Genomic DNA, 69,630 nt, shown 5'->3' on the forward strand with positions numbered 1-69,630 from the left:
GTTACGGCACACATTCTTACCACAGTCCTCACGTTACTCCATCCTAGACATCCGCATATGAATGACAAGTTGTTTTTCTGTTTGCCATAGGCTCTCTGGCACGCAAATACTGTCAGATTTGCGGTCCCATACAGTGATTCTCTCAAATTCCTCTTTGCAAACTTGTAAGGCCAACACATACACACACTCACCTTTAACCTCCCTCACGCTATCAGATAACGAACTCTCACACCTGTTCACGGCCTCAAGATGATGTGTGAGGTGATGCCCACCATCTCGGAGGACGGGCGGGGTGGTGGTGGAGGAGGCTCGTCCTCTCCTGCCGGAGGTGGTGGGGGTATGGGAGGCGGTGCAGGGGGCATGGGTGGTGGCTATGGGAGCCGAGAGGCCCGTGGTGGAGACGAGGGGGGGAGCACTGGAAATCTGGAGTCTCTTATGGTGAACATGCTGACGGAGCGAGAGCGGCTGCTAGAGAGTCTCCGAGAGACCCAGGACAGTCTCGGCACGGCACAGCTACGTCTGCGAGAGCTGGGTCATGAGAAGGACTCGCTACAGAGACAACTCTCCATCGCACTGCCACAGGTACGCTTAGGGGCTTCTGTATGTGTGTTTAAAACCTTGTTTTAAATTGCATGATAAAGATATGTTATGCACCTTGTATCTTAACGTCCAAATTATCATTTTGGCTTTGGAGTAACATGTTTTAAAATAATATCCAGGGCTCAGTGCAGGTTGCATGTAAGCTTAATTGACAGCATTTGTTGGACTGGCATAATGTTGATTATCACAAAAACATAATTTTCTTAAAAAACAAAGCAAAAACCTGGGTTACAGTGAGACACTTAGAATGGAAGCGAACGAGGCCAATCTGTAAACATTAAGAAAAACCTCACTGTTTCAAAAACAATCTGTTTTGACATGTGTCAAAGTTTGTGTAAAGTTATATCCATTCTTACAATGTTTTTGCCATGACAGCGCAACAGCATAAACCCTAAAATGACTATAAAAATTAGGATTTAAACAGGTTTACATTTCTGTTCAAATAATACACACGTTTTAACAGAAGAATTGATGTACATGCTTTTACAAAATGATAACCTCACATTTTTGCTTAAAATTCTTCAAAACTGGCCCCATTGTCTTCCATTGTAAGTTTATCACTGTAACAGAGTTTTTTTTTTTTTTGATTAGGGTCAAAATAGTTTTTTTTGTGATAATCCATCAACATTATACCACAAATGCTGTCAATTCAGCATAAAGGGGTAATTCACCACTGACAAAGCTTTTTATAGAACTTGGCTGTCTATGCAGTAGAAATATGAAGAAAGAAAATTAAATCAGTGCTATATTACTAGAGAAAAAAAGAAGAAAAGGGCTGTGATGTCCCCTTTTGCCAAAAACTTAAAACACCCATAATGCACTTTTGATTTTGGCACCGCACCTCTTTTGATTCGACTGTCTGTGGGCAGACAGGCAAATTGCAGAAGTTCAACCTGTAGTTTTTAACAAAAGCCCCAGCATCCGGCAAACTTTTGCAGACAAATAAATGGGGATATCCTGGGTGCAGGGAACATGGAGAAAGAGTACTGAGTAATGTTCATTTGCATATACTACTGTCATTGTAACAATACTAGGCTGGTTGAAATTTGGCGAACATATTCTTTAACATGTATTGAACTTGGAATATTCCTGTAAAGGGATAGTTCACCCCAAAATAAAAAATCTGTCAGTAATTACTCACCCTCATGTCGTTCCAAACCCTTAAGACTTTAGTTCATTTTCGAAACACAAATGAAGATATTTTTAATGAAATCTGAGAGATTTCTGTCCCTCCATAGACAACTACTCAACTACCACTTTGACGCTTCAAAGAGTTCATAAAGAGATCGTAAAACTAATCCATATGAATTGAGCGGTTTAGTCCAAATTTTCTGATGAGATACGATTGCTTTATATGATGAACAGATTGAATTTTGTATTTTATTGACATAGACATTGAGCAGCGAAAATAAACAGAAGCTGAACCGAACCTGCTTGAACAAACCTCTTGCTGAAGCTCAAACGTGCTGCGTAACACAAGAATGAACCTCATTGGTTCTTGCTGAAGATCAAACGTGCTGCGTAACACAAGAATGAACCTCATTGGTTCTTGCGGAAGCTCAAACGTGCTGCGTAACACGAGAATGAACCTCATCGGTTCTTGCGGAAGATCAAACGTGCTGTGTAACACAAGAATGAACCTCATTGGTTCTTGTGGAAGCTCAAACGTGCTGCGTAACACGAGAATGAACCTCATTGGTTCTTGCTGAAGCTCAAACGTGCTGCGTAACACGAGAATGAACCTCATTGGTTCTTGCGGAAGATCAAACGTGCTGTGTAACACGAGAATGAACCTCATCGGTTCTTGCGGAAGATCAAACGTGCTGCGTAACACGAGAATGAACCTCATTGGTTCTTGCTGAAGCTCAAACGTGCTGCGTAACACGAGAATGAACCTCATCGGTTCTTGCGGAAGATCAAACGTGCTGCTTAACACGAGAATGAACCTCATCGGTTCTTGCGGAAGATCAAACGTGCTGTGTAACACGAGAATGAACCTCATTGGTTCTTGCTGAAGCTCAAACGTGCTGCGTAACACGAGAATGAACCTCATTGGTTCTTGCTGAAGCTCAAACGTGCTGCGTAACACGAGAATGAACCTCATTGGTTCTTGCGGAAGATCAAACGTGCTGTGTAACACGAGAATGAACCTCATCGGTTCTTGCGGAAGATCAAACGTGCTGCGTAACACGAGAATGAACCTCATTGGTTCTTGCTGAAGCTCAAACGTGCTGCGTAACACGAGAATGAACCTCATCGGTTCTTGCGGAAGATCAAACGTGCTGCTTAACACGAGAATGAACCTCATCGGTTCTTGCGGAAGATCAAACGTGCTGTGTAACACGAGAATGAACCTCATTGGTTCTTGCTGAAGCTCAAACGTGCTGCGTAACACAAGAATGAACCTCATCGGTTCTTGCGGAAGATCAAACGTGCTGCGTAACACGAGAATGAACCTCATTGGTTCTTGCTGAAGCTCAAACGTGCTGCGTAACACGAGAATGAACCTCATTGGTTCTTGCTGAAGATCAAACGTGCTGCGTAACACGAGAATGAACCTCATTGGTTCTTGCTGAAGCTCAAACGTGCTGCGTAACACGAGAATGAACCTCATCGGTTCTTGCGGAAGATCAAACGTGCTGCGTAACACGAGAATGAACCTCATTGGTTCTTGCTGAAGCTCAAACGTGCTGTGTAACACGAGAATGAACCTCATTGGTTCTTGCTGAAGCTCAAACGTGCTGCGTAACACGAGAATGAACCTCATTGGTTCTTGCTGAAGCTCAAACGTGCTGCGTAACACGAGAATGAACCTCATTGGTTCTTGCTGAAGCTCAAACGTGCTGCGTAACACGAGAATGAACCTCATTGGTTCTTGCTGAAGCTCAAACGTGCTGCGTAACACGAGAATGAACCTCATTGGTTCTTGCTGAAGCTCAAACGTGCTGCGTAACACGAGAATGAACCTCATTGGTTCTTGCGGAAGATCAAACGTGCTGCGTAACACGAGAATGAACCTCATTGGTTCTTGCTGAACCTCAAACGTGCTGCGTAATACGAGAATGAACCTCATTGGTTCTTGCTGAAGATCAAACGTGCTGCGTAACACGAGAATGAACCTCATCGGTTCTTGCTGAAGCTCAAACGTGCTGCGTAACACGAGAATGAACCTCATTGGTTCTTGCTGAAGCTCAAACGTGCTGCGTAACACGAGAATGAACCTCATTGGTTCTTGCTGAAGCTCAAACGTGCTGCGTAACACGAGAATGAACCTCATTGGTTCTTGCTGAAGCTCAAACGTGCTGCGTAACACGAGAATGAACCTCATTGGTTCTTGCTGAACCTCAAACGTGCTGCGTAATACGAGAATGAACCTCATTGGTTCTTGCTGAAGCTCAAACGTGCTGCGTAACACGAGAATGAACCTCATTGGTTCTTGCTGAAGATCAAACGTGCTGCGTAACACGAGAATGAACCTCATTGGTTCTTGCTGAACCTCAAACGTGCTGCGTAATACGAGAATGAACCTCATTGGTTCTTGCTGAAGCTCAAACGTGCTGCGTAACACGAGAATGAACCTCATTGGTTCTTGCTGAAGCTCAAACGTGCTGCGTAACACGAGAATGAACCTCATTGGTTCTTGCTGAACCTCAAACGTGTTGCGTAACACGAGAATGAACCTCATTGGTTCTTGCTGAAGATCAAACGTGCTGCGTAACACGAGAATGAACCTCATTGGTTCTTGCTGAAGATCAAACGTGCTGCGTAACACGAGAATGAACCTCATTGGTTCTTGCTGAACCTCAAACGTGCTGCGTAACACGAGAATGAACCTCATTGGTTCTTGCTGAAGCTCAAACGTGCTGCGTGACCCGAGAATGAACCTAATTGGTTCTTGCTGAAGATCAAACGTGCTGCGTAACACGAGAATGAACCTCATTGGTTCTTGCTGAAGATCAAACGTGCTGCGTAACACGAGAATGAACCTCATTGGTTCTTGCTGAAGATCAAACGTGCTGCGTAACACGAGAATGAACCTCATTGGTTCTTGCTGAAGATCAAACGTGCTGCATAACACGAGAATGAACCTCATTGGTTCTTGCTGAACCTCAAACGTGTTGCGTAACACGAGAATGAACATCATTGGTTCTTGCTGAAGATCAAACGTGCTGCGTAACACGAGAATGAACCTCATTGGTTCTTGCTGAACCTCAAACGTGCTGCGTAATACGAGAATGAACCTCATTGGTTCTTGCTGAAGATCAAACGTGCTGCGTAACACGAGAATGAACCTCATCGGTTCTTGCTGAAGCTCAAACGTGCTGCGTAACACGAGAATGAACCTCATTGGTTCTTGCTGAAGCTCAAACGTGCTGCGTAATACGAGAATGAACCTCATTGGTTCTTGCTGAAGCTCAAACGTGCTGCGTGACACGAGAATGAACCTCATTGGTTCTTGCTGAACCTCAAACGTGCTGCGTGACACGAGAATGAACCTCATTGGTTCTTGCTGAAGATCAAACGTGCTGCGTAACACGAGAATGAACCTCATTGGTTCTTGCTGAAGATCAAACGTGCTGCGTAACACGAGAATGAACCTCATTGGTTCTTGCTGAAGATCAAACGTGCTGCGTAACACGAGAATGAACCTCATTGGTTCTTGCTGAAGATCAAACGTGCTGCGTAACACGAGAATGAACCTCATTGGTTCTTGCTGAAGATCAAACGTGCTGCGTAACACGAGAATGAACCTCATTGGTTCTTGCTGAAGATCAAACGTGCTGCGTAACACGAGAATGAACCTCATTGGTTCTTGCTGAAGATCAAACGTGCTGCGTAACACGAGAATGAACCTCATTGGTTCTTGCTGAAGATCAAACGTGCTGCGTAACACGAGAATGAACCTCATTGGTTCTTGCTGAAGATCAAACGTGCTGCGTAACACGAGAATGAACCTCATTGGTTCTTGCTGAAGATCAAACGTGCTGCGTAACACGAGAATGAACCTCATTGGTTCTTGCTGAAGATCAAACGTGCTGCATAACACGAGAATGAACCTCATTGGTTCTTGCTGAACCTCAAACGTGTTGCGTAACACGAGAATGAACATCATTGGTTCTTGCTGAAGATCAAACGTGCTGCGTAACACGAGAATGAACATCATTGGTTCTTGCTGAACCTCAAACGTGCTGCGTAATACGAGAATGAACCTCATTGGTTCTTGCTGAACCTCAAACGTGCTGCGTAACACGAGAATGAACCTCATCGGTTCTTGCTGAAGCTCAAACGTGCTGCGTAACACGAGAATGAACCTCATTGGTTCTTGCTGAAGCTCAAACGTGCTGCGTAATACGAGAATGAACCTCATTGGTTCTTGCTGAAGCTCAAACGTGCTGCGTAACACGAGAATGAACCTCATCGGTTCTTGCGGAAGATCAAACGTGCTGCGTGACACGAGAATGAACCTCATTGGTTCTTGCTGAACCTCAAACGTGCTGCGTGACACGAGAATGAACCTCATTGGTTCTTGCTGAAGATCAAACGTGCTGCGTAACACGAGAATGAACCTCATTGGTTCTTGCTGAAGATCAAACGTGCTGCATAACACGAGAATGAACCTCATTGGTTCTTGCTGAAGATCAAACGTGCTGCGTAACACGAGAATGAACCTCATTGGTTCTTGCTGAAGATCAAACGTGCTGCGTAACACGAGAATGAACCTCATTGGTTCTTGCTGAAGATCAAACGTGCTGCGTAACACAAGAATGAACCTCATTGGTTCTTGCTGAAGCTCAAACGTGCTGTGTAACACGAGAATGAACCTCATTGGTTCTTGCTGAAGCTCACACGTGCTGCGTAACACGAGAATGAACCTCATTGGTTCTTGCTGAAGCTCACACGTGCTGCGTAACACGAGAATGAACGTTTTGAAGCGTTAAAGTGTCAGTTGCGTAGCTGTCTATGGAGGGACAGAAATCTATCAGATTTCATCAAAAAGATCTTTATTCGTGTTGCGAAGATAAACGAAAGTCTTATGGGTTTGGAACGACATGAGGGTGAGTAATTAATTTTGGGTGAGCTATCCCTTTAAGAATGTCTTGTGCTGAATAGTTATCCCTTTAAGAATGTCTTGTGCTGAATAGTTTGGAAAAACAGGTCATTGAGATAAACCATGTCTTCAGGAAGGATAAGCTGCCAGTGAAGTATAAGTAATGTTACATACAGACAGATTTAAAGAATCTAGAAAGAGATGGTCAGAACTAAGCTTGTGTGGTTTGTATTATTTCCTTTGTCTGAATTGCACAGTCTGTATACCTGTCTGATTTGGCTAACATTCAAGCTAATCTTTATCTTCCAGACTTGTTGGCTGTTCTGGTCCTTTTTGCATCGGGTCTTGAACTGTTTTCTCTCCTCTGATCTAATTTAAGGTGTTCTACATATCTTTTTGAGATTATCTGCTTATCTACAATTAGGGCGCTACTTTTTTTAGTTTTTTGGTTAATATAATCTTTTGAACAGTCCTGGTTGTTTCATTGGTAGATTTAGTCAATTAATGAGTTTAAACTCTTTAATGACATCATAGCAGCTTAAGGTGATGTAATATGATGGGCATTGTAGTTGTATTTAGGATCAGAACAGTATTAAAATAAATATATATTCACAATTTGCGATTCACTAATGCGTAAACCTAATTCGCAAAATATAAATGTGTGTTCATGAGTTATATTTATATTTAAATAGAAATAGATTGTTGAATCCAGCATTTGCAAATCTTTATACATTTGACCTCACCTTAGATTTGTGTTTAGATGTTTTGAGATTTTTCCCTCTTATTTTCATTCACAAATACATTTCACAAAGTTTGTACTCTCTGCCGATCAGACATTTTACAGTCAGGCCAATCATAGAACAGTTTTGTTCAGCTCTGTAACTCATGTAATAGCGTGTCTTTTTAGGAAGAGTTGTGTTATGTTTAAATGTTACAATTACACGTTAATACTTTTAGTTTTTGCAATTTAAGTCGCTTACTACCTCTCTGTCATCCTTGCTGCCTGTTTTGTCATATTATAGTGCTAAAGAACATACAGGTACACAATATTCTGCAAGCGGCAACCACTTTTATTTGCAGAAGTGAATCTTTTAAGTAATTTGTGTACAGAATAATGGAGTCACTCTTAATATCCCAAACTCTTTGAACCACACTGTATGAGTTACCTAACTGAGAAAGTAGCTGGTCTTTCTCTGCACACAATGTGGATTTCATTTTTCATAAAATTTGTTGCCACTATGAATTTGGTTGTGATGTCATACGAGTTTTGTTCCTGTGTAACTGTAACATTTCAGCATTACATCTCGCCCTAAGAGACACAACACGACACTGCTTGAGTCACAGAGTTGAACATAAATATTGTGATTGACTGCATTGCTAAATGTTTTCTCTATTTGTCATTTTACAGAATATGTCAGTCATATTTCCTACTGCATTAGTGTTTTTTCTTTTATCAGTGTAAAATTTAAAAATTTTTATGTTACTTGTTTTGTTACATTTATGATACAAATGAAGAAAAAAAAAACTGCAAGGTAATTCATCACCTGTTTTTTTTTTTTTTTTTTTTCTCTATTAAATGAATCTTGGTTTAAGAATGTTCAGTTGTTTTAAAATGTAAATAAGACAAAATTACTGATGAACAAAACATTTTTTTTTTGCAGTCTAAAGAGACGGCAATGTACTTATAAAAATGAATTTGTGATTCAAAACCTGTCAGAAAAGTCACAATTCAAAACTGACCCACAAATGTGTGACAATTTGCAAATGCTGATTAAACAATAAATAATTAAATGCAAAAAAACATTAAACAATTTGTATACCAAACTAATAATCAATTTATGCAGCACTGGAAATTTTTTGGAGCCAACCGCCACTGACATGTGGCTTGAAATAGCATGTATCAGAGAGACCCATTTTCTGGGAGAATGAATTTAAGGGGCACAGAGAAGAGGGAAATCAATATCCATAACACATACACATACACAAAAACATATGCAAACACTCTCTGAAATAAGCAGACTCATATTCAGAGCAGTGATTCAGTGATACATTAAGCAGAGTTCATTCGGTGCATCCCATCAGTGTTGGGCGTTTGAGAGAAAAACGCATCGAGAAATACTGAAAAAAAGAGGATGTAAATCCATTGTTGAGGTCCTTTGTGTCAGTGGAACTGTTGTAGGAGTCTGAATGAGAGAAAGAAATAAGGCAGGACATTATCACGCAATTGTGTTTGGCATACTTGTGCCAAACATAATTCTAGTCCAATCTCAGCAAGGTACATTTCCAGAATGCCAAAGTCCTATGGGCCCACTGAGTTACCATCTGTGTACCACTATACCACTCCTAAGCTTAGCCCCCCTACTCCTCCTTCTTTTCCTTTCCTCTTCTAATTCTTGATCCAGCTTCTTTCCCCTATTTTTGCTTGTTGGCAGAAAGTGAGGCAGTTAGATATAGACGGGATGGATGGAGACATGACCCACCAAATACGTTCATCATGAAGGAAAGGGAACATGATTGGCCGATTTGAGCTCAGAAGGAACATGCAACAAGATTGGTCTAGAATTGGGCTTTGCTTGGTAAATGCCGTTTGATTGGGGTTTGGTTTGCATTACAGAGTGAATGTGTTTGCTTAGAAAGATTTGGCTCAGATTTGCTTTTGTTTATGTCCAAAGACTTGCTGACTTGATTGAACAGGATTTGATTCACTTTTAGGTTAAGTTATTGGTGGTTCTTTACTTACGAACGTTTGCCATGTCATCTCGCACGTATATTTCAACATCGTCTAATAAAAATCCCAAAATCTACTGCGCGTTGAAGTAAATGAATACACAAAGTACATACTTCCACGTGCACGTAGCGATTCTATCTACGTAAGACAGGGAAGGCGTGTCATGCGTGATTCCTGATGAAGGCACCCGGTCACATATAGGTAGCTAGAAAAAGATGGTGTGGCTTTAGGCTCGCAGTGGCAGCCATGTGAGGCCATATGTCATCTTACACAACATGGTGCTATGAAGACCTTACACCCGAGAGTTGCTCATCGGAGTGTTCAGAATGTGGACTTTGTCATCTGTTCACACAGAAGCAAAAAAAGTAACGGACTCTGATTCAGTCTCACATGTACGCAAACAAGATTTGGCTGTACGATACCAAGATTTTGGCATTTATGAAACCAGCCTCTGTTACAAATCAACAGCCTTAGACAACCGATGAAACGGCACTGGGCTGTCAATAAATGAAATTGTTTAATGTTGATAGTTTGTGGTTAATCTCATGTTTTTTAGGTCAGTGCATTAACACATTCAGTTGTTGGGATCGGCGATTTGTTTGCAGAGAATATATGCATATAGAAAAAGAGCAGGTAAAGAGATCAATATATGCAACACTGCTCGTACACGTGAGGATATAACAAAAACACGTAACTGACAAAACACACGGGAAGTGCAGACAAGCTTTGGTCTCAGTGTAAATGATTGAATAATCTTTTCTACACTTTTGTAACAAAGATTTCTTGCTGCTGTCGTCTGATGGTCTTCCCAGTGATGGAGAAATAATTTGTACTTGTTAACTTTTGAAGACCATTAAATTCTCTACACAAAGAGTATAAATGACTACTTCCTATCTGGATTGGTTTATACACATTAATTACATTTATAGATATATAAACTATACTATTAAATAGTTCAAGTATTTAATAAACTATTTAAAATATGTAATTTAAAGCAGTGGTTCTCAATCTTTTTGACCTGAGGGCCCTCCATATAGGCCAAGATATTTCCTCTGTCATTTCTGTAATTATGACAACGCTACTTGTTTTCAAACCTTTCGTTATTAACCGAAACCATTGAATTAATTAAACATGATTCTGTGATTGAAGATTCTGAGTTTTAATAAAAATAATAGTTATTGAGGTGGAAAAGGAAATATAATTTCAGTTTACATCAAGATTTTTTTTAGCATTTTGAAGTTTGCTGAGGCCCCTGGATAAGAACAACTGATTTAGAGAATCTCAAATGTCATCCCATGAGATGTTGATTAATTCACATCTCACTGCCTGAACTGTTGTGTTCATTTGCTTTTGACACAACCACTTGCTTTCATTGAAAGTTTTCTTATGTGTAAATATAATTAGGGATTCAGCGATCATGATTTTTCATGGCTGATTCAGATTTTTTTTTTTTTAAAAATTGCTTTTTTTAAAAAAAAAAGCAATTTTGGGTTGCTTTTTTTTCCTTTTTCTTATTTATTTGCTCTATTACAGGCCAAACTGGAAATTTGCTCAAACACAAGTTTGGAGCAAAAACCGCCTGTATTCGGGAAAACAGTAGGCGAAAAGTACCCAGATGACCTGTTATTTCCTGCGAGATTCTGAAGTGCACATGTGATGGACACTTTACTATCCCATGAGGCCATGGGAGAGGATTTATTAATGGCAGTTAAGCAATGCAACTGATGCGGGTGGATCACATGACTGTAACAACATGACTGATATAGTATGTCTGAATTTCATTCATACTACATTGAGCATAGGCCTACTATTTTAATGGTTGTCAAATGTAGTACCTGCTCAGACAGTGTGCGATTTCAGACACACCCTTACGAAAAAGAAGTATACTTCAAGTTAATTTTATGAAGTATACTTATGTAATGTTCAAGTATATTTTTAAGTATACTTTATGTAGTAAGTATACTAATATCAATGTGTACTTGTAGTAAACTTGTAAGTGTACTATTTTACTACTGCTTGGGACTAAATTGGCCCACTTTAAGTATATAAAAGCATAGGCTACGTTTAAGTGTACTATAAGTGTAACAGTAGTAAACTACTTAGTTTACTATTTTAATACTAGTAGTACATTTTTAGTTGATGAAAGTACACACTTAAGTGTACTCTCAGTAAACTACTAGCTTAGTAGTTTATACTGCAAGTATACTTGAAAGTTTTCTTTTAAGTGAACATAACATTATACTTATAGTTTACTATTTATATATATTTTTTGCACTTGCAGTATACTACTATGTTCAAATGTAGATATTATTTTTTATACTTGAAAAATACCTAACTAACTGTACTTTAATTTTAATAACATTTTATCAGCTTCATGCATCATTTTTTATCAACACTTGAATGTCGGTAAGTTTAATAAATAAAGGCTACATTTTAAACAGAAAAGTTGAGAAAATAACATTTTTGTCAAAGACTACGCCTTGATCCGATTCAGAACGATGAAAAAAACATAGATGGAGTAGATTGAGTCCGACACCCCCAAAGCTTCACAGTTGTTTTCTCTTCATGGGTTACGCTTCATTTCATTTGGTAATATTAAGCAGTTTTGAATCACGTTATTTTACATTTGAGTGAGCAATCTTCTATCACTGGTTTCAGCTTCTTCTTCTCCTGTGTTTTGATCCAGAGATTCTGTACAAGAAGTTATGTCATATAGCGCCCCCTACCGTATAACAGTGAAAACATGGATAGCTGGAAAATTCAGTCAATGAAAGAAAGAGCAGAATTAGAGTAAATTGCTATACACTACCAGTGGACAAGCCTACACAAAAATTCAGATGCGCAGAATTAGAAACATATCTGTTTTATATCAATATTCTAATCAATATTTTCAAACAATGTAAGTTTCACAAGACTGTATACATGGGCGTCAGTTTGGTTTGAAATGTGGTGGGGACAGAGACGCATTTGGAAGTGCATTTTCAGAAGTGCTGGGTACAATGACGCATTCATTTTTATCTCTCTTTCGCGCAGGTTATAATACGATGTCCTGTAGCTCAGACACGGCCCCACTTTTCAACAGGCCCACCCAAAACTTTCAAAAAAAAAAAAAAAAATTGATAATTAATAATTTGATTAAAAAATAATCAATAATTATACAAAAAAATCGCCAATAACCTCATAATTTGTGCTAAAATAGTGCTTAGTTTTAAAAAACATTTTTAAAAGCTGGTTATATTTTGATGTTTCTGCGTAAGTTCAGCAGACAGTGAGGTTCGGGTTTGTTCCGATCAGAGTGGAGAGCGCATTTCTGAATATTCCGCTCCGCTCGTCCACTTCGTAAAAGTAATGATTATGAATGCGTCTAAATGTGTCTAAATACGCCGTGAATGTGAATGTGTATCTTTATCACACGCTCAAAAAGCTTAAGCAAATAGTATCAGCCCCCAATCATGCAAAATTAATCAATGAATTAATCTTTTTGAAAATATATTTTATATAGGCTTTTTTATATTTCATATAGCCTATACGTTTTTTTAATATTATATATTATATAGGCCTAATAAGATTTATTTTTGTTAATAGGCTAGGCTATATCTCCATTATATAATTAAACAAAAAGTAGTCAAAACACATCTAACAGAACATAGACTAAGTTGTTTATTTTTTACAACATTGTATTCTTATTTTGTTTAATTAAGATGTATAACGGATTGTCACCTTATAAACAGTCCCTTTTTTAATGGAATGATACACCCTTATAATAAAGAAAAAGCTTCAGTGATAAAGAATATGAACGCAATGCATTTAATTATACATTAAGCGGTTTCCTTCCAGAAACCCTTTATTATTTAAAATAGGTGGCTCTCAACGTGTCTTTCTATGGGAGGATGGCATAGCGGTGCACAGCAAATATTCAATGCATTCGATGAAAATATTCAATGGTATTCAATGCAAAACAAAAATTAAAAAATACAATTAGCCAATAAAATAAACAAATTATTGTGGCATTAATTAGCCCATAAAAAATATTTATTTTAAAGCCTAAACGAATTTGTTTAAAGAAAAACACCAGCGTTTGGCGTTTATCTGTAGCTATAGGCTAAAGCCTGTTTTATACTTCTGCGTCGAACTGCCGCCGTAGCTACGTCGTAGGCTTTGTGTAGCGCGCGTACCCTACGGCCAAGGCCGGACTTACCATTGGGCTTGACTGGGCTCAAGCCCATGGGCCCCGTCCAATAGGGGCCCCCGTCCGTTTACGTTTGATTTTTTCAATAATATGTCAGTCATTTAATTTTTCATTTAAAGTTTGTTGATTGGTCTAGCATTGTTATTGGCCCTGCCCTGCAATGAAAAATGTAATTTAAAAAGTAAAATTAAATGTCATTCATCTTGAGGTTTGCTGATTGGTTATCAGTGCCTTGTTTACTGCCGAACCGTTGAAAAAAACTGTCTGCATTAGACAGTAGCCGCATTTCCATTACCCTTCAAATTGCGCAAATTGAAATTGCGAAATGAAAATAAGCACAATGGAAACACGTCAATTTTTTACGCTCGCATGAGGTGGTTTTTCAGGCAATTCGAAAAAGGAATATTTCGCAAAACTGCAATGGAAACGCATTTACGCATTTTTGCGCATTTACAGTCACCTGAGTTAGAAGACGCGGTGTGTTTGAGGTCCATGTATAGCTACGCAAATAATAATAATTTTATATTATTTAATTATAACATTTAATAGGCTATATTTAGAAGACGCTTTTATGCAAAAAAGGAACAATGCTGAGTGTGGAGCGCGCACTGCATGGCACGGAGGCGCGGCTGCGAACACTTGCATTTTCCTATCAACAGTGGAAACAACTTAAAATACTTTGACCATTTCTGGTCATACAGAAAATAATAATACATTATTCCCAACTACTTTTATTTGTGTAAACTCACAATAACAAGGAAACGTTGTGCTTTTGTAAAATAAATGAAAACAATCAGACACACTTGCATGATCTCAGTCCGTAAACTGGAGCGCGAGAACTGAAACAAAATATAGCCTATGCAGGCTAAAGCTTGAAATGTCCACTTTAAAACGAACAAATTCGAATCGAAAGCTAATACCTTCTGATGTGCATTTCTCTCTAAAGGCGCATCTGCTTAACAGCGGAGATGGAGATGTGATTTTAGCCAAAGCAATAGGCTAGTTTATTAAAAATAATGGCTCTTCTCATTCAGCACTGCGGGAAAAACATCAATTCCAGGTTCTAATTTGGCCTTTGAAAACCAGAAAAATCGACATGTTTTCCATATTAATTTGTGAATATTTTAAATGTTTAATAAAGGGGCAAAAAGTCATAAACAAAAATCTGAAAATTCGTCGATATTTACTTTTTTTTTGCGCAGCAGCTGGTGTAGCCAGTTCAAATTAAAATGTTGGTGTTCAACTTTGCGTTTTAAAAAGACAACAACCGTTCATTTTTCGTTTTTCAATTACGGGTTAAAAAAGGAAAAACGAATGGACACAAAAGTAGCCTACATGGATAGTTTGGACAGAATACGAGACAGAGTTCTTTATTAAATTCATAAAAGAAACAATAATTAACCTATAGGAATACTGGATTCTAAATCTCAAAAAAATGCCACAATCAAAACATATGTTTTCCAGGTAAATACATTCTCATTCTGACCAAGACATTTGTGCATTGCAATAAACTTATGATCACTTTGAACTTTTTTAATCATTATTTATTTATTGGAAAAAAACTTTTTCAAGCTTCAATCAGTGGTCATATAAATAAATTATTACGTTTTTTTAACATGTAACACTGTCTATGGTACCAGTCACCTTTTGAAAGTAGCTTTGCACTTCAAATAACGATTGGATCAATTATATTGTTACGCCACCAGATGGCGACAAATGACTTTTAAAAAACATTTGTCATTGAATCTTCATTCAGGAGATTAGTTCAAAAATGCTGATTCATCTATGAAACAAGTGCATTTGATTGAGGAATTGAATCATTCATTCAAACCCGAATGAATATTTTTTTAATAATTCAGATTAATTAAACATTTTTAATATACTTCAGCAATTAACATAAATTATGTTATTTTGTTTAGTTGTTTTTTCAGAATCGTGATCTTTATTTTTATTCTCAGTTTATCCAGAATTGTGTAGCTCTAATACACAGCTTGTGTATGTATCATTTTGTTCTATTTAAAGTAATGTATAGAAGGTAGGGCCCGAGAGTGACTCAAGCCCAGGGGCCCCCACCACCCTAAGTCCTGCCCTGCCTACGGCGTACCCTGACGTGCACCTCTCCAAAAATGTAACAACGCGTCAATTCTACGCGGACACAAGCGCGGTGATTGGTCTGCCAGAACCCCTCCCTCGGGGTTTCACATGCTCCCTAGGTGCGCGTCAACGCGGACAACGACACAGAAGTATAAATTAAAACCAACACGTTGCCTACGGCGTATAGGCTCCGGCGTAGGTCCGACGCAGAAGTATAATGAGGCCTTAAGTGTTTCAGACGACCCTTTTCAAACAGACGCAAGAAAATGCAACAGAATTTGATTAGTTAAACATGAAGATGATTATCCGTCTGGCATGGCCGCTCGCTCTAACGTTAACCTAAATGTTTGTTGTTATGAAGCGTATATCCGAGTGTTTGTGCGGAGTGTGGAGCGCGCACTATATGACATGGATAGAGGCGCCGGTGCCATCACTCGCATTTTCCTATCAACAGTTGAAACAACTTAATATACTCCATTTCTGGTCATACAGAAAATAATAATACATCAGTCGCAACTACGTTTACTTGTGTAAACTCACAACAACAATAAAACGGTGTGCCTTTGTAAAATAAAAGAAAACGAACAGGGCGCGCTTTTATGATCTCTGTGAAATGGACCGCGCCTCAAAAATGAACTGACAAACAGTGTATAGACAAGCCTCACAGACATGAGAAATATAACAATAAAGTTAATAAAAAAAATGTCCACCAACGAAAATCGAAATCCAATCGAAAGCAAATACGGTAGCTACCATCTGATTATGTAATCCTGTCCGTATAAAAGGCGCATCTTGGCTACATTACAGCGGAGATGTGGAGATATGTATGCAGGCAGCCTATACTGATTTAGAAAAGACTAGCTCATTAATAAACAATTAAAATGCATCGTTATTTTAAAACGACATAAGATTTCGTTATTAGACATAATTGAGGTGAAAAAATAATATGTGGCAGCAATGCGTCACCGTATGATTCTGCTATATTTACTTTTTAGCTATATAGGCTATTAAATCCAGACAATTGGTTCATGAAACACTGATTAAAATTAAGATATAATTAATACAAAACGAAATTCACTTTAAAGAAAGGCAGCTGTTCTGTTTGAGGTGTCTGTGAAAGTTTTAAAGCAGTCTTTTAGTGCCGCGTACTACGGAGGAGGATTAGGGCCAGGCAATAATAAAAAAATAAAACCATCTCGAGATTAAAGTAATTATAATGCGAGATTAAACTCGTTAAATTTCGAGAAAAAAAGTCGAAATAAAATCTTGAGAATAAACTCATTAAATATCGAGAATAAAGTCGTTGTGTTGCGAGAAAAAACTCGTTAAATTTCGAGAAAAAAAGTCGAAATACAATCTCGAGAATAAACTCATTAAACATCGAGAATAAAGTCGTTGTGTTGCGAGAAAAAAACTCGTTAAATTTCGAGAAAAAAAGTCGAAATACAATCTTGAGAATAAACTCATTGAATTTCGAGAATAAAGTCGTTGTGTTTCGAGAAAAAAAGTCGAAATGAAATGTAGAGAATAACGCATTCGATCAGTGTTCATTGCATAGCCTACTGATATCAACCTCATCAAGGTTTCGTGGTTTCCCAGGATACCATAAGACACATTATTAATCGTTGTTGTTTGTGTACGCCTCCATCCACAGAATGTAACGACTGTAACCATCTATACAGCCATTAATGGCAATGCTGTACGGTTTTAGTTTATCATAGCTTTCCATATGCCAGAGTGTATTTGGGCCAGCGCAAGTGGCGTCTTCTCAAGCGTCTCCTTCGTCGAAATTCCACACCTTGAGGATCAACAAGTTTAATAATGCGTCTTATGGTATCCTGGGAAACCACGAAACCTCCATGAATTTCATGTTGGACAAAAGCGAGTACATCGCGCAAATTGGACTGATTTTTTCTTCTAAAAACACCTAGCCGACCTAGACCTAATGTTCTATTCTTTGTTACTGAAAGAAAGTAAAAAATATAGATTGTCTAAGTGATCTAACTCTGTCATGTCCTCTATCAGGTTATGCAATGAACACTGATCAAATGCGTTATTCTCTAACGTTACATTTCATTTCGACTTTTTTTCTCGAAACACAACGACTTTATTCTCGACATTTAACGAGTTTATTCTCACAATTCTTCGACTTTTTTCTCGAAATTTAACGAGTTTTTTCTCGAAACACAACGACTTTATTCTCGAAATGTAATGAGTTTATTCTCAAGATTGTATTTCGACTTTTTTCTGGAAATTTAACGAGTTTTTTCTCGAAACACAACGACTTTATTCTCAATATTTAATGAGTTTATTCTCAAGATTATATTTCGACTTTTTTTCTCGAAATTTAACGAGTTTTTTCTCGAAACACAACGACTTTATTCTCAATATTTAATGAGTTTATTCTCAAGATTGTGTTTCGACTTTTTTTCTCGAAATTTAACGAGTTTAATCTCGCATTATAATGACTTTAATCTCGAGATGGTTTTATTTTTTTATTATTGCCTGGCCCTAATCCTCTTCCTACGGAGGAGGATTAGGGCCAGGCAATAATAAAAAAAATAAAACCATCTCGAGATTAAAGTAATTATAATGCGAGATTAAACTCGTTAAATTTCGAGAAAAAAAGTCGAAATAAAATCTTGAGAATAAACTCATTAAATATCGAGAATAAAGTCGTTGTGTTGCGAGAAAAAAACTCGTTAAATTTCGAGAAAAAAAGTCGAAATACAATCTCGAGAATAAACTCATTAAACATCGAGAATAAAGTCGTTGTGTTGCGAGAAAAAAACTCGTTAAATTTCGAGAAAAAAAGTCGAAATACAATCTTGAGAATAAACTCATTGAATTTCGAGAATAAAGTCGTTGTGTTTCGAGAAAAAAAGTCGAAATGAAATGTAGAGAATAACGCATTCGATCAGTGTTCATTGCATAGCCTACTGATATCAACCTCATCAAGGTTTCGTGGTTTCCCAGGATACCATAAGACACATTATTAATCGTTGTTGTTTGTGTACGCCTCCATCCACAGAATGTAACGACTGTAACCATCTATACAGCCATTAATGGCAATGCTGTACGGTTTTAGTTTATCATAGCTTTCCATATGCCAGAGTGTATTTGGGCCAGCGCAAGTGGCGTCTTCTCAAGCGTCTCCTTCGTCGAAATTCCACACCTTGAGGATCAACAAGTTTAATAATGCGTATCCTGGGAAACCACGAAACCTCCATGAATTTCATGTTGGACAAAAGCGAGTACATCGCGCAAATTGGACTGATTTTTTCTTCTAAAAACACCTAGCCGACCTAGAACTAATGTTCTATTCTTTGTTACTGAAAGAAAGTCAAAAATATAGATTGTCTAAGTGATCTAACTCTGTCATGTCCTCTATCAGGTTATGCAATGAACACTGATCAAATGCGTTATTCTCTAACGTTACATTTCATTTCGACTTTTTTTCTCGAAACACAACGACTTTATTCTCGACATTTAACGAGTTTATTCTCACAATTCTTCGACTTTTTTCTCGAAATTTAACGAGTTTTTTCTCGAAACACAACGACTTTATTCTCGAAATGTAATGAGTTTATTCTCAAGATTGTATTTCGACTTTTTTCTGGAAATTTAACGAGTTTTTTCTCGAAACACAACGACTTTATTCTCAATATTTAATGAGTTTATTCTCAAGATTGTATTTCGACTTTTTTTCTCGAAATTTAACGAGTTTTTTCTCGAAACACAACGACTTTATTCTCAATATTTAATGAGTTTATTCTCAAGATTGTGTTTCGACTTTTTTTCTCGAAATTTAACGAGTTTAATCTCGCATTATAATGACTTTAATCTCGAGATGGTTTTATTTTTTTTATTATTGCCTGGCCCTAATCCTCTTCCGTATCTTCCGACCGCGTCCGTAACGTAAACTTTTTTCCCTCATAAATGCGAACATGGGAAATAAAATAAAACGAATATTATAATGTTTTTTTGTTGGGTCAGACAATGATTACCAAATTTCTCTCTCATGCTCCTCACAACCACTGAAAACTGTCAAAAAATCGAACCAAAAGTCAAATTAATATGGACGGAAGTTATAAGTGGTGGGTACAAAATGACTCATGAGGAAAACTGGTGGGTACACGTCCCCCCCGTCCCCCCCGAAATCGACGCCTATGACTGTATATGAAAAACTATGTAAAGTATATTTAATAGGCTACTCGATCAAAAGAGTTAACACAACTACAAGCCAAGTATACTTTGAATACTTAATTATACTTTTAAGTATATCTCGATCAAAAGACTGAGTACAAGTACAGGCCAAATATACTTGGACTTTTCTCTCAGTATAAGTATAGGTAAGTAAAGGTATATTTCTAAGAAGTACATAAAGTATAGTTTTGAGAAGTATATAAAATGTAGACTGAAGTAAAAGAAGTATACTAATAGAACACTTGAATAAACTACTTTTTAGTAAGGGCACTCTTACATCTGGTGAAGTCAGCGAATCAGATAAGATCTTGCCAGATGGAGAAAGTGCATTTCAGTTGTGTGTAATGCCTCAGATGGTCAGTGAGTCGTGGGTGGTCCGTGGGCAGGCTGTCTGAAGCCCAGACACAGTGGACACATGTATATGGTGTATGTGTTTATTTCTACGTTATGTGTGTGTGGTTTGAGTGATCTGTAAATATATTTCAAGCTGACCACAGCACTGGATACACACTCTGGATTATTTGTGTTGATTGTAAAGAGCCTGTAAAGATCAGAACAGAGCTCATTTTCTGTTGTTGTGTGTGTGTGTTTGTGTGTGAGCAGGAGTTTGCGGTGTTGACCAAAGAGCTGAATGTATGTCGGGAGCAGCTGCTGGAGAGAGAAGAGGAGATTGCTGAGCTCAAGGCGGAGAGGAACAATACACGGGTCAGTAACCCCATAACCATAATCTGTGTGTGTGAAACAGACATCATATCCTCTCTATATCGCATGTTTGTGTTTGTGGTTTTCTGTTTAGGGTGTTTGTTTTTGATGAAATGTTTTGGCTGGGGTGCAATATCCTACTCTTGCAGGGATGTTTCCACCCAGGAGGCAAGGGAGGCATTTTTTAAGTGCCTCTTTAAAAATGGAAAATAATCCATTGTAGAAAAAATAAAACACTGCAAATATTACAAAATATGCCATTAAAGAGTGTGTAAATAATACGTGTATAATCAAAATGTTGACACTGTCCAACAGCGACATGAGCGGTTAAAGTTACGGCGTCTCTCTTGCCTCCCCTGAGCCCATTGAGTTTTAATGTTTCTTATGGTAGTTAGTTTTGGGATAAATGTAAAAAAGATGAGAAAACCGGATGAGAAATATACTTTGTTTTAATAAATACAAAAATAATTTCACTGTTAATGTAAAAATACAAAGTAGAATTGCTTTGTTTGTTGTTGTTTCAATTTAGTTCACCCAAAAATGACATTTCTGTCATTAATTATTCACCCTCATGTCGTTCCAAACAAAAAACTTTTGAAAGGTTGTGTACCTTAAAGTCTTGGCTACAGAAAAGCTACTGAATATTTTTACCATTATTGCCCAGGATGAAACATTCACTTCACAAGTAGACCTTTTGTACACAATAGCAATATTAAAGGGTTAGTTCACCCAAAAATAACATTTCTGTCATTACCATAATTACTCACCCTCATGTCGTTCCAACTTCGGAACACAAATTAAGATATTTTTGATGAAATCCGAGAGCTGTCTGACCCCTCCATAGACTGCAACGTTATTCAAGGCCCAGAAATGTAGTAAAGACTTCGTTAAAACAGTCCATGTGACTCCACTGGTTCAACCTTAATGTTGTGAAGCGGCTAGAATACTACGTCTTTATTCAATAATTTCTTCTCTTCTTTGTTATTCTCTGACGCTGTTCACATGGTAAACACAGAGCAGCACTTCCGGGTTCTACGTCAGAACACTGTCTCAGTATTGGCTGTATCCTGCGTCAGCATCACACACATGTGTCTTGGCGCTCATGCGAACAGCATCAGAGACTGACACGGAAGAGAAGAAATTGTTGTAACAATGTTGTTATTTTTTTGAGGGGGGGTTTTGCACACAAAAAGTATTCTCGTCGCTTCATAACACTAAGATTGAACCACTGTAGTCACATGGACTATTTTAACGATGTCTTTACTACCTTTCTGGGCCTTGAATAACGTTGCAGTCTATGGAGGGACATAAAGCTCTCAGACTTCATAAAAAATATCTTTGGGTTTGGAACACGACATGAGGGTGAGTAATTAATGACAGAAATTTCATTTTTGGGTGAACTAACCCTTTAATATTGCTATTGTGTACAAAAGGTTTACTTGTGAAGTGAATGTTTTGTCCTGGCCTGGGCAATAATGGTAAAAATCTGTAGTAGCTTTTCTGTAGCCAAGACTTTAAGGTACACTACCATTCAAAAGTTTATTTAGTTTTTTGGGGGGGAAACAAATTAATACTTTTTTCAGCAAGAATGAATTAAATTGATCAAAAGTGACAGAAACGACTTTATAATGTTCCAAAAGCTATTTCAAAGAAATTAGAGATTATTCATCAAAGAATCCTGAAAAAAGTATTACGATTAATTCCATTTTAAAATATATTCAAATAGAAAACAATGTATTACGTTTTTTTTTAATAATCTATCACAATATTACTGTTTTTACTTTATTTCTGATCAAATAAATGCAGCCTTAGTGAGCATTAGAGACTTCTTTCAAAAACATCATAAAAATCTTACCGACTCCAAAATTTTGAATGGTTGTGTATGTGACTCTCCTAATTTGATCCTACCCTGTGAAATGTTCACTATAGTAACAAATGGGTAATAACTAGTCCCTGTCTCCCCAATTGAAACTGACTTTCTCTGTTTCTTTCCCGTGCCATCTAGCTCCTGCTGGAGCATCTGGAGTGTCTGGTGTCTCGTCACGAGCGTTCTCTGAGGATGACTGTGGTGAAGAGGCAGGCTCAGTCTCCTGCTGGAGTCTCCAGCGAGGTGGAGGTGCTCAAGGCCCTCAAGTCCCTGTTCGAACACCATAAAGCCCTGGATGAAAAGGTCAGCACCCCTTCCCCACTCTATCCTGTCCTACGGCATGTCGGCATGACGATAAATCCAAATATCTGAATTTTATTTTCTGTTTTCATTGTGTTGTGCTGGTTAGTCCTGCTTATGATGAAAACACATTGGTCTGAAGCTCCAAATATGAGCAAAAGCACCATAAAAGTATCACAAAAGTAACCCACATGACTAATGTACTGTATTTAAAGACTTCAAAAACCATAGCTAGCAATGAAGCAGGTGAACATGCTCAGATTACGCTTCACAAACTCATTAAGAAGTTTTTAAGGCCGATATCAATGTGTAAGCTAGACTTCTATAGAATAACTGTGTCTCTTCAAAGAGGTGATTTTTTTTGACAGGTTCTCCCTGTTGATTCATTTTCTATTGTTCTTCTCTCCCTCAGGTGCGTGAGAGATTGCGTGTGGCTTTAGAGAGAGTCGCTGTTCTAGAGGAAGAGCTGGAATCGTCCACAAATGAGGTGAACATCATACTATCGTGATATATGTTAGTACCCCCTTTTCTCTCAGTATGTGGCACGCTGGTCTTGCATGCTTAGATTTGTTCGTTATGCTTAGGTACTGTCTTTACGGGATCAGATTAAAAGGAGAGAGCGGGGTTTGGACAATGGAAAGGAGGTGAGTCACAACTGTTTGAATCTTGTATTGAATCTTTTCACTGTTCTTTTCCTCATTTTCTCTGTTTTTCACACAGCGGCTCCCGAACGGCCCCTCCTCCATCTTGGATGATGGCGAGATCGACAGACAGAGAGAGGGAGAGATAGAGAGACAGAGAGCAGAGCTTTCACAGTTAAAAGAAAGACTGGCGCTCATGTGCAGACAGGTGAGTGTTGCACTGCTGCCTACAGCGGAAGCATTATAAGGCATCATAGTAGGCACAATCCTGAGATGACAAAATTATTCAAAAGGAAGCCAAATTTATCCACGTTCTAAGGCAACATCACATGTATCCTTCACAGAGAAGGCAATTTCATAATGCTGTGGTGTCCAACCTACTCAAAAACACTGGCCAGGAGGTTCCTAGTAATATGGAAGACTTTGACTATCTAGTTCAGGTGTGTTTAATTGGGGTTGGAGCTAAATTCTGCAGGAAGCAGGATTGGATATATCTGCCATAATGCATTGCATCAAGCTAGGTAAAAAATAATTCCAAGATGGGAGACAAGGCGAGATAATAAAAAAAAAAAAAAGTATTTTATTCAGTGCCATTTATTTGTTTTATTATATATTTTATTACTATATCTTGTATACAGATTATTTAATGAATAGAAAGTTCAAAAGAACAGCATTTATTTGAAATAGAAATCTTTTGTTATAAAAGTCTTTACTGTCACTTTGATCAAATTAATTCATTGTTGCTGAATAAAAGTATTAATTTCTTTAAAAAAATGTTTTGTGCTATACACTTTATTCCTTATTAGAGTATTATAACATGCTAACGGCAACTCTATGGAAATATAAATTATGTGAAAACAAAGTGCACTATTAGTGTGATGTGCAGAGGTCCTTCCTGTGAAGAGCATTTCAACTCAGCAACTTATGAGGATCTGTGATGGTTAGGACACTGCCTTCGAAGGCAGTTGGGCTTTGGAACAGAGCTTGTAAGTGTACGTGTGTGATGGAGATATAATGTTCATAGACACAGGAAGGAAATACGGGACAGACGGAGTGGGAGAAGACCTACAGTATGACACACTCTGAGCACTGACACATTTTGGATGAGAAGGTTTCAGTTAGCCTGGCATTCCTATGGTTGCCATAGAGATGCAGGATCAGAGGAGATGCTGAGCGAAAGACGGTGTCACATTCTGCTGCCCTCTGGTGGATGTGCACCGCATTCCAAGATTGCAAAAGAAAAAAACAAACAAGAAACGACAGAGGGAGATACGGCTACTGGAACGCATCCAAGTTTCATTGGCTCGTTTCTGTGTTTGCATGCGTTCATGCGCACAAGTTAACGTCTGAGCCTTGTCTCCCATGTGCAGGTTGGAGAGATCGAGGAACAGCTCACTACCGCCAGGAGGGAATTAGCTAAATCTGAGGAAGCCAATCAGAAGCTTCAGAGGGACGTGAAAGAGGTGGGTCGGAGGTTAAGTTCTCACCGAGAGAGCTTCAAAAGAAAATCAAGAGCCCTGTGTCACGCAACCATAGTTTTGCTGTCATCCCGCCTCCCTTCCCATTTGGAAGGGTTTCCTGCCACGATGCAGTGATTAATTGTCGGTAAAGTGCTCTAGTTGTTGATGGGTGTGTCTGTCAGCCAAAGCGAGATCAATCAAACTGCCAACAAAATAATCAGCTGTCTATCTGACATTTTCATGCAAGAAGTCTAATTTTCTGTATAATAGAAGCATGCCGTACTCTCCTGCGGTAACAATGACTTGCCAACTTGGCAACAGCGCTTGTTTCATGTCACCGACTCGCTAGTTATGGAATTTTCCAGAATTGTCGGTTGCTACCTTGCTGGCTTGGCGTCCTATTTAAACTGGATGCCTTTGCTTTGAGCAAGTTTTGTTGCTTGTAATCTGCTTCGACTGCCATAAAGTACAGTCTCGATAGTGGAGAATCAAGTTTTTCATTCAGTTCCCAAGACACTTTGCCTTTCGTCCTTTTTGCTACACTTGTCTTTCATCGCCTCTTTCTTCCTCCCTCATAACAATTCTGGGATATTCTATACAGGTTTTTTGTTTCGCAATAACTTTTTATAGTCAGCTCCGTTTGAGGTAAACAGTTACTGTAAAACTGCTGTCTAGACAGAGCCCCAACCATAATGTGACTGAATGGTCTGATTGGAATCGTTTAGTGTGTGTGTGTGTGTGTGTGTGTTTATTTCTGCAATCTATTAACCTTATGTATTTATTCATTTTGACATTTTCTCTCTTTTATCTCACATTTTTCCACCCCCTCAACTGCAGGCGCTGTGTCAAAGAGAGGACATGGAGGAAAGAATCACCACCTTAGAGCGCAGGTAAACTAGACCAGATTAGACCAGATCTCACTGCTGAGTTTAAGTGGGAATTAGCTCAGTCCGCACGTTCAAAAGACACAGATAGAGTTGCAGTTTTGATTTATCAAGCACCCTGCAGATCCTCACTGTGTGTGTTTTTGTCTGTAGGTACCTCAGTGCCCAGAGGGAGGCAACCTCTCTCCATGACATCAAAGACAAGCTGGAGAACGAGCTTGCCAGCAAAGAGTCTTTATACAGACAGGTACAACAGGAGAATCATGTACAGACACACATGAAAGGTGTAACTATTGAAGGAACATTTAACAGCGTGTTCATCTTCAGTCTCTGGAGGGTTGTTCTCAGGGAATGGCACCAATTGTGCCGGAAGGTTTTGTTGTGTTTTTATTTCATTTGAAAAGGTTTCAAAACTTTTCTTTCTTTTTATCTGTGAAGAAATATTGCAGATTTTAACACCTCAGGCTATCAGGGCCTTAACCATCCACTAATATTCAGGTTATTAATCTACAAGTAGGGCTTGATTTTTGTTACTAACCACAACGTCAAGCTAGGGTTTTTCCCATAAAATCAAACTTGACAAGGCCAACTTCATTCTCTGAATGAAAAAATAGAAAAAAAACAAAACATTTACAGCACAGTGAAAGCTTGATGTTTTTATTTCAATAAATCTAAATTTAGATTAAATATAATTTATATTACAGTTCAACACAGTATGTCTATACTAGAGGTCTTCACGGGTCCACTAGGATCCGAAAACCCGAGGTCCGACCCGAGACCCGAGCGGTTTCGGGTCCAAAACTCTGACGAGTGTCTCGGACACGGGTCGGGTTCGGTATTAGTGGCCTCGGGTCTCGGGTAATTCAAAATAAATATGCCTTTTCCAAATGGACCCGAGAAGACCCGAATTCTTTTAAACTATGTTGGGCATTTAACAAAATTGCATTATTTAAAACAAATCTATGACACCGTTCTCTCACTTTTTCTAAATGAGAGAGCGAATCCGCGCTTCTACGTGCAATGGGCTATAAGCACGGTTGCCTCCGCATTTATTTACTCAGTTATTAATTTGCTTAGTTATATAATTTATAATTTGAATAAGAGAACAACCCCAATAAACTTGGGGTAATCAGAAAAAAATGTTTTATTCATTAGGCTAGCCTACATCATAGATCGGAATTTTCTTCAGGAAACGGGCAGACTTGAATAAATAGCAACCAGCAAACAATAAACGATAAAAATTGCAAAACAAATTTTAATAATTAATCCAAAGTTTGAACATTTATGTGTAGGCTAAAACATCTTATTTTGAACGTGCGTTGTGTGACTGTTTACAGTAAGCAGACTCGTTGCTCACGTTGCTAAAGAAAAGTTGCGAAAATAAAGATCATGCCTACATGGTAAATTCTGCTATGGCGGTTCTAATGCCCTGTTTTTAATCTGGTTTTATCTAAACAAATTTTCAACGACAGGATTGTAGGCTAAATAGCAGTCAATGACTGGGAGACTTTGGATATTTTATTGAAATTTTACCCTGTGGTGGTTCTAATGTTAATCATCGTATGGTCCGGTAAATAACATTATGCCACTGACGTAATGGGTTACAGTGATGTGTAATTGACAATTCAGCACTTCAGAGCGCAGGCTGTGCACAATGTAGGCAATCTGACATTGGATTCTGACATAAACCTGATTTTCATTTTCAGCGTTGGGTTTGGTTTTCTAAATGCGAATTTTGCCTAAATGCCGTTTACGTTCGGGTCCAGTCGGGTTCTAAAGGAAATGCCGTCAGGTCGGGTCGGACTCGGGTCTAATTTTATCGGGTCTGTCTCGGGTCGGGTTTTTCTTTAAAAAAAAATAATTTATGCACGTCGGGTTCGGGTAAGTAGTGATTCGGGTCCATTCGGGTCGGGTACAGTTTTTAGGACCCGAGAAGACCTCTAGTCTATACTACAGTATGTCTTACAGTATAAACTTTAATATTGTTAAATATTATTGCAATTTAAAATCACAATTTTATATTTTAATATATTTATGGTGCTTAAAAAGATTTCTTATTATTATCAATGTTGGAAACAGTTTTGGCGCTTAATATTTTAGTGGAAACTGAAAATTTTGACCAATTTAATGCATCCGTGCTGAATAAAAGTATTTCTTTAAAAAGTAAAAACGTACTGACACCAAACTTTTGAAAGGTAGGCTATATTTTCATTTACAATTGAATGGTTATGAACGAACATGCGAATTGATTGATATTCTGATGTGAAAAAAAAACACATTTAAAATCTATTTATTCAATTATTATTATTATTTTTTTTTTTTTTCACAGACGAATGTTTCCTAAACTATGGCAATCTTGTCATTTATTTTGTACTTTTATAAATAAATCTGTTTCTTAACTGTCTTTCATTCCATGATTTATCCATACAAACAAGCTCATACCATTTGCTAGCGTTCAAAATCTGACTTCAGATTTATAATAATGAAATGAATAAAGGTTTGGATTACATTTTTTATTTTTTTTTGCATCTGGTTAAAGTTCATTCCATGTCTTTATATTCGTTAAAAGCCTTTCTCTGTCAAATCATGAAAATTAAACAACTTTTGCAATGGGCAACACTATATTCATAATAAATAGAGATGTACTGTAGATTTAGACATTCTTAGCAATGGAACCACAAATTAGTGTCAATTTGATTAAAGTCTAAGTGAATTTATTTTGTTGTTTTAAAGGTTTGTGGTTTGAGGTCTGTAATTGTGGATACAAGAATTTAGAATCTGTTTCCAGACTCTGTGATATGTCTAGACCTGTTGGTTTTGCCTTTCATACTCATCACTAGCTATAGATCTCCTTACATTTGTTTACCTGATTTATTTTTTTCCATAACCTTTATTATTTTCATTTGGTTCTTTGGTGGCTTCATAAGTGACCTTGTGAGATTTTAAGAGAGGTTCCATTGTGTTCTCACCAGGTCTCCACCAAAAACAAAACACCTTTTTCCCCCTGAAGAGAATGTGTTCCTTATGGTGTTCTTCATTGTCTTGGTCTCATTGTTCGGTCTCTTCTCATCCCCTGGTCTCCTCAGAGTGAAGAGAAGAACAGGCAGCTCCAGGAGCGTCTGGACGATGCTAAACAGAAGCTGCAGCAAACCCTCCAGAGGGCCGAGACTCTGCCCGAGATCGAGGCTCAGCTCGCCCAGAGGGTGGCGGCACTCAACAAGGTGTGTGCTGTCAGGTTCAGATCTGTTTGTCTCTTTGTGGTCATGTGCTATTAACTCATTTCAAATGGAAAACAGGTCCAAACTGTTAAAATGTATTTTATCCTTGCTCTGTTGTTTAGGCTGAGGAGCGTCACGGCAACTTTGAGGAGCGGCTGAGACAGTTGGAGGCACAACTGGAAGAGAAGAATCAGGAGCTACAGAGGGTGACTCATCCTCTCTTTTTACGTTTGTTCAGCATGTCAGGCTCAGATATAGTGAGGCGTTTTTACTATGGATGTTGTTTTGGAGTAACAAAAAAGTAATGGATTATTAAAAAATTAAAATGCAAGTTAAAAATATTGAGTTGAAGTTTGTAAAATATATACAGTATTTAGCTTGATTCACAAACATTACATCAACATTAGTTTCTAAGGGTGTGTTCACACAGGTTTGATCCGATTATAACAGACTCTGATGCGATTAGTTTGGTTCGTTTGAATTAATGTGAAAACTTCCATCTAAAACCCAAACAAGCGAACCAAATATGTTTTTTCTTGTCATTGTCACGATGTTTCCCATTACAGTTCGGTACAGGTGTCAGAACTGCCATCTCCTTGCAGCAGAACCTCTTTGTGTGTGCAACTGAGGAATTCCTGGCACTGTTTTAACTCCTTTACACATTTTATAAGCTCTTTGTGAGAATACCATCATACGTATGTATGTTATAAAAGCTGTTCTTTGTTTTGTATCTTTAGGTTAGCTGTTAAAAATGACCAGGACTAGCGAATGTGAACCAGGGCTAAATGTATCATTTTGTTTGTTTGAACCAAGAAAATCAAACTACAAGTGTGAATACACCCGAAATGAGCTAACATCTACAACCTGTTTCTTTTGAAATTATACATGAACAATTTACATTAAAAACATCTTCAGAAATGTACAAGTATTTAAATACATTTTAATTTTAAATACATTTAAATATATATATATATATATATATATATATATATATATATATATATATAAATGTATTTAAAAAGCATTATAAAAGCATTATATCCCTCATTAGATTCATTTGGAGTTTATGAAACCAATTTGATAAGTAGACTAGAATTGAGTATTGCACACACACACATATATATATATATATATATATATATACATATATATATATATATATATATATATATATATATATATATATATATATATATATATATATAAATCTTATTTTCAAGCATTTCACATCTTTACTTTCTAAAAAAAAAGTGGTTTATAAAGTCTGTTTATATTTCATGTCACCTTCTAGCTTGTAAGGAACTGATCTAATAAGTTTCTTGTAGCGCTTTGCTTCTTTTTCCATCATTAAAGCGGATCCCCGTCTGATGGGATGTGCGACTAACAAACCAGTTGTATAATAATCAAAATAGTGTTACTCTTGGATCTCTCGTCTTTCATCACCTTGATGCCACATATTTTATTCACTGTTAGTCAAGTATATACTCAATATTCCTCATCCTTGTCCTTTCTCTGTTTGTCACTTTTCCCTCTCTTTTTCTCTCCCTGCCCTCAGGCGAGGCAGAGGGAGCGGATGAACGACGAACACAACAAGCGTCTCTCTGACACGGTGGACAAGCTTCTGTCTGAGTCCAATGAGAGACTTCAGCTGCACCTGAAGGAGAGAATGGCTGCCCTGGAGGAGAAGGTATGATCCTCCACAATTTCAGATTTAATTTCTTTGTCAACGCCAAAGCAGAAAAATAGCCTTGACATGTCACCACGTCTTTGATGTTTACCTCAAAATCCAGATGTTGCCTCAGTTATGTTTGTGCCTAATAGGAGTTTCAGGCTTCCTCTTTGTGTCCTCCCTCATAATTCCAGCACGAAAGCAGGTGTTCAATGCGTTTATCATCAGAGAATCAGTGATGAATGGCCAAAACGTAATTTGAGCTTAATGTCAGAAACAGAAGACATGTTTCTGAACACAGAAAACATGACTAGATTGGTGTAGGAATGTGCAGAACTGCAAATTTTCTAAATCCACTTGTGGGATGCCTGAACAAATAGTTAACTAATCGGTCTCGACTCGAGGAAGTATAATTAGGCTGTTTCTGGTTCCTTTGAACACAATTGGGTGTGTTTGTAAGCGGGCATTTTCTGGTGTTCATAAACAGACGGTATGTCTCCAGATGCATTTTTAAAATTTAGGAAAATGATTTTTAGCTCAACACACTGTCTTAAAAACACAAGATGCCCAGGTTTCCCAAGATTCTGGAAAACCTGGAAATATTCTGATCTGTGTAATTTGAGTTATCAATAGACAGAAGTACAATACAATGAGTAACAATTGTTTTACAAATGCATTATAGTTTATTAGATAGTTATCCACCTCTGTGCTAACTACATTAAATGGTATTGCATGCTTTTTGTTTATTTTCAGATTACTCTTTCATTACTGAGACATGCTTAATAATCAATTATGCAATTTATTAAGCAGAAATATTATGAGATAACTACATAACTACTATTTACTGCCGAGGCTGCTACCGTTTTCAGAGTCACAGTCAGAGCTCTTCAAAAATTCTGAGTTTTCAAGTTATAATTATGAGTTCTATGAGGATTTGAAAGCTTTAAGTCGAAATATTGTAATCATTGCCAGGCCGACATGACATGAACACACCTTAACTGTGCCATTGTCATGGGTTTGATTCCCAAACACACAAAGGTCTTTAGATAAAAATGTCTGAGAGTTAAATGAATGTTAGAGCCTGTTATAATGTTTTACAGAACGCTCTCTCCGAGGAGCTCGCTAACATGAAGAAGATCCAAGATGATCTCTTAGCGAACAAGGTACGTTCCTAAACTTTAATACTAAAAAAAAGGTTCTGTTCACTTGACCTGTATTTAGATGGCTACATTATCAGATAATAATGTCTTATTCCTCCCAGGATCAACTTATTGCAGAGCTGGAAAGGCTTCAGCTAGAGCTGGACCAGCTGAGAGGAAGACCTGGTTCCTCTTACTCACGGTAAGACACATAACATTTCTGCTGTCCTCTATTAAAAGATCATTTATGACCATTTATGAGGTATTTAGGAGATTTATTAGTTCATCTTTATTCTAAAGTTGACATGAAATGTCATTCGCAATCCATTTTACTTCATATACAAATTCAAAAGTTTGGGGCCAGTCATTTTTTTTCTTTTTGAAAGAAATTAGTACTTTTATTGAGCAAGGATGTAAAAAAAAAAAAAAAAGCGACAGTAAAGAGAAAAGATTCAAATAAATGCTGCTCTTTTGAGCTTTCTCTTCAACAAAAAATCCTGAAAAAATGTATCATGGTTTTCACAATAATATTAAGCAGCACAACTGTTTTCAACACTGATAATAATAAGAAATACTACTGGAGTGGCAAATCAACATATTAGAACGATTTCTGAAGGATCATGTGACACTGAAGACTGGAGTAATGATGCTGAAAATTCAGCTTTACCATCACAGGAATAAATTGCGTTTTAAAATATATTCAAAGAGAAATCTTACAGACCCCAAACTTTTGAACGATAGCTTATTTATGAGTAAAACGGTATTTAATGGCGGGAAATGATTATTTTATCCATCAGGAATCATGTGGATTGTGAAGTGAAAGTGGGCATTATCTCGTAAACGGGCAAATTTCATGTTTACTCTAACCATGACCTCCACTGTTTCTTTATTAGGTCTCTGCCAGGAAGTGCTCTGGAGCTGAGGTACTCCCAAGGAGGAGGGTCACTTCCTGCTGGCTCCACCACCCACCTAGATCATTATGGAAACACGGGCACAGGAGGAGTGGTCAGACGGGCTCATCGTGGACGTTGGGGCGGTGCGAGGGAGGAGACTGGCAATGTGAGAACATCTTTGTTTGAACTTGCTAATAGGTGAACAAAATGGCTCCATGTGAAATTAAACAGGTTATTTATTGCCTTTCTCTTCTGCAGTACGACAACTGGGACACTGGAGCTTTGCTAGGCCCTGGGTTTGAGGGCGGCGTGGAGGACAGGGTTTCTGATGATGAAGAGGATCGCGAGACGCTCTTCGGCTCAGAGCTGCTCTCACCAAGCGGCCAGACAGATGTGCAGACTCTCGCTATTATGTTGCAGGAGCAGCTGGAGGCCATCAACAAAGAGATTAAGTGAGTGTACTCGAAACGGAGGGACCTGGAGACCGCTTTGAAAAATCAAACTTATATTTAAATTAGAGAAATGGAGAGCGCTCTGAAAGGGAGGTTAATTGGAAAGAGCAGGACAGAGGCTCAATAAGGAGGTTATATGGCAGGGACCATCAGTACATTAAAAGTATTATAGTTTCAAAATTGACTCGTTGGTGGGTTGCTTGAACTCTGTCTTAAGAAAACACTGTCAGTTTTGGGTTCACCTGACCCCGATTGGACATGTTTGGGGTTGGTAAGATGTTTTAATATTTTGAAAGAAGTCTCTTATGTTCACCAAGGCTGCATTTATTTGATCAAAAATACAGTTAAAACAGTAACACTGTGAAATATTATTACAATTTAAAATAACTATTTTCTATTTTAATATATATTAAAATATAACTTATTCATGTGATGTCAAAGCTGAATTTTCTGAAAGTGTCACATGATCCTTCAGGAATCATTCTAATATGCTGATTTGCTGCTCAAGAAACATTTCTTATTCTTATTTAATGTTGAAATTTATGCTTCTTAATATAATTGAGGAAAGCGTGACCATTTTTTTCAGGATTATTTGATAAATAGAAATCTTTTTAACATTATAAAAGTACTCCCACTTTTGATCAGTTTAAAGCATCCCTGCTGAATTTAAGCATTAATTAAAAAAATACTGACCTCAGATTTTATATTTATTTGAATAAAGTAGTTAGCACTAACTGACTAGTAGATAGTTGGACAACTAGTTAAATAGTAAATCACTATACAAAAAATGTGATTCATTTCTTTTCATTTCAATCTCTCTCTCTCTCTCTCTAGGTTTAAAAAAAGTCTTAAAGGCATAGGCGTAATTTGCGGGTGGGACGGGTGGGACATGTTTTGCCAGGGTCGATATTGTCCCCACCACTTTTTAAAACATCTCGCGGCACGAATGTACAATTCTACAAATTAATAAAACATCTCCAGTTAACTGGCAGTGCATTCATTTCGTTCGTTTTTTAAATAACAGACGATCTAGTGCTGAAATGTGTTTTTTAAATCAAGAGATCAAAGTGCTCGTTGCCGCTGCGATCAGTGGCGCGGATACAGTGTTTTCTCGTGTGGGTCTTCGCTCGGACGCGCGCTTCAATCCGTTGCGGATACTCTCTATTCGTTCTGGTTAAATCACAAAACAAAATGCACACAAATGTGTCCCTGCTTGATATACAACCACTGATGAACATAATCGGTTTTGATGAGAAAAAAAAGTATACGAGAAAAAAAAAACTACACGAGTGCGGATTAGAACCCAGAACCTCTGACACGTTTGGTGAAAGTTCTACCACTGGACCATTAAGGGAAGCTACATGTCAGTTAAATAGGCGGATCTATGTATTTATTCACACGAAAATTCTCGGTCCTGACAAAATATATTATATATATATCTGATTAAATGACAAATTAAACCCCATGTAGCCTACTATTTAAATCGATTGCTGGACATCGTAATGTTATTGTACATATATCTGATTTAGCATTTTATTAGCAACCCCCACTCCACCTGTCCCACCCACTTTTTAAAACAAAGTTACGCCACTGCTTAAAGGTCTAACTTTTATTTTATTTTATTTTTTTATTGAATGCCTAAACGTTTTAAATTGGAGCAAAAAGTGTTTTCAAAATGCATTAATATTAAATGTTGTATGAAGGGAATACAGCACTTGTAATTGATTCCTTGTTAGATTTAAGGTAAATTTGTACTTTTTGCTCCATTAGTGGAATTTACGAGTTTATAAGCTTCAAATTGTTCAATCATATATATCTGATCCCATTTCAAATAAAAAATTTAAATATAATGGCAATTTCCATTTAAATGGTCTTTGGAAAAAAGTCTTTCAGTTAGCTTCACGAAACCTGCATAAGCCCTCGTCTTACCCACCTGTCGTATTTTCTCCAGGCTGATTCAGGAAGAGAAGGAAAGCACAGAGCTTCGTGCTGAAGAAATTGAGAGTAGAGTCAGCAGTGTGGCTCTGGATGGCCCTCCCATTCCCCCAACCTCTCTGGGACGGGACAGCACAGGACGTGGCTTCATCCCCCCGTCCCTCACATCCTCCACCCTGGCATCGCCCTCTCCTCCCAGCTCCGGGCACTCCACTCCCCGCCTACCCCACTCCCCAGCACGCGAGACAGACAGACAGGTAGGAGCATGTGTGAAGTACCGCTATCACACATTGAATAATCATGTGCAAACAGCTGACTCTATACCATTCTACCCATCAGAACAACAAAGATGACGACAGGTCCCTAGCCCTTTTGGACTCCACCCCTCCTCCCACCCCTCGTGCACTGCGACTGGACAGGATGACGCACACTCACCCTGGTGCAATGTTGGATGACAGTCGTGAGTTCCGAAGGTGCGTTAATCGCCCCGGCCTGAAATCAATCCATGCATAGGAATGATATTCTTTTTTTTCTTCTTTTTTTTGCAATGTGCAAAACGTCTTTCCCGTCACACTTCAGTCTTAATATCCTTGTATAAGTGACCTTTCCCTGTCTCTCTCTGTGGACTTCAGCCTCTCAGCTGATGGCAGCAGCTCAAACAGCAGCCAGGACTCCCTCCACAAGGCCAGCAAAAAGAAAAGCATCAAGTCTTCCATCGGCCGGCTCTTTGGGAAGAAGGATAAGGTCCGAATGGGTCAGCCTGGACGTGAGTCAGCATCTCTGGGTGAGTCTAACCTAAAAATACAGCAAAATCTACAAAATAACACACACAAAAAAAAATGCTTGACAAAAAAATATACAAATAGCACTGCACAATATCCTTAAATTATCAGGAAATGTTCCTTAAAGGCCCCCAATTAAATTGTTGAATTATTTCCTATTGAAAGTATTAGTTTGGTTGGAACATATCAACGGGCTTATTGCCTTTTAAAGTAACAAATAACTTTTATTTATGTCACAGTCATTGAACATGATTTGCTAGACCTTATGTAGCCCCACCCCTTTTCAGCGCTGCGCTTGTTGTCTTTTGTCTTCCGGTTTGTATTTTCACTGCAATCTTATTTATGAATGAACAGCTCGTTTTAAAATCTTCCCGGGTCTACTGACATTTGTTAAGACATCTGCTTTAAACATTACAATGCTCATGATAACTTTCGTTAACTCTACAATAAGTAAATCCACTTCACCAGTTAATTACTTCTCGACAGAGATGCTATAGAAATATACAGAGCGACCGCAAAAACTGAAGTTAAAATAATAAATATTCTGAAGATGGCTGTGGGCTTGTTTGTCTGGCGCATAAGGCCTATATGCTAGTTGTTTGCATTAACATTAGTGGGAGGGCATTCTATAGAGCACGTGATTGGACAAAAATCTGTGTAGTACAACATAAGTCATCAATATTCTTGGTACATTCTCCTGGAATACAAAAACTGGGTAACACTTTATTTTACAGTGTCCTTGTTCCATATGTTACATGTACTTACCATAGAAATAACAGTAAATTATGCATAATTACATGCAACTAACCCTCAACCAAATCCTTATCCTACCCTAACCCTATAGTAAGTACATGTAGTTGCTTAATATTACTCAGTACTTAAATATATACAGTAATTACACTGTAACAATGACACTTTAAAATAAAGTGTAACCAAAAACTGTAAGTACACTAGTGTTTAAAAGCTTGTGGTTGGTAATTTTTTTTAAATGTTTTTGACAGAAGTCTCCAATTTATTGCTCTCCAATGCTACATTTATTTGTATAGTAAAAACAGTTATATTGTGAAATATTATTACAATTTAATAACTGTTAATTGTAATATGTTTTAAAATGTAATTTATTACTGTGATGCAAAGATGAATTTTCAACATCTTTACTCCAATCTTCAGTGTCACATGGTCCTTCAGATACAGTATCAGTCTAATATGCTGATTTGATGCTAAAGAAATATTTCTGATTATTATCAATGTTGAAATCAGTTGAGCTGCTTCATATTTTTTGTGGAAGATTTTTTTCTAGGATTCTTTGATGAATAGAAAGTTCAAACTAACAGCATTTATTTGAAATAGAAATTTTTTTTTAAACCTTACCCGAAACTTTTAAATGGGTGTCTATATCGGCGAAAAGTGAATTTTAAGCTTCAAAGTTAAAGGAATACTCCACCGTCTTTTCATATTAAACTATGTTATTCCCTTAACTAAGATGAGTTGATACCTCTCTCGTCTCAGTGCGTGCACTCAATCGCTCTGGCGCGCGGCGAAACTTTGTTCACTCAGTTCATTCAATACGGGCCAAGCAGAGAAGCTACCAAACACCTCCACGGTTTCCCTATTTAAACACAGTTACTCGCGTAGTGTAACTCGACCTAGGACGGTGACACAAAACAAAACGTTGCGCTTTTCTAAGCGTGTAAAATGGATAACTATATTGTATGGCGGAATACCATAGCAAGTGCTTGTAAGCACTTCGTCTTGGCGGAGTAATATCTTCACCAGAGGGAGCGGGGGCCGGTGAGAGGATTTTTCACGAGTGAAGATATTACTCCGCCAAGTCGAAGTGCTCATAAGCACTTGCTATGGTATTCCGCCATACAATATAGTTATCCATTTTACACGCTTAGAAAAGCGCAACGTTTTGTTTTGTTTCACCGTCCTAGGTCGAGTTACACCACGCGAGTAACTGTGTTTAAATAGGGAAACCGTGGAGGTGTTTGGTAGCTTCTCTGCTTGGCCCGTATTGAATGAACTGAGTGAACAAAGTTTCGCCGCGTGCCAGAGCGATTGAGTGCACGCACTGAGACGAGAGAGGTATGTATCAACTCATCTTAGTTAAGGGAATAACATAGTTTAATATGAAAAGACGGTGGAGTATTCCTTTAACAGGCATAAACTAAAACTCCAATGTTGATTTTATGTGATTTTTAAAGGAATGTTCTCATTTCCAAAAGAGCTTTATATCCATTTTAATTCAATCTTATTCTATATCAATGCAATGGAACTTACATTGGAAATCTATGGGACACTGATAATTGTTTCAGGATAAACTGACCTGAAAGTGATTTCTGTGGTAACTGACAACATTTTATGTTCCTTTAATGGGCATTAAAGTGTTTAAAAACAACTGTTTAGTCAGTCCTGTTCATTTGATTGTCACCCTTAACATCTCTGTGTCTCCTGTAGCCTCGACCCCCTCAGATGACCTGGGCTCTGTGGATACCCTCGGACTCACTAAGATGGCCGGTCCGGTGGACAAGGACCGTCGTAGCAAGAAGAAGTAATTTTACTCTTACAATGAGTAGCTTCCTTCACACTCTGTATCTGATTCTTTGTACTGAATGAACCTTTCTTTTAGACATGAGCTGTTGGAGGAGGCATGCCGACAGGGGCTACCCTTTGCATCCTGGGATGGACCCACTGTTGTCTCCTGGCTGGAAGTATGGCTGCATATCTAAATGTTGCAATGGATAAAAAGGGGGCTTGTTTCGTTTTATATTGATATATGATATTATGTTTGAAAATTTGGGATTATCATCGACTTCCATTCTGTGTTACTTTGATCCCGTTAGTTTAACTTCCCTAAAGATCACCTCTCTCTCTCTCTCTCTCTCTCTCTCTCTCAGCTGTGGGTGGGCATGCCAGCATGGTACGTGGCAGCATGTCGTGCTAACGTGAAGAGTGGGGCCATCATGGCTAACCTGTCAGACACAGAGATCCAGAGAGAGATCGGCATCAGTAACCCTCTGCACCGCCTCAAACTGAGACTGGCCATTCAAGAGATGGTGTCCCTGACCAGTCCCTCGGCCCCGGCCAGCACACGCTCCGTACGCTTAAATGCACCATCAAATAATTACTATTCTTTTATAAAATTTACAGTGGGTTTTTAAAAATCTGAGACCACAAATGAAAAATTAAAGGAAAAGTTCACCCAAAAATTTGTATTCTCTCATCATTTACTCACCCTCATGCCTCTCCCTATGCATATGACCGTCTGTACAAAGTATGTACAAGTTATTAGTGATCAAAAAAATTGTGCAGAATCTCAAATATTTGTATTAATTTTATATCATAACGTTTATTAGTTTTAAAATGTTCAAAAGATTTTTAGATTTTTAATCCCATATCTTCAATGTTGTCTCACCCCACTTTAATATATCAAATCTAATAAATAGTAATCCTGATAACTTTATCTGTGGTTTGTGTTGTTTTCTTTTCTTCCCACAGTCAACCAGTAACGTGTGGATGACCCATGCTGAGATGGAGTCCCTGACTGCAGCAACCAAACCAGTTAGTAGCCACACTTTTTGTATTTTAATTAATGTTGCTCTGACTAGGTTACTAGTTTGGGAGAAGTAGATGTAACAATGTTGAAGCAATCAATTATAAACATTTCAGAAAGCAATGGATTTGGACACAAAACCTCTTACCCACCATTGATGCACCTCTGACACAGATTTCCCCCGTGATACTTTATTGGAACTGATATTCAGTTTTTGTTCTGTATTAATTTGACCATCCTGCTTTTTTTCATCCGGTTTTTTTTTTTTTTTAACTGTACATTTCATCTAGATAAAATGAAACACCACAAGTGTGGGATTGTAAAGCGCTCTGCCTCCTAGTGGACAGTATGAGAGGCGGCATGCGGAGAGAGTGGAGTGATCGGACATGTGTTGATGCGTCTCTCTCTTTCTCTCTCCCCCTCTGTGTGTCTGGCTAGGCTGTAGCGTTGAACATCCTCAACTTTCCCTCTTTTTTCTGTTTCAGTGTGAACTGCTTCCAACTAATGACCCGGTCACTAACAAACTGTTCCTCCCTTTGTACCTCTCTTCCTGCTTTCCCTCTTCATTCTTCTTCCCTCTTCCTGTCCATCGATGTGTCTTTCCTTCTGCCCCTCTGCTGTGTTCCTTATCTCCTCTTCCTCACCTCTCTCCTATCATGCTATCACCTCCGCACACAAGGAGCTGAAAGAGATTAGCTGGGATCAGGTGAGTAACGTCAATACATCCATTAAACACTTTCGAACCTGATGGTGCCATCAGATGGTTGACACTAAATTGTCTTAAAGTAAAGCCTAAATGACACAAATGTATTATTTACAATTGTACATTTTAAATATTACATTTATTATATAATAGTTATTTATTTTTTCATTAAATTTCACAATTTCATTACAAAAGGAAATGTGCACTAATAGATGTAATAGCATTAACAGCCTTTATGCCTGTTATTTAATATTGTAGTATTTATTTAATTTTTATATATTTCAGCTTGAATTTTAGTTTAATTTGAGTAATTTTATCAAGTGCTTTTGTCATTTTTTATTAGTTTTTTGTTTTTGTTTCTATATGTCTTTAGTTTTAGTCATTTCTAAGTTTTTATTGAATATTTATATTTTATCTTTATTTCAGTTACTGAAAACTGTTGTAGTTAACAATAAAAACACTGTTTTATGCTAGGCATAAAAATCCATGTGCATGATAAAATACAAATTAAGATCCAATAAGGCAAGTGACAGTTTCATAAACTGGCCCAAACCTTTATTGTTAACCCCTGAAGTTTGGATTTGTAGGCATCAAATACACATTGCAATGAGTGAACTGAAATACAACTGTGAAATCTAAAGTGCGTTTGTAATGGGTTTTTTTGTGGCCTTCCTCTGTGGTAGATCCTGGCCTATGGAGATATGAACCATGAGTGGGTGGGCAATGATTGGCTGCCCAGTCTGGGTTTGCCCCAGTACAGAAGCTACTTCATGGAGTCACTGGTGGACGCCCGCATGTTGGACCATCTGACCAAGAAAGAGCTGCGTGGGCAGCTGAAAATGGTGGACAGTTTCCACAGGTGTTTTCTCTCTCCCTCTCCCCATCTGTTAAATGCTGCCACGCACTTCATTATTCCTTCTCTTTATCATCCTTAGTCTCATGCCAACCAATTCTTTTCTTGGTGCAGGTGTGTGTCTTAGGGCCTTTCCTAATCTAATGTGCTTGGGGTCTTGCAACACTTTGTCTGGGTCGGAATGACCTAATTAATTTAGATAGCCCCGTGACCTCCAATGACCCTTTTGACCTTTTGACCCCACAGGGTGAGCATGCATTATGGAATTATGTGCCTGAAGCGCCTCAATTATGACCGCAAGGAGCTGGAGAGGAGGAGAGATGAGAGCCAACACCAGAATAAAGGTTATTTTTTATCTGTTCCTTTATCTCTCTTTCTTGCTTACTGTTGCTAACACAGATGCCCAACATAGAGTACAAGGGTGGTCTTTTCCGTGGTTGCACTTGATGCTGGTCCCTAGCATGGCATGCTGATGTCTGTAACACACTTTTAACACTATTGTAGCTTGTAATGATTTATTAAATATGAATTTTTCATATATAATACCACTCAAATGTCTTGCTTCTGTAAGATTTTTTTTTAAATAAATACTTTTATTCGCAAAGGTGCATTAAATTGATGAAAAATTACATTAAAGACACTTCTAATGTTACAAAAGATTTCTATTTCAAATATATGCTGTTCTCTCTATTTATCAAAAGTATCCTGAAAAAAAATGCAGCCTTTGTAAAAAATCAGAGACTTCAAAAAATCTTGCTGACCTCAAAATTTTAAATGGTAGTGTACATTTTTTATTCTTTCCATTTCACAGTTTACCCTGTAGTTCATGCAGGAAGACAGTCCTTCATCAACTAGTTTTAACAGATCGACCACCAAAGTTTTGCAGCATGGGTTATATTGATTCACCAGCTAGACCAGTTCTAAACCGGCATAAACTAGCCTGACAGAGCATGGAAGTCCATGTTGGTCTTAGCTGGTCTAGCAAGAATTTCAGGACATTTTCTGGTTGTTTTCCAAGTTATGTTTGGGTTTTATCATGTTAATCTTTTGCTTTGCATCATCAATCAAATCATACAGCAGAACAGTCTGATAAACACAATGTACAAAAGGGAAAAAGCAACAACAGTCACCCGTGGAATGTACAGTTCATCAAAACATTGGACAGTGAATGAGAATATGGCAAAAAGAGAGGAAGGGTGTTTACACAGAGTGCATTTGTTAATAATAACATACATTACCAGTAATGACGTCTGGAAAGCATTGAGCAGCCCAACCTTCCATTATGCACAGGATTCAATGGCACAATAGATATTTTACATTTGAAGAGCAACTGATCAAAGGTCAATGCACAGATCTCAATATTCATCTCACAGTTTTGAGGTGCTTTAAAGGTGCCGTTACCGCCTCATTCAGTACCTTGATTAGAAACAGATGCCTTTGCTGATCTAGAAGTTATTCATCGCATAGCAACACTTCATGCCATTTGAGACTATATTAAGCATGAGTGAATAACTTTATCCCTGCACTACAGTGGGGAGAGATGTATGCATGTACTTTTGTGTGCATTGCTACAGGCAGTGTAGCAAATATCAAAATTATTTTTCATGCTGTACATCAGAGGTGCCCAATCCTGTTCCTGGAGATTTACCTCCCTGCAAAGTTCAGCTCCAACCCTGAACAAACAGCTGAACCTTATTAAGTTAAGGTAATTAAGATCTTGATAATTACAGACATGTGTATTTGATCAGGGTTGGATCAGGAACATGATTGGGCACCCCTGTTGTACATTATATGCACACCACCCAGCTCTTAATGCATCATGTTGCCATCTTGAGCATCAGTGAATGTTTCCACCTTTTGTAATAGTTGTCTATGGCCTCGTTTGCACTGCAGGTCTTGATGCCCAATTCTGATTTGTTGCCTATATTCGTTTTTTTTGACCGTCCGTGTACACGTTCTTTCAAATGTGACCCATATCCGGTTCATGTGTTTACACTTGCCATACTATCTGAAACATCACGCATACTTAAAGGGTTAAATTCTCTTGCACAGATGGACAAACGTGAAATATGTTTGATGCTAGCTCTGCAATAAATATGCAAAGTTCGCCAAACATCACCGTGATTTTGAGGCAGAGGAGGAGGAAAAGGGCCATCATTGCAGCCTGTGTATATGCTTCAGTTATTGTGTGCGAGAGAGATCTCAGGACTGGTGGGAGCATATTGGCGGGCTTTCACGAGGAGCATTGGATCCGAAATTTTAGGATGAGCAAGCCAACCTTTGATATGTTGTGTCAACGTTTGTCCACATTCCTCTCCTATGACAACGTTTCGTCGGGCCGCCCGTCAATTTGCAGACGTGCGTCGGGGTTGCTCTCGTCTTTAAACCGCGGAGAAGTAGCATAATGCCTCAGAAAATTCGATCTGCCTGTTTACATGATAGTCGCATTGGCACATATCTGATTTATATCTGCTTTATTTCCACATATAAATGAGGCCTGAAACCGATCTCGAAATATCCGAATGCATGCGTTTTTTTCCTGTTTACACGGTCATAGAACACATTCGATCTGTGTCACATATGAGCAAAAAATTGGAATTGGGTCACATTTCCCTGACAGTGTAAACGAGGCCTATGAGTCCCTCAGTTGTCCTCAGTGTGAGAAGATGGATCTCAAAATCATACAGTCACAGTTGGGAAAGGGTTAAAATATGCAGAAGAGGCTAGAAAACCAATGAGTGTGCGGGACCTGGAGGAAATCTCTGAAGAGCAGTGGGCAGTTACAACTAGTGAACAACTATCACAAAACATAAAAACACGTGTTGACTATCCAGGTAACAACATGCACTATTTAAGGGTTAGTTCACCCAAAAATGAAAATTCTGTCATTAATTACTCACCCTGATGTCGTTCCAAACCCACTTTGATGCTTAAGAAAGTTCATAAAGAGATCGTAAAACTAATTAATATGAATTGGCCAAATTTTCTGAAGACACTCTATCACTTTTATATGATGAACAGATTTAATTTAGGTTTTTATCCATATTTAAACATTTATCAGCGAACATAAACAGAAGTTCAACCGAACCTGCTTGACGTGTGATAACAAACCTCATTGGTTCTTGCTGAAGCTCAAACGTGCTGTGTAACACGAGAATGAACCTCATTGGTTCTTGCTGAAGATCAAACGTGCTGCGTAACACGAGAATGAACCTCATTGGTTCTTGCTGAAGATCAAACGTGCTGCGTAACACGAGAATGAACCTCATTTGTTCTCGCACGTCAAGCAAGCATGTTTGAGCTTCCATTACCACTACTGATGTGTGAGGTAATAAATGTTTATGTGAATAAAAACATAAATTCAATCTGTTCATCATATAAAGCGATCGTGTCTCTTCAGAAAATTTGGACTAAACCGCTCGATTCATATGGATTCGTTTTACGATCTCTTTATGAACTTTTGAACCTCTGTAATGTGAAACAGGTTATTCAGGACAGTACTAAATAAGAAATAACACATTTTTTATGACCCCTCTTGTTAATATTATTAACGTCTTGTTTATATTGCAATGGGCATGTAAACTAATCAGCAGAACTGTATGTCATTATCTGAAGCTGTGCGGGTGTTTCTTATATTGACACCATGATATTAACACTGTAAATGGCTCTGGAGGAATGGTTTGACTGTTAGCATGATTGCATTCCTTTCTTTGAACTTGGGTTTGGAGAAGCTGAGTCAACAAAACAAATGCAAAGCCTCTGGAATACCGTGAAAATACAAAACAGAGACAAAGAATTTGTCTGAAACAAAAGCAGATGTGTTCAAATCCGCAGTGGCCATTAGAGTTCCATCTGAAAAATCAGGAGCAACTGAAACAAAAGTTTAAATCCACAAGCATCACCCAAGATGGAAATTGATAATGATCAGTGGTTAACGCCCGCCTGGAATTCTATTCATTGTCCAGCCCTTGTGTTTCCTCTGTAGATGTGATGGTGTGGTCAAACGAGCGTGTGATGTGCTGGGTGCAGTCCATCGGCTTGAAGGAGTATGCAGATAATCTGACTGAGAGCGGTGTGCATGGTGCCCTGCTCGCCCTGGACGACACCTTTGATTACACTGACCTCGCCCTACTCCTGCAGATACCCAATCAGAACACACAGGTACAATGACAAGACTGTTTGCAGATATATAGATCTTTATACAAATTCAAGTCAAGTCAGCTCAACTTCGATAGCTCTTTATACAATGCAGATTGTTTCAAAGTGGTTTCACAGTAATAAACAGGAAAATGATTATCAATGATGCAAGCGTCATCAAACACCTCCCATCTCAAAAGAACATAGAAAACACTTCAGAAGATTGGTCTAGGACAGTGTGATGTGCAGGTTCAACCTGTCAAGGATGAGGGAAACGATGGGATTTTGGATGAAAATAAAATTTACAAAATGCGAATATGACCAAAAAAAAATATTTTTTTAATGGACACATTCTATTTGATAAGATAGCATGCACATAAACTGTGAAAACACATACAGAATAATAAAGATGCACATCAGAAGTCAATCAAATAAATGGGGAAAAAAGCGTTACTTTTATTTGCAAATTGTTTTAATGCGAAATTGCAATTTTTTCTCTTAAATTTGCAACTTGAATGCAAACATAGCTAATTGTACTGACATTAATGTACTTGCAACATCTTATATCATTTGTTTTTTTTACTTTAAAGGCAGACGTATTTATATATCGACAGCCTTTATATTTACAGTATATACAGGGAGTCTCTTTATACAGTAGATGTAGGGACAGACTGAATGAAAAAAAAAAAAAACCCTGTTGATTCATCAAGTCTCAAAACAATAAGAACTTCATAGATGAAAGCAGCGACTACTCATTACTCCTGACCGGTCTGGGTTGATTACATGTGAACTATGTTTATTCCACATCCAGGCACGACAACTTCTGGAGAAAGAATATAACTCCCTCATCGCCATGGGAACAGAGAGGAGGCCAGACGAGGTGAGCACCATGGGACATGAACACAGCTGGATTTTTATCATCCTTTACCTCCCACCACTGAAATACACACTAGTATAATGACACTCCTCTTACAGGGTTATTGTACTTTCTAGAGTTCATAGCCAGTTTGAACATTCAACTGTATTTTGTATTGAAATGACCTGGCTGATAATTCAATTCATAAGTATTCTCTTCTGCCTACTTGTCCTCTAGGACGGCACTAAGACGTTCACCCGCTCCCCTTCATGGAGGAAGATGTTCCGGGAGAAAGATCTGAGGGGAGTGACCTCTGACTCCTCAGAGACCTTGCCTGCTAACTTCCGTGCCTCAGCCATCTCTACCCCCTCGGTCACCCTGAGGAAGGTCCAGAGCGATGGTGAGCTCGCACGGCCTCCTCATTTTTGGAATTTCATTTAATAATGGCATTTTTATGCTTTCAATTCACAAGAAAGTAGTGGGAGAGAAAGACGGGAATGGATTCAGGAAATGTCACAAGTGTTTTTAAATCATTTTGGAGGTTTTTGCCAAGCCTCTGTGCTCATCAGGTTTTGTCACATTTTTTAATGATGCTCTGAATATTATAAGATTGATTGATTAAGGGCACGTTTGGATATCTATTCAATATGTTAAAACTAATCCATTTACACACTACACCGCAAATTAATATAAATCTGATCTTTAAAGTCCGCACATCAGGTTACTGAAGAGATACTGCTTATCTGTGGCGATCCGTGTTGCAATAGCGCCGTCATACCTGGCTATAACATGCTTTCACACATTCATTTTTTTAACATATTGGGAGGAGTAAATTTTTTATATGTGGTTTCAACAACCAGATGCATTTACACTTGTCCAGATCCATCTGGAATGCGTCTCAGACACATTTAAATCCATCTCGAAAGTGTTTCGGAGGGCAATTACACCTGGTCTTTTCACGATCGGATGGCTATCCAATCAAAGAAAACACATGAAGTAACCAGGAAACAGGCCCTAGGCCCTATTTTAGTAAATTCTCAACAACAAAAAAGAGAGGAAATAATACCATAATTCAGATAAGAAACTATAAATAAGTGCAAAACCTATTAAAGGAAAGGCTACTGAAAAAATAACCAGGATAGAGACTCAAAGATAAACAAGGCTTTGTGGAAATCCCCGCAATTAATCCTAAAGTAACTTTATGACAGTGTTGATGCTCAGATAAACATTGTTAGAACATTGTTTCCTTATGAGTAAGTGGTTCAGGAGTGAAAGCTTTATAATGGTGTTTAGAATACAATTTTTTACGACTAAATCTCACTGGTCTGTCTCTGTCTCTCCAGCATCTCCAAGGGCAGAGTCTGGCTCAGTGAGGACATACTCCTGTTGAGGGACTGCAAAGGTGAGACATGACTAGCTAGCTTCTTTTTCAGTTCATATACTGTATATATATACAGTGCTATGCATAAGTTTAGACACCCATGCTAAAGTTGACTAAAAAGAGGAATAAAAAATCATCTTTTGGAAATTGAACTTAATGCCTTAATTTAAAAAAATAGGAAAAATCCAACCTTTAAGGACACCAATTTTCTTTGTGAATGAATAATGTATCGTAAATAAATAAATGTTCTTCCTTAAAATACAGGGTGCATAAGTTTGGACACCCCTATGTTAAATTCCCATAGAGGCAGGCAGATTTTTATTTTAAAGGCCAGTTATTTCATTTATCATCCTGATAAAGTTCCCTTGGCCTTTGGAATTAAAATAGCCCCACATCATCACATAGCCTTCACCATACCTAGAGATTGGCATGGAGTACTTTCCATAAGATCATCTCTCAATGCAAATCAAACCAGCTATTAGGCTAACTGAAATAAAAACCATGCCAATCTCTAGGTATGGTGAAGGCTATGTGATGATGTGGGGCTATTTTAATTCCAAAGGCCAAGGGAACTTTATCAGGATGCATAGTATCCTGGATCCATGAAATAACTGGCCTTTAAAAATAAAAATCTTCCTGGCTCTATGGGAATTTAACATAGGGGTGTCCAGACTTATGCACCCTGTATTTAAAGGAAGAACATTTATTTATTTACGATACATTATTCATTCACAAAGAAAATTGGTGTCCTTAAAGGTTGGATTTTTCCTAATTTTTTAAATTAAGGCATTAAGTTCAGTTTCCAAAAGATTATTCCTTTTTTTAGTCAACTTTAGCATGGGTGTCTAAACTTATGCATAGCACTGTATAATTAACAATAAAAAAATGATTGTTCACTTGCTGTAGCCAACAAGATTTCGACTTTATAAATCTAGAAAACTGAACAGAAAAGCATTTAATGAAAGTATTTAATGACCATGTGTGGGCAGGGACCCCAAGAATTGCGGTACACCATTGCCAATGAATACCTTCTGTGTTCATACTTGTACATACTGAAATCACAAAAATTCACTCATTTACGAGTTCGACGGTAACAGTTTTAGCATTCTGTTGGGTTTCCATTCTGTTACATATTTCGCATGCTCCTTAAATGTCTTGTGTTGTTAAACTTGTTTTGGAAAGGATGTTGCCTTTTATGTTTTTATTGTGATTCATCATGTGCTTTGTGTTTGCGGTTGTGTGTGAATCGTTATCAGCCACACGGAATCGTTGTCAGCAAAACTTTGTAGGATATGGACGCCTGTCATTCGCAAACGCACCTTGTATGATAAAGCTTTCAGCTATCAATAGTGTAGTGCACTCAGCTCATCCTTGATAAAATGCACAGTTCTTCTCAAAATGAGCTCAGAAAAAAATGAGACAACAGTCTGCAGTTTCCATCTGGGATTGGTCATTGTTGATGCTCTTTCTTGGCTTAACTTCAGTACAGAAAATCGTGACAATGTGTTGTAATTCTGTCTCTCGCACACAGGAGGCGCCGTTGTCAGAGAGCTGGAACCGGCTTTACATTTCATTCACGGGGAGGAGGGGGGATAAGCAGAAAAAAAGCAATGAATATATACATTTATAAATATAACTCTACTGGTCTGACCATTCTGCAATAACAGAAGAGGGATGGAAAAAGAGGGGGAAATAGAGCAAAAAAGGACAAAAGACATGAAGAATGTATGACACAAGTGAGTGGTAAGAAATGGGATGGTTGGAGGAATCGGATGACTGTTTAATCTTTCTTTCTGTCGTTCTCTCTTATCACTTCCTGTGTCTGTGCTGATGGGACATCTGTAGATGAACTCTCTTGTCTTTCCGTCCTTCGTTTCAATGGCGCTGCCCGCAGCCCTAGTTCCTCAGAAAGGCTTTCTGCAATTGGTCTCTCGAGTCTCTCGAGAGCAAAGGATGTTTGTGGCAAATCAACCTGGACTTCAGGGATGTTTACATACGGTGAGGTTCAGAGGAAGTGTACTAAAGAGCACAGTCGAGGCCAAGACTTCGCTGTACGTGTTTCTCAATCAGGAGAGCGAGCACAAGCTGAGAAAGACAGGCGCACCGAGAGCTACACGTGAGGCTGCAAAGGGCACAATTCTTGCTCAGTTACTACTACAGTAGGTGTTTTCTTTTTCTTTTCAAACATTCAGATTAAAGATGAAAGATCAGCAGAGCGAGTCAGCAAACAAAGGGAAGCTGGTGGTGGCGGATAGATAGAAACACTGGGAGGTGAAGCGAGAGGGAAGATGCTTGCGGACAAAGCAAGTGACCAGCAGAAATGAGTCCTGACGGACAGAATCGTTCCAACAACGCAAGCCATAAAAGACAACAAGAGGTGAACCGAGGAGGAGAAACGGGGGGACGGGGAGGGAGGGAGGGAGGGAAGGAAGGAGGGAGGGTCAGGGGAAAACAAGTGAGAGAAACTGTTTAGCTTCTGTGTTGCGATGCATGTCAAACAACCAAGACGACAACGAACTAAAACTTTCGGGGAATAAGACAATATGAAGTTAAAAATAAAAACGATGTGTACATTAACATATGAGGTTAAGAGCTTGGGGAACAATTTGTAAAATGTGTGTATTTTCATTTTTATTTTTTATTTTTATGATAACTATATTTATTTTCTTTATGTATGTATTGAATAATTGTATGTACATGTTCATTTAATAATTCTGACTGTAATTTAATTTTATCTAGTTTAAAGCGTAAATATGAAATATTAAAAACATGGTCATTAAAATATGCTACTTGTATGTGTAAATTTTGACAACAAAATTGTGTTATGATTTAAAAACAAACCATTACTGTTGATGAGGATGACAGTGATTCGATTTGAAAATGATGTCTGCAAAATAAACAATAATGATAATAATGATGAAAATCAAAATAAAATAAAGTGTTCCTAATGGTACTAGAGTTCGGTGTGCTCGTGATTTTGAGATGCTGATTTGCTGAAAAGGGTGTGTGTGAGGTGAGTTTATTTGAATCTGACGACTGCAAATCGATGTGCTTCCTGGTTTTTTATTTTTTATTACAAAACAAATAGAACTACAATCATATATTCCACTTTGTATTTTACTAAAGCCACTCTCGCTCATCCATCTACTTTGTAAAAAAAAAAGTCATATACAAAAGTTTCTACCTTACAAAGATTACATAATACTTTATTACAATGACTCAATGTGAAAAATTCAACTGATCTCCACAGCTTTCTTAATACAGTAACCAGGGAATCGGACTACATTTCATTTTATCCAACACACATTTTTTGACTGTATTTCTGTAATGTTGGATGAGTAAACATGGGCGAACCATTGTTCCAAGATGTAGCTGACACTGAAAACCATGATGAGGCACATAAAGCATTTGAAGGACACTCACGAGAAAGCCTTAATCTGCAATTCTGATGACACTAAACACAAGTCCTCAATCATTTTTGGTTGTTATAAATACACATATATTTGAATATGTTTCACATATTGTACATTTATAAAGAAATATATTAATATCAAGTACTTGTGCTTACATACTAGCTCAAAAGTAATAACTTATTGTCTGTAAACTATAGATATAATAAAACAAATGTAACACAATATATGAAAAGAATAGTGAAAAAATATCTCAGTATTGAGGTTTTCTTGTTTGAGTACATTTACACACTGGCCTAGTGAGCCGTGGATTTGGACTGGAGGGATGACAGCAGAGTAGAGGTACTCATCATCACCTCATATCACTTTAATCCCGCATGATGATGTGTCATGAAACACAAAATGACCTAGTCACCTAGTGATAATTTCATGAATTACTTGTGAATTTCAGTCTGATCCTCACACAAACCTATCCCATGGCTTTAGAGGTTGACTCAAATGACTATGAATAGGAGAAAGTGTGACATGCAACATGGCGGAATAAGCTGCAGTTAAAAGCTCCGGTTCCCATAGAAATCTGAGACTCACACTTTGGGACAGCACATGTGCATTGTCAGGACCAACCTGAAACATACCTGTTTTTTAACGATAATTGAGCACAAGAAACACCCTTTATTTCATGAGTTCACACTAACATATAATCAGATATAGTATAAAATATGCGTATTTGGCGTGCTGTTCGAGGAGAGGCTCCGAAATCGGAATTTGGCCCGAACCCAGAGTACTCCCCCTGTAGGCCTGGCTGGGATAGGAATAATCGAGAGTGAGGAGTCGGGTTGGAGGAGGGATGCTGGAAAAGTCATGGAACAGAGGTAAGTCTGCTCTATATATAAGCCTCCTCTTGCGCTGATTGGGTAATTCCCGAACTTTGTTAATAAAACATCATATGACAGTTCAAGTCAGATTTTACTGCTGATTTAAAACATGTTAATTAATTGTGTTTGGTCTTTGATTTTTTTGGTTATTTCTCCACTGAAGTAGATAGGTCGGTCTTGCATGATCAAAATAGCTGCCTAGAGGTGTTGCAAATGTGGATGACAAACTGACTTTCCTTAAAACGGATTTTGATTTAGTCCACAAGTTGTATTGATCACTTTTATAGTGCTTTCTTGGAGCTTAACAGACATGTGCTAAATGTAAAGTGACCCCAAAAACTATTTGGACGCTTAAGCCACAATTAAAAATGTATAAATGAAAAAAGCACAAGCACACTTTTGTTAGGTCTTCAAATATGAAATAATAAACATATTGTTCAAAATGAACACTTAATGGTGATCAAACTTTGTTCAACTATCTCGGTGGTTATTCAGCCTGTGTGAACTTGATGAGAACTGGCTTCCTACTTGACCTCAAGACCAGTTGGTTAAAAAATGAAAAAAAAATAATTTTAACATTGAGCTCATTTTTTTGTAAATTTGGAGTGCTGTCAGTACAGAGAACAACGACAAAAATCGGTGTTGCCTACACCGTGTGATCCTCTTTTTAAAATTTGCACCCTGTTGACTTCAATGGGGCAAGTTTTAAACCAGCTTTTAGCCTCTTAACATCCTTGATGTGTCATTACAAGTGCCCAGCTAATGTGAGTGATTCCTTCAGAGTGAACACGGGTGAATCTGACTGCAGTAGATGTGAAAGATACGGTCGAAGCCCACAGTAATCGATTGTCGAGTTCACGCGCATAGGTTTAGTTACCTATGATCACGCGCGTGAACTCAACAATCGACTACTTTGGACTTCGACCGAAAACAGGATGTAAACACAGGTATTTGCGCTGGCTGAATTAACATCATTTTTATACATATCTTTCACATCTACTGCAGTCAGATTCACCCGTGTTCACTCTGAAGGAATCACTCACATTAGCTGTGCACTTGTAATGACACATCAAGGATGTTAAGAGGCTAAAAGCAGGTTTAAAACTTACCCCATTGAAGTCAACAGGGTGCAAATTTTAAAAAGAGGATAACACGGTGTAGGCAACACCGATTTTTGTCGTTGTTCTCTGTATTGACAGCACTCCAAATTTACAAAAAAAATTAGCTCAATGTTAAAATTGACCGGAGTTCTCCTTTAAATTAAGTCACTCTGTAAAATAGTCTACTGAAAGTGTACAAAAAAATGTTGGGGCCACTGTTTCCTTTTGTGTTCCAAGAACAAAACTAAATCATATGGGTTTTGAGCAACATGTGAACCAGAACAGATACAGTCCCTTTTATTAATATGATCTTTCAACTCTTTGTCAGTCCTTCGTTCAACTATCTTTACCTTCTGCCTTCTCGCTCTCTTGCCCTCTCGAACTTCCTCTCAGTGTTGTACGTTCCTCTAGTGAGCAGAACGCAAACGCAGGAGGAGTCAATACGGATCCACCTCCAGCCTATCCTCATGTTGTCGCCTGAGGTGAGCGCACGTACGTATGACTGTTTGGTTTCGCACCTGCTCATCCAGTGTTTCTTATCCACCCCAAAGCAGCCCGCCCCCTCCACCCCCTGCCCTTCACTGTTCCCTTGCTGAAGTGGCTTACGGCACTTCGTTTCGAAGAAGTACTGCTTCAGCGGCCCAGTCTGGGTCTGGATCTCTTGCAGAATAGTGACGGTTTTGCTCCGGAGGTCCACCGCTGTCTTCTTGTCGGTCACCCACCCGCTTTCGGCCTCACATACGGAGCGCTCGCGACCTTGCGTGTTGCCGACCTGACGTTTGCGGCGGACGCTTGGAACGTGGTCGCCAGAATCAGACAGACCCAATAGTAAGTTCCTGTATGCCTCTTTGTCGCCTCCATTACTGGGTGTGGTAACATCCATTGTGTGGCTTTCCTCGTCTTCAACATCTTCAGCCAGCAAACCCAACTCCAGCATTAGGAGCAGAGGTGGGTGTTTGGGTGGGGAAAGAGCCGGGGAGAAGAGTACCCGGGGATGAGCGTCCAGCAAAAGCAGCTGATCTTCTTCTCGCAGGCCTAGGTTGTCGATCCTAAAGCCCGGTTCCGTTCCAAACACTCCATTTGGCTGTGCCAACTCTTTTCCAATGGTGCTCCCGTCCGTTTGAGCTTCATCCAGATGTTCCTGCACTGGAGAGCTCTCCAGAGTGACCTTAGGACCTTCAACAGGCCCGTCTTTCAGTTTACTTCTTGCGTTCCTGTCATCTTTAAGAAAAGTTTCTGCCTCAATATTGTTTTCTTCATGTTTAAGCTGATAGTCCTTGAGAATGTTGTTGCTCGGGGAACTGGCTTTTTTGGCCAGACTTTTTTCTGTTTTGTATTCCCTATGATCGTGCGACCGGGAGAAATCTGCTCCGGTAGTCCTGCCTTCACCTGTGTAGTCCTGTTTTGTGTTATTGAAAACAATGTTTTCTGTTAAAAGATTCTCTTGGTTTGCTTCACCCTTGGCTATGTGGTCCTCCTCATGTGTAAACGTGCTCTGCTTGTCAACTGTGTGGTAGTTGTTGTGAGAAGTAGCATCACGGGAGTGGCTGTCCATTGATGAGTTGGTTGGCATGCTGATCTCAGCTGTCGGGATGCTGCTGGTGTTGCTGTCGTTTCTGCCAGGCTCTATCGTCGCGGCTACAAGCCTGGGGACAGGATTTTGAGGGAAAGGCAGGGCCGAGGCGATCACCATGGCAACCAGGGGAAGCCAGTGCATCACTCCCAAGACGTGTCAACTATAAATTGATAAAAAGAGAGGAAGAATTAGAAAGGGCCTAAAGAGGAAAAACAGTGGAGTTTAAAGGGTTAGTTCACCCAAAAATGAAAATTATGTCATTAATGACTCACCCTCATGTCGTTCCAAGCCCGTAAGACCTCCGTTCATCTTCGGAACACAGTTTAAGATATTTTAGATTTAGTCCGAGAGCTTTCTGTTCTGTTCAGACATGGACAGTATGCCGTCCATTGACTTTCAATGGAGGAACAGAAAGCTCTCGGACTAAATCTAAAATATCTTAAACTGTGTTCCGAAGATGAACGGAGGTCTTACGGGCTTGGAACGACATGAGGGTGAGTCATTAATGACATAATTTTCATTTTTGGGTGAACTAACCCTTTTACATGACATAGATATGTGAAGAGTAAAAAATAAAACAGATAGATGACTGTAACTGTATGACGAATTATCGAAAATAAACAACAAAATGTAGAGTGGAGACTTAGTTCTATCCATGGGTTGTTGATTGGATAGAGGCAGATCTTAATGCGAGCTTGCAGTTGAATGTTCAGAATGGTTACGCAGATTAAATTATTGGAGAAGTCCAGCATATGTCTCCAGAGAGAAGACTGTTTCCTGTATTTTGATTAAAAAAGGGAAACATGTGCACAGATGAATCATTCACAATAAGATCTAACATGCATTTAGACACTGAAGACTGGAGTAAAGATGCTGAAAATTATTTTAAATTGTAACAATATTTCACAATATTACTGTAATTTTCTGTATTTTTGATCAAATAAATGCAGGTTTAATGAGCATAAGAAACTTCTTTCAAAAACATTAAAAATAGTAATGTTTCCAAACTTTTTTTTTTTTTTTTTTGCAAGGCATAAACGGTCTTTCAAAAGAACGGCTCATTGCCAGCTCATAAAAAATAAAAAAGGTAAAATAAGCCTAAAACTGTAAAACTATAGCTTTACTGCTTTGGCAACAGCCAATGGAAAAAGATGCAAAATTGCCTTATTTTTGGTGTAGAGAGAGAATGAAGCCGCAAACACGCTTCACCATCGCCTGCTCCGGTTGGTCGGCACAGACATGAAGTCACCAGCCAGTCAACGTCTGGCAAAGCTCAGTTTGAAATCAAGCCACTAACAGCGTTTGTCTGGTGCTGGTCTAGTTTCACACGAGACCACAAACAACTCCGGAATGCGTGGAAAAGGTTGTAAATTTCACAGCTTATGAGTATGACTGAGGGAAACAAAACCATGCCACTTTACTGCATGAGGCAAAGAATAAATTCCACTTGAAGATTAACAGAAGATAACATTATTTCAGGCTTCAAAGAAATGCTTTAATTTGATCGTCGTTTATTATCTTTTTTTTTTGTACATTTTTGTTTGACGTGCTTTACCTTCATCTTTTTTCCATATGTTTAACCTGATTGTCCCATGTTCACACTTCGGTAACATGACTCTCAGCAACAGCGGGAATACACCTCAGAGATTTGGGTTATTTATTGACAGGAGCGCCAAAGTTCAGCAGTCTTCTACCTAAGACAAGCTCCGGGGTGGTTACTGGCCCTGTGGTAGTGATTTATGTGCTTATTTAGTGGGGGTCCGAGTAAAACCTCACTAATGAATGATAAACTCTCTTCCTTTTACTTTCAGCACTCATTAAGCAAACATCTATCAACCACCAGGTGGAAGCAAAACCACCACATCCAAAATGATCAAATGTGTCTCATCATTGGCACTTTTTTGTCTCATTGTACAATCGAAATATATAGCCTACTCTACTCTGTTCAAATGTTTGAGGTCGGTAAGACTTTTTCATTTTAACAGTCTTTTATGCTCACAAAGGCTGCATTTAAGTGATCAAAAATAACAGTAATATTGTGAAATATTATTACAATTTAAAATAACTATTTTTTTTGTATTCTATTGTAGTTTATTCCTGTGTTGGAAAGGCTGAATCTTCCAGTCTTCAGTGCCACATGATCCTTCAGAAATCATTCTAATGTGATTTGGTGTTTAAATCAATGTTGAAAACAGTTGTGCTGCTTAATATTTTTGTGGGAACAGTGATGCATTGTTTCAGGATTCTTTGATGAAGAGAAAGCATTTTACAACATTTATTTGAAATAGAAATCTTTTGTAACATTATAAATGTCTTTGCTGTCACTTTTCATTAATTTAAGGCATCCTTGCTGAGTAAAAGTATTAATTTCCTTTAAAAAGTCTGACCCCAAACTTTTAAACAGTACTGTATATGGAAACAAATGTATACCAGATTTATACAAAAATGTGTGCAAACTACATAGTGAGCTCAAACGTAAGCTCAGCTGTGATGCTCTTAACAGCAGCAAAAACTCAAACATATCTTCAAAAGATTGATTTAGAAGCAAGTATTCAACAAGAAAAAAGTGACCGCACAGAGAGTGTCGTCTCGTTGATGATACAGTGAGGCATGCAGCCAAACTGTCCAATGTTAAGGCCAGATGTAAATCACTCACCAAACCTGTTGATGTGTGCTGAGAAATGAGGGAGGGAGAGATATATAGAGATAAAGAGAGTTCAAGAAAAGAAGAATGCTCAGAATGTCAGTGATGAGACTTCAAGCGAGAAAACTCCTCCTGGGTTTCCCCAGGCGGGACACACTAGAATGAAGGGTGAGTAAGCCCAGCAACACAGAGTCATGTACTATTCGTATGAGGAGACATAACCATTAGGCTCATAGGAAGAAGGTGGGTGGACAGGTAGTGTGTAAAGAGCAAAATCACCACTTGTGTCACTCATAATAACAGCACCCCACCTCAGACACTGTTTTTTTTATAACACTCAAGCCAAACAAACACACACGCACACAACGCACAACTGAGCCTGCGGACACGCAGGGAAAGAATGCCACCAAGTCCATACATATGCATGCTGGGACATGGAGCATTACTGTATAAGTGCTGACTTCCTGTTTATGTTAAACATAAGAACAGTTCTGCTATGTACAAATGAGGCTCTGCCGTCTTTTAAATGCAAATTTACTTGCATAACGCAGAGTGATTTATAGTTTCATTCTTTCACAACCGCAAATGATGACAGAAACATTTTATGCACCTGACAGGACTTCATACTTTGTATGACTATGACTATGACTGACTATGAGACAGTGTCAATAAAATCCCAGCATGTTGTTTACAGCTGAACTGAAGTCACATATACGAGTGCATAGAAGAATGAATCAATATTTAGACTGCGTTCAGATAATATGAACATAAAACGAGAGAGTGCAATACAGAAGAAAAAAAAACAAGTCAAGTTCTTAGAAATGTACTCTTTGTATCCATGTTGGTTTTACCTGGCCTTTATCTAGAAAAGTTTAAATTTAACAAATCTAAAAATATCACGTGGTGTACTCAAGTAATAAAATAAAGTATGTGATTATATACACACATTAATCTACAATAATATATATTAGAAAATAATTAATAATAATGATTTAATGATTATTATTTTACGTAAAGTAGGAGAGAGGCCGCACTATGCATATATACTTTTATTTTATTTTACTTTTATTTGCAAATAAAAGTGTATTTGCATAGTGCGGCCTCTCTCCTACTTTACGTATTCTAATTATCCAGGCCAGCACTCTTAAAGGGTTAGTTCACCCAAAAATGAAAATTCTGTCAGTAATTACTCACCCTCATGTTGTTCCAACCCCGTAAGACTTTCGTTCATCTTCGGAACACAAATTAAGATATTTTTGATGAAATCTGAGAGCTGGATCACTCCTCCTGCAGGCTTATGGACACCTTAACTTGCTGGCCCAGAAAATTTATTAAAGACATTGTTAATATAGTCCAAGTGACTCAATCTTAAGTTTATAAAGCGACGAGAATACTTTTTGTGCGCAAAAACAAAACAAAAATAACGGCTTTATTCCACTTTTCATTTCCTTCTCTCTGGACCTCGAGTCTTTTTAGATAGTGTAATAGCGTAGCGCGTCTGTGTTTCACGTCACCACGTATCACACATGACCAGCGTCGCCCAATAGTGAGCCTACGTGGTGACGTGCAACACAGACGCGCTACGCTTAAACACTACGTAAAAAGACTCGAGGTCCAGAGAGAAGGAAATGAAAAGTGGAATAAAGTCGTTATTTTTGTTTGTTTTTGCGCACAAAAAGTATTCTCGTCGCTATAAACTTAAGATTGAGCCACTGGAGTCACTTGGACTATATTAACAATGTCTTTAATACATTTTCTGGGCCAGCAAGTTAAGGTGTCCATAAGCCTGCAGGAGGAGTGATCCAGCACTCAGATTTCATCAAAAATATCTTAATTTGTGTTCCGAAGATGAACGGAAAGTCTTGGAACAACATGAGGGTGAGTAATTACTGACATAATTTTCATTTTTGGGTGAACTAACTCTATAAAGCTTATAGCCTGCTCCTATCCTCACTTATGATCATTATTTTAAAATCTATTTATTAAAATAAAATATTTTCCCCCCACAAAAATCATGAATTATTAATTCATAAATATGTTTTTAGAAATCATGCCACATGATATTTTTCAGCATGTACTAACCTTGCCTTGTCATAAAATGGTCAAATGATCTTATATTTTAAAAGACTTGTTAACCTTGACACACAGTCATGTGGGTTTTTCTCTAAAAACTAATAATGATTACGCCAAGCCAATTATGGACTTTATGTCCCCCAAAAATATCAATGAATTTGAACTCATAAATTAAAAACATGCTCAACATAGAAGACGCACATTCAAGTCAATGTATGCATGGATTGCATTTTTACTGTAAAAAAAAAAAACAACGTGTTTTGTCATCGGTCCAAAAATGACTTATTACAGAATTTACGAGTGAAAATAAAATAATTTTTGTGGTTAAAGGCAGTGTGTGTGTGCGCACCTAAGCAAAAAGGGTGTAGTGCATGTGTACGTGTGTGACTTGAGAGGAAACTTGCTGGTTAATGCACATGTTTGCTTTGGAACGGGAACACAAGCAGTAGGCAGGCACACACACGTGCAGGAGGCATATCTGTAGACGCTGGGAGACATGCAGAACCACTTCTTCAGCGCGCTCCATTTGCAGCAATGACATGCATCACAAACTCTGCCATCCAGAGTGGCCCTGCACTTTCTCTCCTCATCTTACCAGCGGCTCAAAAAATGAGCCTCCCTCACATAGAAAACGTCAAGCTCCTGAACACAATGAACCCGCATGTTTAAACCGATTTTAAACACTCTGCCTCCCAAGAACCTGTGCACACACATCCAACATATCTTTGATCTGAACACACTACTCCCACCCCCATGACAAGCAAAATCTGCGATCTTCTAGACAAAAGCCACCTTAGACAAACACTTTAGGCTCTCCCACCTTCTATTCTCTGCTTCACGCCACTGAAAACTTTAAGCCCAATTTATAAATAACCTCTTTCTAAGATTTTTAACTGGAAATCAGCCAGAGAGTCCAGTACCACTTCATGGTGTCACAATATCATGCCTGTCAAATCAATTACTGCAAATGTATGGACTTTTTTATTTATCCTCTCCAATCCGAACAAAAGCATGACTCATGATAGACATTCTACAAGCCCCCTGTTCAGACTTGACGTGTCTGACGATTTTGGAATTTTCCCATCGTCCCACTCGTCCTATACACTCGGCCGTAAGCATCCAACGCAGCAGCACACTGTCTAAACTCCCATATGAAGAATTCAAAAGAAAATAAAAGATCAAGAACACAGGTTTAAAACCAAGTAAAGGAGGTCAAATCATGACAACATCTAATTTTATAACTTGATATTAAATGTGTATCTTTTAAATATTTTTTTACTTTTCCCATTATAAATAAGTTACTGTATACTAAATACTGTAACTTTTACTGTAACCAAAAAAATACCATTTATTGAAACTGAGCTGCAATAATAGCTTCCACATTTTGTTTCATCAGACAGAAGAATACATGAACACGTATTCCATCCTGCCCAATCATAGTCAAATAATTAGGAAGAGGATTAAACATTATTCAGATGTTACTAAATAGTGCATTTGTATAGTTTCCTAATTGCATGTCTGAAATATGTGCGGATAGAGTTGAAAAACAGTGGCAGACCAGTGGTCATGTAAAACTAAATTGAACTTTTTGATGAAATTGTAAAACAAAAATGATTTCACCCATTTAATAAGTAAAATAAAAGAGAGAGAGAGAGGAGAAAAGCCATCTTTCCTAAAAGGATGCTGCACAAATTTCCTCAAAGAAAAAAAAACGGGCTATTATTCCAAGACAAACATTACTGACCCTCCTCTTTCTTATGAAATCATTTCTCTTTAAATAATTTATTTTTTTAAAAAACATCTGCATACCGTACAGATGTTTCTGATCACAGGCACTGTGCTGCTGTTTAGAAATAAGTAGCTTAAACACGTCTACCACACACTGCGAGACACATTCCACTACTCTCACACTCTGATGATCTCCATCCGCTTTTTTCGTCTTTCTGTCAGAGAAAGAATTTTAATCTGCTTCAGTTCAGATCCCTACTGAATACATTTAGGTTTATTCTAACTTTTTCTGTCTCAATAGCCTTTACCCCTCACACAAGATGTGTTACAGGGTGAGAAAATAGTAAACATTCATCATGTTGTGAACAAAGGTTGTGAGCTTCTGTTTTTGTTTCTGTTTTTATAGGCTAGCTTGGCAGGTGACTGGCAGGCTGTGCATACGTTAATTATTATTTTTATGGCTGCATGGACCCACCCAAAACACCTTTACTATAAACACACTGATACTGACAAACTACAAGCCTACTACAGCCTATAAATCCTTATATTTGTTGTTTGTTTTTTTCACATTTGCTCCATTGGATTATACCAAAAATATCTAAGGGTTATTTAATCTATCATATCGGTTACTTAATATATCACAGGAAAGAAACAACCTTAGTACATGCAGAAACACAAACAAAAACACACCTGTGTATTTCAAACAGCATGTTGCATTGACTTCACAGACCTCCTCCCCACAGGTCCGCAGGCAGACAGGTAAACAAAGGTGAACATGAATTGCTGACCGCGGAAAGTAAACACTTAAGTAAACACTGGGTTAACCTGAATTGACAGTAGACGCGGGCAGCTTCCGTTTTACCGCACACTGCAAGCGAGTGACGGGACTGAGCACCATCGATGACTAACCTGTTCCAGTTTTTTCGAGTCGCTAGCTGTTGAAAAATATGAGGTTAAACACATTTGGACTTTCGCCAAAATAGTTTTCAATCCATCTCTTTCAAGGCCTGGGGAAGCGCTTCTCACGATCGTTTTAATGCCGACTAGCCTATAGTTCAACTCATTTCCATGAATCGGTTCTTTCGAAGAAATCATTTCAAATATCCATTAAAAAAAAAAAAAAAAAGAAGATTCAGCATTTTTTTTTTTTATTACTGTAGCCTACGCGATGGTCTCATATTACATGCTCTAAACGGTTTAGCAAATATGCAGGCAAATTGCATGTTTATTGCAGTTTTTTATTGCGATTTAAGTTAGGCTATTTTTAATATGAATGTTTATTGTGATTTTATGTGTCCCAGATTGTTGCAGTAATGATTCAGCTCATTAAAACAAGTAATTTACTTGTTACCAATAAAAATACTGAAATTAATTTACATCACCTGAAAGAATGTTTTAAGAAAACAAACTATTTGTGTAGTTCAATGTGTTTTCTCAGAAAAGATCGAGAGAGAGAGAGAGAGAAAAAAAAGGATCGAAAGAGACTCGGTTCACTGAGTGACTCGATCTACTCGTACTGAATTTTGTCCGCTTTGTGAACGAATCATTTTGCGAACCGGTGCATCAGATTTATTATAAAGATTCGACTCAAAAGAACGATTCGTTTACATTCACTAATTCTGACTCTTGACAACCTGTCATCAACGATTCCGATCAACACCTGCTTCACAGTAAATTAGCTGTTACGAAAATGGACCCAAATAAACTGCATCTGTCATTTCGCCACTTTAGATGTTATCAGAAGCGTGCGAATAGTTGACGTAGTAAGTTAGCACCTACCGTTTAGGTGAGTTTCGAGCCACATGTATCTTCGGCAAACACCACATTGATTCTACAGTCCGTCAATCTCACGCAAAAATCAACGAAATTTCCAGAATACCTCTCGATTCACATAGTTGAAACGGCAGACGTGTCCCATATCATCTCCAGGGTCCACTCTGAGAAGGTCCACGTTGAGTTGTATTTCCACAGTTATCTGTTTAAAACGCGCCTTTTAACCCCAGGTCTGTCTTGTCTTCACGCGCGAGTTTCTGGAGGACATGCAAGCGGTGAACAGCCAGGGCAATAATGCACGTCTGCACTGTGTATGAGCGTGAGCTCTACTTTTCCAGCAGTCAGACACCAAATCGCCGACTTTGAGCTTCAAATGAGAGACGCTGAATCTGAAGAAAAAAAGTTAAAACAGAACGTCAAGTGAGTGCAAAAATTCCCGCGGCGAGAAGGTCTGAGTGCTTTAGTCGTGCGATAAGGTATCTTCATGAAAGGCGGTGAGGGGACAACAGCCAGTGGGAGTGAAAGAGGGCTGGTTTAGAAGAAGAGGAATGGACAGAGTGAAAGAAGACATTATGGTGGAGGAAAAAAAGGACGAGGACCATCTGCTGGCGGTGGGTGTAGAGAGTTCTCAATCTCATAATGGAAAAACACAAAAAAGTGAGGGGGGAAATTGCTTAAATGCAATGGATAGACTGTCTTAGGAACTGGTTAATTGAGTTTAAGTCCAAACTAATCACCACATGCAAGCATCATACACCAGTGATGATTTTTAAGTTATAGTTTAAGTTAAGTAATGACTGCAACGAAAAGTAGAGGACAGCAGACTCATTTATTTCATGTCAGTTTATGGGGTGGGGGTCTGAATGTGTTGAATTTTGGGACCAACTCTTGAAATGGGGGGGCAATTTGTTAAAGCAATTTCCTCTGGAGATTTTTTATTTATTTATTTTTTACAGCATCTACTGCCAACCAGCCCTTAGTTTTTATAGCAGGAGATCATGTATATTGCCTTCTCTCATTCTCCATCTCTTGTATTCCCCTCCTCTCTCCTTCTTTCACCTAGCAGAAATTTCCATCCCACCAAAACCCATTTCCCCAGAAAGTTTAAAAAGATGAAAGGATAAGGAAAAGAAAGGACACAAAAGAGAGAAGTGTTCTGTTACAACCCTGCCCCTGTGAGACTGTCCATGAAAGAGTTAGGGGATGAGAGAGATGGGGGAGAGAATAAGAGAAAGAGAGGGGTACAGAAAAGAGGTTTTCAAATGAGGAACGGGGAACCGTTGTGGAACTTCATATTTAACACACACAAACACAGGTGCGTCCGCACACACAAACACAAAGTTCAGTAAGATCTAAAATGTGGTCCGGCCCCCTCAGATCTTTGCTTCTGTCCTCTCCTGATGCTGTTCCTCCCTCTTGGCATTTAGTGTCATTCACTCCTAGTCCTTACCTCCTTAGCACTATTCGGTCTCTCTGGTTTTGTCTGAACTTGTTTCGTATGCACTTAGATATTTCAACCCCAGGGTGTATTGGTGAGATTGAAGGAGTGAGAATGAGAGAGAGCCACAAGAACAGAGAATGATTGAGAGAGAGGAATCACTGAAGTATTGAGCGAGATGACAGGCGAACAAAGGTAGAAAGGAAAAGAAGGGACAACTCAAACGGAGGTACAAAAGTTCTTTCACACATGCACTCGCACTCAAATGGCTAAACACACATGCACAGAAATCTCCAACACCCTGTCGTCGAAGGATAAAAATGAATTTCTGCATCTTAATTAGGCAAAAGGCCTTATTAGTATATAGTGTGAACCAGCATTAGGCCTATACCTGTTTTTATGAAAGAACTTGATGAAACACCTACCTCATCACACAAGGACCACACCGCACGTCGCTGACACTGAGTCATAAACGAGAGCCTCTGACGAAATTGCACATTTTTCAGATGCCGAACCCAGATAAGAGACTATCCTTCGCACGTAATATAACCTTGAGCTTTGGGAAAGGCGTTCAGTAAATAGATGCTGCGTATTTTAATTATACCAATGTATCTATTATAGTGTTTAGTCAAATTTATATCATTGTGTAATTTATTATTTTGAGTTTTTATTTTCTATTTTAAATTTTAATTTGAGTTAAACTCAGTAATTTAGTTGTTTTTGTCATTTTTATTAGTTTTTAGTATGTCTATATAGTTTTAGTCAACTATAATAACTGCGTTATTAAAATGAATTGTAATAGAAATTAAAATAATAATGTAAATAATAAAATATAATAATAATAATACATTTTATGGTCCGGTTTCACAGACAGGTCTTAGATTAAGCGGGGATCAGGCTTAGTTCAATTAGGACATTTAAGTAGCTTTTATAAAAGTTCCTTAGAAAAAAAAACATTGCAAGTGCAAGTTGCTTTAGTTAAAACAACTCAAACATGTATTTTAATCCAAACTAGGCTTAAGCCTTGTCTGTGAAACCGGGGGTATATTTAAGCAATATTAAAACAATATAAAAAACATTAAAATAATAAATATTGCATCTATAATTTTAATAAATATAATGATCAAATGTAATAATATAGATATTTTTTATTTATTCATTTAATTATTAATGGTAATACATTCTTCTTTTAAACTCTGAAAAAGCTTTTAAGTAATTCTATACTTATGGCACATTTTTTGTTTCTTTGTGTCCCCTGCTCATAGTGTCTCTGCACGTCAGTTTTATTTCCATGGCAATGGCTATCCCACCTCAAACCTCAAATATCAAAGCAATTACAATCTGTTACAAAGCCATTATGGCAATTATTGAAAATAGCAGAGCTGTCAAGGAGACCAGTATGTTGTCCACAGGCCTCCTGGGCCTGAGGTTAGACTTATGTTCTCAAATTTAATAAATCCATTCCCCCCACATCAGAACTCCACCTTACATTACCTTCATTTTCCTCACCCCCAGCACCACTATTAGCTCTCTCCTGGTGTTCTCTCTCTCACTCTCTCTCTCACGCTGTGGGCCGCAGCATGTGTTTCCAATTTCGGCTGTAATGCACAGCTCACCGCAATCTGACCTAATTTGCCCCCATCTCATGGATCCACCCTCAATAGCACCCACCATGCCAGACAGGCTAGAGGTCAGAAATCAAGGGTCGTCTGTGGGAGTGCGGGTCGGATGAGGGGGACAGCGTCTTTGATTGTCGTGTCAGGTCCCGCAGCATTATGGGCATGTTCATCAGTGGCCATGACTGCTGTAATTTCTTCGGTATTTGGGAATAGAGAGGGTTACCGATGCCTGAAATTGGATTTTGTAGTAAGACAAAAAGGTCAAAGAGGGGAGGTCGAGAACAAAGGCACACACAAACACAGTTCCTAACAAAACACACAGGCTAAAGCACATAATCTACAATCTCACACACCTTGATATGCTAGCTAGGTATCTGATCAGTGGAATGCCTTGCTACTGGAAAAGAGAGGGGTTTGACCAAAGGATTTAAGAGGAGAGACTGATTTTAGGAATGCCTTAATTATGGGAACGGAGAGCCTAACTCTCTGTTTAATCCCTAATGAGAAACAGCTTCATATGGAATGGCGGGAGGCAGAAGAAATGGTTGAACTTTAAAAGGAATGATAGTGCAAGAGGGAAAGTTTGTCAGCCTTTATAAAGCACATAAAAGTGTGGCTCCATGCTGTGTGTGTTTGCTGATTACAACTCATGGAGCCCCCCTTTTTATAATCTCACCCTCAGCCTCGCTTTACAGTCCTCATAACACCAATAGAGGGAAAGCCATTAACAGAAATAAATTCAACGAGCAACTTGCATGCGGTGGATTTTCTGCATGGAATTGGGGCTACCAGTCTTAATGGTTCTTGATTGAGCACGGTGTGGTGGACCGCTGTTGCCGCAGGCGTCCCATGGGCTCTTTTGTCGTCTTAAGAGCTTTGTTTTACTAGATTTTATCTTCACTTCACAAGTAGTGTCCTTGAGAAGATAAGCTTAGACTGTGATTATCTTTGAGGCAGGCCATGCATTCCCTTAAAGGGAAAGGGTTTTGGGCGATGTGTTTTTTGACCGTGCAATGAAAGTCATGAGGGTCCAATGTGGTTTTGATTCCAGTGACGACCATTGTAGGGCTAAAAACTTTTGAAACTCTTCAAAAATAAAACTGAATCAATGTAAGTGTGCAATAATTTGTGACAGTTTGTGACCATAGAAACATAAAAAACACACTGAAGGAATTTTCCTGTGTTGCAGTTATTCTCAAAGTTAATTTAGAATGAATTAAAAGTACATGAACATGGAAAATAAAGTTCTCAGATGTTCCTGCTACATTTATTAATTACATTTATTGCACTTCCGAATTTCCTACAAACACCATCTGCTGTTGGTCAGATTGTTTTGGTCATTTTAAGGTCTTTTGAGAGGAGTTGAATAGTCTAGTTGAAGTTGAGCCTAGGTTTTATTGTTGTACAGATATACCTGATTAAATTTACTTGTTAAACTAGATCAAAGTACCTTTAAGCTATAACTTCCAAACCTCTTCTATCTAATTATGTTTTAATACAGAATGTTCAAATTAGGAAAAAAAAATTGATTTTATTGAGCATGAATTTATACCTCAAGTGCACACCTTAAATGCAATGTAATTTGCTTTGGATAAAAGTTTCTACCAAATTCATAAATGTAAATATCAACTGTGCCTCTTAATTTCAAAACATAGAAGAAGAAAACTGTTTTTAAGCATCCACGCTGTAAAAAATAAATATTCTCAGGATTTATTACAACATTTTTTCTTTTGTCAGATCAACTTAGATCATTTATGTAGTTCAGATAACATAATATTTTGAGTTTCTGTTGATTAAACCAATCTCCTTTTTATTTCAAGGCAACCACTTTTTTAAGTTAAACCAACAATATTTCTTTTTACAGTGCAGCTAATACAAAAAGGCAACTGGCTCATTTAACTGTAGGGCATTTAGACATTTGACAGACACTTATCAAATACCAGATTACAATGCATTTGAGGTATGCAATTTACAATTTCATGCATTCCCTGGGAACTGAACCCATTAATTTGGTGTCACTATACCATGCATTATGTTTAGGCTACAGAAATGTCAGACAATAGCTGAAGCTATGATATGACTATAGTCATATTGAGCATATTATTTCTCCCATTCATAAACACGAGTGGAATGTTTCTATCCATGTGTGCGGTCATTGAGGTTTGCATAAAAGTGATTAAATGACGTGTGCTATTACACAGATGATAGTTATTTAGGCAGAATAGTGTTGACATGTTTAACAAGACCAAACTATTTATGCTTTGTCTGTTTCTTAAATTAAATTGGCCCATGCCACCAAGTAGTCAGCCACATCTTTGTCGAAAAGTTTGTCGAAACAGGAAGAGGAACAGGGTTTTTGATGTAATTTCCCACAATTAAACTGCATCTGGAGACAGGGAGAAGAAAGTGAATTTAAATGTCAAACACCATGGATTGAGAATGGTAAAAACATCGCCACACAACCAAGCTCCATTTTAGTTGCACTCCTGTGGTCACAGAATCTGTTCCAAATTATTGTGTGTCAGTTTAATTATTGCAGAAAAATGGGACAAAAAGCTGTATCTAATTACAATGTTCCATTTGCAGAAGTTGGTGGTTGGTTGGTTTAGCATTAGCATGAATTTAGCAGGATTAAATGGTGATAAACCGTTTCTCTGAGGTTTCTTTGATGGATAACAATTGGCTCATGTTGCGCAGGAAATATAACACATGTTTGATCTCATTGTACCTGTGCATAGTCTTAACAGCATTCACACCTTAGTCTTTCTCCTGTGCAATACAAACCATTCATAACAGCTCCTGGGACCCCTTTGTATAGTATACTTCAACTTTTTAAGTTACTTGACTCCTTTTTTCTTTTTTCCAACCATATTTGACTGGGAAAACACAGTTGCTGCAGATTCCTTTGTGCTAAATGCTGTTTCAGATCTTAAAGACAGGAATCCCTGTCTAAGTGGTCGCAAAAGTCACTATAGTGTTACTATAGCACTATAAAAAAATATCAAATTAGAAAAGGTGAAGTTAAGTCATAAGTGGTCAAAACTGTTTTTAATTGTAACCTAACAATTTAGAGCAAAATAATTATTAAAAAATAGAAAATAGATAGACGTTTCAGTGAAAATTATTCTTATTTTGAGATTAGAAATGTGTGCGTGCCTTTAAACATTTCAATTCTGACTGATGCGGTGGACATGAGCCCTCCCTCCTCCCTGATGTATGCTGAAGGAGAAATGTAACACATTGTAAATTTTACTCACTATACAACACCCAGTTGGGTACTGTTTCAGCGGCAGACTTTGTGTTTGAACCACTGTGGCAATTAGCAGGAGATAGACTTACAGCCCATCCCTTGCACAAAAGACAGAGAGAGAGAGAGAGGAATGGACAGAGAGGCCGCCCCAGTTTTGTAGTTCTCCTCTGCCCCTCCATCTGTCAGTCCTGTGGGACAGGGTGTGTGATAGCGACTGGAATGCGTATGCAAACATATGTTTTTGTTGTATATTTATGCATGTGTGGACAGAGATTCTCCTTTCATTTCTATTATTTTTCGGTGGTCATTTCTTTCTTGTCTATAAAGTGGGGCAGGATTGTGCATTTACCTTAAAGGGATAGTTCATCCAAAAATTAAAACTCTGTCATCATTTCTGAACCTTCATGTCATTCTAAACCTGTATGACTTCCTTTCTTCTGTTGGAAATAACTGAAGACATATTAAAAACTAATTTTATTTAGTTTATACTGTGAAAGTGTTTGGACCCCTTTTACTTTTATTGTACTGACAAAAAAAAAATTTAAATTGATTCTACAAAATATCTGATAGAAAGCCATACAGGTTTGCAATAGCATAATGGTGAATAAATGATGGCAATATTTTCATTTTGGGTGAAGTATTCCTTTAAAAGCCTGGTGTTTAAAAGAGTGTATTACTGAGACCGAGAAACACAATCACCTTAGTATTATTAAATTATCTTGCTCTTTGGACTCACAAAACCAGCTGACACCGTAATGGGTCATTTAACATCTTCAGTATTCCTTTTCCCAGCATTCAGCTGGGACAGAACAGATCTAATATTATGTGTCATGAAAAGAACCAAATCACA

General features: G+C 38.2%; 2 protein-coding genes across 6 annotated transcripts; one reads left to right on the plus strand and one right to left on the minus strand.

Moving 5' to 3' along the window:
- Positions 1-249: 249 nt before the first annotated feature.
- Positions 250-47,303, plus strand: ppfia3 (PTPRF interacting protein alpha 3; the record flags this gene model as incomplete). The annotated part of the gene is made up of 30 exons (XM_081372270.1): positions 250-582; positions 20,470-20,571; positions 22,574-22,738; positions 23,148-23,222; positions 23,320-23,379; positions 23,456-23,584; positions 24,747-24,839; positions 25,674-25,726; positions 25,874-25,967; positions 28,807-28,941; positions 29,061-29,144; positions 30,494-30,625; positions 31,708-31,770; positions 31,869-31,948; positions 32,640-32,805; positions 32,898-33,091; positions 35,043-35,283; positions 35,366-35,499; positions 35,659-35,810; positions 38,269-38,362; positions 38,441-38,522; positions 38,709-38,909; positions 39,310-39,372; positions 40,044-40,070; positions 40,751-40,926; positions 41,167-41,264; positions 44,906-45,081; positions 45,869-45,937; positions 46,151-46,313; positions 47,257-47,303. 30 exons carry the CDS (start codon positions 250-252, stop codon positions 47,301-47,303), a joined length of 3,681 nt encoding a protein of 1,226 aa, XP_081228396.1.
- Positions 47,304-52,893: 5,590 nt separating this feature from the next.
- ntf4 (neurotrophin 4) lies at positions 52,894-62,809 on the minus strand. Of its 5 annotated transcripts, XM_081367413.1 has the most exons (3): positions 61,610-61,770; positions 61,391-61,430; positions 52,894-54,415 (listed from the first exon to the last, which is right to left on the minus strand). In XM_081367413.1, exon 3 carries the CDS (start codon positions 54,394-54,396, stop codon positions 53,026-53,028), a length of 1,371 nt encoding a protein of 456 aa, XP_081223539.1. In that variant the 5' UTR covers positions 54,397-54,415; positions 61,391-61,430; positions 61,610-61,770; the 3' UTR covers positions 52,894-53,025. The 5 variants fall into 5 exon arrangements, with proteins under 5 accessions (XP_081223539.1, XP_081223540.1, XP_081223538.1 ...); XM_081367414.1 differs by lacking the exons at positions 61,391-61,430; positions 61,610-61,770 and adding an exon at positions 62,580-62,809; XM_081367412.1 differs by lacking the exons at positions 61,391-61,430; positions 61,610-61,770 and adding an exon at positions 62,480-62,794.
- Between the last annotated feature and the right edge of the window lie 6,821 nt (positions 62,810-69,630).

This window comes from Scardinius erythrophthalmus, assembly GCF_964197995.2.
Source record: "Scardinius erythrophthalmus genome assembly, chromosome: 1".
NCBI lineage: Eukaryota > Metazoa > Chordata > Actinopteri > Cypriniformes > Leuciscidae > Scardinius > Scardinius erythrophthalmus.

Excerpts from the sequence above, each read along its gene's own strand:
- ntf4 (XM_081367414.1), bottom strand. The coding sequence starts at position 54,396 with ATGCACTGGCTTCCCCTGGTTGCCATGGTGATCGCCTCGGCCCTGCCT.